The following is a 72,089-nucleotide window of genomic DNA, read 5'->3' as shown; positions in this document are numbered from 1 at the left end:
GTACTCAATGGTAGGCCCAGGAGGAATTTTAATTACATTGGAGAAATTGGAGTAATTTTGTCAGTTCTTTGTTACTCTTTAATACAGAATTACTAATAATTACACAATAACTCCTGTTTGCTTACTTTGGCTTAAAAAAAATGCTAAGGATGCCTGTGCTTATTATTAGTGTTCTGTTGCAATTAGCGCTATTTCTAGTCCAAAATGTCCATTTTGGATGTGATGATGCTTTTTGTACTAGCAAAATAGTGCTAAATGCAGGGAATATGTTGGATATAAATCCTACTCCTGAAGCACATTTAGCTTGCACTTGCTATCCATGTTCTGTTGCATTTAACACTGTTTCTTAGTGGAATATTGCAGAATTCTTAGTTAATCTGGGTGATTACAGTACACAGAATTATGTGAGTTACACTCAGCTCTATTCAAGGGCTCCGGCTACCAACAAGCCAGTTTCGACTGCTTAGTACACCTGCAAAAAGAACAATTTATGGACAGAATGCAGAACAATGTCATACATTCACTCCAGTACAGAGATCTGGGCCTAAATCCATCATATTTTTGCTCACCATGCATTCCAGTTTGAACCCAGTCATATGCGAATCCGTCTTGACCCTGTGCCCAATGGGAACAGTCCAACGCGAACTGCCAGGCCAGGTCCTCCCTAGACTGGAAACAAGCATCCTAGGACCGATTGTGGGCTTTCAGCACTCATCAGCCAGGATAGCTTGGCTCCAGAGTCATGGAGAATACAGGACCGATGTCTGGGCATACCAGTCCCATTCGGGGTGACAAATGGAAAAAGAACAATTGATGGACAGAATGCAGAACAATGTCATACGTTCACGCCAGTACAGCAATCTGGGCCTAAATCCATTGTATTTTTTTGCTCAACATGCCATTTCAGTTTGGACCCAGCCAATTGCAACTCCATCTTGTCCCTATGCCCAATGGGGAAAAAGTCCTGCCCGAAGTTCCAGACCAGGTCCTCCATGGACTGGAAGCAAGCATCCTAGGACTGGTTGCGGGCCTTCAGCCAGGATAGCTTGACTCCAGTGGCATAGGGAGCACGGGACCCGCGTCTGGGCATACATGTCCCACTCAGAGTAACAAATGCAAAAAAGATCAATTGATGTACAGAATGCAGAACAATGTCATACATTCACCCCAGTACAGAGATTTGAGCCTAATTCCATCGTTTTTTTGGTCAAAATGCCTTTTCAGTTTGGACCCAGCCATATGCAAATTCGTCTTGACCCTGTGCCCAATGAGAACAGTCCAGCACAAACTGTGTTAGGGTTAGTGCTCAACAAAGAGCTTGTCTCCTTTCTTTTCAGTAGTAGCTCCTCCTGTAGTTAACTTTACCACTTTACATGTCCTTCATATGATATCTCCCATCACACTCATTGAATCACCCGCCTTTTTAAAATGCAGTTGTGTCCTCTTTGATAGTTGTGCTAATATCAGGTGTAGTTAGTTTTTTCAGGTCTTTTCATTTGACTTAGTGTTTATATGTGATAGTCTTTATTGTTATTTTGCCGTCACCAAGGCTTTGCTAGAAGCCATTCTCTAAACACTGTGGAAAGCTGTTCATGTGCCTTCATATTTGCATAAAAACAGAAAAAGTTCTGCACGTTTCTTTGGAAGAACGTGCAGCGCGTGAGAACACACTCAGCCCAGCCTATAAAAGGCAAACATCTTGATCTTCCCATTGCTAGTGCTCGTCTATTCCCGCTTACCTGGAAACAAATCCTTCTGCGCTGGCGCTCCTGTTTCTCGGCAGTCCTCCATCCACTTCAGAAGAGATCGCGAACTCAGTGCTCATCTTCCCATGGCATTCCTATTTCCGAAAATTCCTCTTCTCTTCTGGATATTTGAATCACCGCCCCCATCTGCAAAACAAAAAAGACAAGGTCAGATTGCATAATCTTATCATCAAGAACCAAGTAAGTCAAACATCTCAATATTACCGGAGAGATTGTTTAGAGTCAACAAAGAAAAAGTCGGACATTTGTTCTGAAATACCTTCAAAGTGAAGTTTGGTAAATTTAACCTTTCTATTGAAACGTAGACTTTTGTTGCCTGCAAAACTTGCATCCTTGAATTGTGAACTTTGTGAATTAAACATCGTTTTACCTGGAATGTAAGAACTGATACTTGCAGAACCTTCTTTCTGAAAATAAGGACAGAAAAATATACTGTGTTTTGATTTAAGAGCACAGAACTCGTTTATGCTGGAAATGCCAAGGCAAGGTGTAAGTGGTTGCTTTAAGCAGATATCAACTCTGCAGTTGAAAAGTTTTGATAGACATCTTTTGAGAAACTTACCACAGTTTTTTCTTTTATTTTTGGTTTCTAGACAACTTCACAATAATAGAAGTAATATTCCCGAATAGTGAGGCACACCCACCTGTGAGCTAAAAGACCAGGATTAGAGAGGTACTCCATTTTATTTCTAGACAGGAAGGGAGAGAGACAGAGAGAGTCAGGTTCCAGATTAGGGATAGTTTATATTCACCTGTTCTTGTTTATCTCTCACTAGGCACCAGTCACACAAGGAGTCAGAGTGAGCCACAGATTGCTTCTCCACGTCTCCGTGAAATCTAAAGAAAGGTGTTTTTCTCTTTTTTTATTTTATCCACTTCCCCCTTCCCTTGGGCTTCTGGTTCCTCGTGCACTGTATATATAGTCAGTGCACAGGAGCAAGCAGCTTTAGGGTGGGATCGAACTGTCTTCATTCTCCAACGGAATGAATAGGATTCTCTGGTGAGCTCGGCTTTGACAAACTACCAGGCCAAGTCCTCCCTGGACTGGAAACAAGCATCCTAGGACAGGTTTGTGGTTTTCAGCCCTCATAAGCCAGGATAGCTTGACTCTAGTGGCATGGAGAGCACAGGACACACGGGGCAAACCTGTGCCACTCGGTGTAAGAAATGCAAAAAGAACAATTGATGGACAGAAGGCAGAACAATGTCATACATTCCCGCAGTACAGAGATCTGGGCCTAAATTCATCATTTTTTTTTGCTCACTGTGCCATTCCAGTTGGACCCAGGCATATGCAAATCTGTATTGACCCTGTGCCCAATGGGAATAGTCCAGCCCGAACTGCCGGGCCAGGTCCTCCCTGGAATCGAAACAAGCATCCTAGGACTGTGAAAACAGTGCAGGAGGCAGAAGAGCTTTTAACACATTTAAAATAGCTCTTAAAAACCATCCTAACTGGGAAACTACCCCATAAATCTCAGGGAGTCTGAGAAGTGGTTAATTGTCCACAATGGGATGCATTTTCTAGATCCATATACATTGGCATACACCTGCAAATAATTAAGATCATAATCCAGAACTACTTAAGAAAACAGAAAGGTTACAGTATGATACAGGAAAACAAGATATTGGAATAGTATCAGAAATAGTGGGAGCCCTAGTTGGAGTCTCAATTATATACGGTCCCTGATAACTAGTAATAATTAACTGCAGGGCAAGAGTGGGGCACACCAGCAGGCACAATCTGGACTAAGTCCAGGTAAATTGGGGTTGGGTTCTCCAGGGAGGGGGTCAGGGGTGGGGATGGAAAAGGGGATGGGGAGCATAGGGGTAAAAAAGAAAATAAGGAAAATACTCATTCATTTCATAACTCCAATATCACTTTTAGGCTATCATTTTTGGCTTGGTGTCGACATTTTGGAAAAGGAAGATGGTTTTGGGTCCAATTTTGTAATCCCCATGAGAACATTACAATGTCTATCTTGGAATGTAAATGGTCTCCGGGTCAAAAGTAGGTGGGGAAAATCCTTCAATATCTTAATAACTCACCTGCACAGATAATCATCTTGCAGGAAACACACCTTTTGAGGGAAGAGATTACTGGAATCTGTGTGAAGTTTAGATGGGTGGAGCATTGATTCAGCTTCAGTCAAAATGCCAATATTAGGGGTGTAGCTATCTAAGATAAAACACAAGCTAATGCCTGTCTTCTAAATGCCATGCCAGATCCAAATGGCAGATGGGTCATTGTCAAGCTATCTGTAGAAGGTGCACTTATATCAGTAGCAGGTTGTTATGGTCGTAACCAGGATAACCCTTCCACATTGAAAACTATGTTTTCAAACCTCCTGCGGTTTTCTGACTTGATTATTCTTGCTGTGGATTTAAACATAGTGTTGGATCTTCAAAAGGATGAATCCCCTAGCAGTAGGGCAAATACCTTGTCTAAATCTAGGACATACCTAAAGATGATGATGAGGCAGAATGCCTTATCTGTTATTTGGAGACAAAGATCAGGTACTGAACTAGGTGTGTCCTTCTACAACAAAAATATAGACATAATTCAAGGATGATTGCATCTTGATCGGTAATGATTTAAGGAGTAAAGTCAAAGACATAGGCTATCTGACCCTTCACATTTCAGATCATGCAGCGGTATGGATAGATCTAAAGTTATCAGATAAAGAACAACAGAGGGTGTGGACTTTGATCCTACACTCCTCCTAGATGATGCTAATAGAGGATATTTATCCCAGGAGTTTTTCTTAAACATATATGTAGGGTTGGCAGAGTCTGCAGTGGTATGGGACACCTTGAAGTCGTACCTGAGAGGCTTGGTAACAAATAGGACCTCCGATAAGAACAGGCAGTATATGGAGGAAACGATATTCATTGAGCGTGAAATGAAGGAGGTGGAAAGGAAGTCTAATATTGAAGCCGATGATGCTAGTCACTAAGCATTAGAAGAGAAAGTGAAAACTTTGAAAGATCAGCTAGAAGACATTATTCAGGCTAAAATCTCTAAACGATGTGAAGCTAGCTAGCTCACCTATTTTGAATATGGTGAGGGGGCTGGCAAATTATTGGCATGGAAGACTAAAACTGACAGGGTTCGAAACCTTATTAAACAAATTGATGACGCGCGTACTAACTCATCGATAAGTAATGACTAAGAGATAGGAGAAGCCTTCTTCACTTTTTTCAAGGACCTATATAATGAAGATAACAATGTAGATGGCACAAGAGCACGCAAATGGCTAAACCAGATTAATCTCATACCTTTAGAATCAGCTCAGCGAGAGAACTTAGAGTTTGAGATTTCACAACAGGAGGTTAGGAAGGTGTTATCAACCTGTAAAATAGGTACGGCTGCTGGACCGGTGGCCTTCCTATGGAATTATATAGAAGTTTAGGAGAGACAATAATTCCATTCATGACAACTCCAACAAAATCTTAGTAGTAGGGGTTAGACCCCCCCACTTCATGGAGCGAAGCCAATATAATACTGATCTTAAAGCCAGGTAAATCCCCAACTAAATGTGGGTCACACAGTCCTATTTCACTTCTAAATAATGACTACAAGATATTTTCCAGAATATTGGCAGATATGCTGGGTGCAGTAGCAGGAGGTCTGCTGCATGCAGACCAAGAGGGTTTTCTGAAAGGCAGAAATCTTTTTGACCTCACCCACGATTTTATTGGTGCCTTCATCTTTGCTTCTACTTTTTCAGTCCCTTTGGCTGCAATGATCCTGGATGCCACTAAGGCATTTGACAGAGTCAACTGGAATTACTTAGCGGCTGTGCTCGGGAAGTTTAATTTTGAGCCAAAATTCTGCCTTATGTTTTGGTCAGATCTCGGAGTATGAAATCAATGAAGATAAAACCGAAATTATGACATGGAATTTACCAGGGTGTTGACATCAGGTCAAAAATGAGATGCGATATCTGGGAGTGAAGATTGTCCAGGACATTAACAAGATCGCAGAGACTAATCTTTTAAACATCTCGAGAGAATGTAAAAAATGTATGAAGTCCTGGGCACACCTTCCTTTGACCATTATGGGTAGAATTAATTTAATTAAAATGGTAATTCTACCAAAAGCCACCTTTCTCTTTAATACCATCCCTTTATACTTTGAGAAGCAGGTTATAGATAAATTCCAGCAATCGATTAACTCATTCGTGTGGGCCTATAAAGCGACAAGAATAGCGTGCAAAAAGCTGAGATGCAGGAGAGAAAAAGGTGGTCTGGCACTCCCAGATATTCAGTATTACGCTTGGGCCCTTCAGTTAACATGTTCTAGAATGCTACTAAAATGCCCGGATTCATCAGAACGGGTGAAATGTTTTTAGCAAGATCAAGTAAGGTTATCTAGTGAGAGCTTTCTTTTTAAATATGGTGACCAAATGTTTTTTTAAGAAAATAAGGTTCAAGGTATTATTGAGTGCAGCTCGAATTTGGGTCAGAATTAAAAAATCGACTGACCTAGAGTACTGCTCAAGTTTGGCTCCTTTGTGGTATACCCTGGGGGCACAAAGTTGTTTGAAAGATACATTGGCAGCTCCCCTTAAAACAGCGGAGTTCCTGGTATAGGGAGATTTGGTCTCTGAAGGGTCACTTTTGCCCTGGGCATCATTTGATGAGAAAATGGAGGAGGGCATGTCTAGATTTAAATATATTTACAGCTAAAGAGTTGGTTCCAACATTTTATTAAACCTATAGGTATGGGCAATATTCTTGAAGAACATTTGGTACAGAAGCCAGTAGGAAAGAAAGAAGTATAATTCTTCTACTGGAAGAGACCATTGATGGTGATTTTAGATTAGCCGAGGAATTATGGGGCAGTTCCATTCTGGATATGGACTGGGCAGAATTATGGCAAACTTCCTTTAACACCCTGTTTACAGTTGTGAAACCAACCTGGCTCGGAAAAACACTGTTTTACCACACATGGGCCTATTTTTCCCCTGTGAGACTCACCAAAATATTTAAAGCCCCCCCCCCCGCCCCCCCCCCCCTGCCAGTTGTAAAAAGTGCCTCATGGAAAGTGCACCAGACACACATACGTTCTGGGATTGCCCAGCTATCTCTGAATTCTGGAAGAAAGCAGAAATCACGCTTATGGGTATTCTAGGGTGCCCAGTATGTATCTCCCTCAGGCTCATCATCTTTGGTATATCAAGTGAAATCACAGGCTTGATCAGAAGCTTTTTATTCTATGCCATTCTGCTGGCCAGACGCGAAATATGCAAAAGATGGACTGAGAGGACCTCTAAAACTGATTTAGCCAGACTGGGAAACAGCAGGAAGAAATTTATTTGGGATCGCCTGATAAACTGGTCTCCTGGTTAAATAGCAATTATCTATTCTGCGTAGTTCAGATCATTTACATAATCTCTTGATCCTATGATTAAGCCTCACAGGAAGCTCTGAGACTGTTTTAGGCTGTGTTGCGCCTCTTCAGTATTGGTCTCCAATGGAAAAAATGCTCACAGCAGCAGTCACTGGTTTTATATAATCAGAAAAGAGTATGACCACCCTCTCCTCGACAACGAGAGATCAGCAACAGGAAGGGGGTATGTCTACCACTGGTAGGCGGGTGACAGAGATGTGGGGTTTGCACCTCACAGGCCTATGTCTTGTAACTGAGCAACAGTGGCAGCCTACCAGTCTCCTAGTTGTCTGGGGTTAGAGGCGAATGAGGAAAAAAAAGAAAAGCATCCTAGGTCAGGTTTCGGGCTTTCAGCCCTAATCAGCCAGGATAGCTCGACTACAGTGGCATGGAGAGCACAGGACCCACGTCTGGGCATACCTGTCCCACTCGGGGTGACAAATGTAAAAAGAAAAATTGATGGACAGAATGCAGAACAATGTCATACATTCACCCCAGTACAGAGATCTGGGTCTAAATCCATCGATTTTTGCTCACCACACAATTCCAGTTTGGACCCAGCCATATGCAACTCCGTTGTGACCCTGTGCCTAATGGGAACAGTCTAGCCCGAGCAATGGATTTAGCTCAGATCTTTTGACTGGGGGAGAATGTTTCAAACATTCAGCATTCCGTCCATCATTTGTTGCAGTTACACTTTTCGCCCTAAGTGGGACGGGTATGCCCAGACATGGATCCCTTGCTCACTGTGCCACTGGATTCAAGTTAGCCTGGCAGATGAAGGGTGATACACACCGAAACCGGCCCCAGGATGCTTGTTTCTGTTACAGGGAGGACCTGGCTATGCAGTTTGATCTGGACTGTCCTATGAGGCACAGGGTCAAGATGATTTGCATATGGCTGGGTCCAAAATGGGGTTGTGTAATGGGCAGAATATCGATGGATTTAACCCAGATCTATTGCCCAGATGTGGGTCCCTTGCTCATTTTGCCACTGGATTCAAGCTAGCCTGGCTGATGAATGGAGCCATACACCAAAACCGGGCCCAGGATGCTTGTTTCCAGTCCAGGGAGGACCTGGTTTGACAGTTTGGTCTGGACTGTTCCCATGAGGCACAGGGTCAAGACTGATTTTTATATGGCTGGTTCCAAACAGGGGTTGTGTAGTGGGCAAAATAACTGTGAATTTAGGCCCAGATCTCTGTACTGTGGGAATGTATGACATTGTTCTGCAGTCTGTCCATCAATTATTCTTGTTGCATTTGTCACCCGAGTGGCACGGGTATGCCCAGACATGGGTCCCTTGGTTACTGTGCCATTAGATTCAAGCTAGCCTGGCTGATGAAGGGTGACATACCCCAAAATCGGTTCCAGGATGCTTGTTTCCGGTCCTGGGAGGACCTAGCTTGGCAGTTTGATCTAGACTGTTCCCATGAGGCACAGGATCAAGACTGATTTATATATGGCTGGTTCTAAACGGGTGGTGCAGTGGTCAAAAGAACATTGGATTTACCCCAAATCTCTTGACTGGGGGAGAATGTTTGAAGCATTCAGCACTCCGTCCATCATTTGTTGCAGCTACACTTTTTGCCCTAAGTGGGAATGGAATGCCCAGACATGGGTCCCTTGCTCTCTGTACCACTGGATTCAAGCTAGTCTGGCTGATGAAGGGTGACATACTGCAAAACCGTTCCCAGGATGCTTGTATCTGGTCCAGGGAGGACCTGGCTTGGCATTTTGGTTTGGACTATTCCCATGAGGCCCAGGGTCAAAACTGATTTGCGTATGGCTGGGTCCAAACTGGGATGGTGTAGTGGGAAAAAGAACAATGGATTTAACCCAGATTTATTGACTGGGGGAAAATGTTTAAATCGTTCAGCATTCTGTCCATCCTTTGTTGCGGTTACACTTTTCTCCCTAAGTTAGATGGTTATGCCCAGATGTGGGTCCCTTGCTCACTGTGCCACTGGATTCAAGCTAGCCTGGCTGATGAAGAGTGACAAACTCCAAAACCGGTCCCAGGATGCTTTTTTCCGATCCAGGGAGGACCTGGTTTGGCAGTTTGGTCTAGCCTGTTCCCATGAGGAACAGGGTCAAGACTGATTTGCATATGGCTGGTTCCAAACTGGGGCAGTGTAGTGGGCAAAAGAACAATGGATTTAACCCAGATCTCTTGACTGGGGGACAATTTTTGATTCATTCAGCATTCCGTCCATCATTTGTTTAAGTTACACTGCTCCGTACACCGGCCACTGGTGGAGGCTCCATGGACTCAAAGAGCTTGGCTACAGAAGGGCCAGTAGTCCCTACCTGGTAGACAAGAACGTGCAGGCTTCATGAACTCATGGGCCGGACTTTCATGGGGCCAATACCAACCAATATGTACATCACTGGGTGCTGTCAACACATATTGAAGGGTCTGGAGACCACCGACTGGCACTACCCGCTTGGAAGACCATCACTGTTTGCAGGCGGTTTTAAGTAAAGGTGCCCAGCTGCCAAGGGGCAAGCACTACTCATCTGGCACCCTGCAACCAGGTGCAGTCTCTATCGGCAAAAGGGGCCTGTCTTCCAAGTGGCCAGCACCACCTGCTTGTTGCTGTCATGAGAATCAAGTAAGCACTAACCTGAGGTATTGCCAATCCTGTATGGATGAGATCCTTGTCTGAGACAACGAACCCACAGAGAAAGTATAACACTGTTGGCTCATAAGCTCAATAGGTGAAAGAGGAGTTGGATGAGAGAGAGAGAGCGAGAGAGAGAGAGAGAGAGACAGAGAGTGAGAGAGAGAGAGTAAGAGGAATCGGTAGCTAGTATCTCCAGATGCAAACACTTTCAATGTTTGCCTCATGGATTGGTAGTTTCTGACTTCCGAATGGCAACTTACAGGGCTGGTCCTAGGATTTGTGGGGCCCTGGGCAGGATAGGAACATGCGAGGCCCCTCTAATTTGCATAAGATGCAATGTCAAAGGGAGTGATGTCATATGAAGTGTCAACTGACTATTAATTTTCTGACAGTGGTGAAGCAACTTTGCAAGAAGTGGATATCACTGAGATGGCTACCATTTGGGCAGCCATTATTGTGGTTTGCTAGCACCATAACCAGCACTTGTTAGTTGTATTACCACTATGCTTCAGTGCGTCCAGCATTTCCCATCTGTAAAACTAGCATTAGAATCTCCTCTGGGGATTGTAGTCCTAATGAGGTATATTGCCAGTAAGAGGAATTGTCCTGTGGACTACAACCCCAAAGAGCGAGAAGTGCGCTGAGTCTTTAGTGCATGCAAATCATTGGTGTCTATTCTGTTCTGGCAAGTGCCTTCTAAACTGGGTATGCCATATGCCCAGTGTGATGCCAGGAACAATACCCATGCTCCTCTCTAGCAAAGGAATCAGCAGACATACGATGCCGCCATAGTCATAAATAAAACAGGATATATGTGGCCCTATTGTGAATGTGTCACTAATCCAAGCAGAGTGTAGAGTGCTCATTTAAACCTGCTTCACAGGAAGGGCCTTTTCCCGCTGACACAGACTATCATACTTTATTTCCCAGTCCCCTGCCCCAGCCCTCAACTCCTCCCTGCTGTGAGAAAGTGGAGAGTGAATCCCCGGTACAGAGATGGTTGCTTTCTGGTGCTTCCGAGACGATCGCCTCAGCTGTATTGCATGGTCGAGGCGCATGGGTTTACAGTGAGTGACAATCAGTTTCTATACTAATAATAGTGTAGCTGCTCCTAAACGTAATGTTCCATAACTCCACTCCAACCCTCATGCACCTCTTCCTGCCTTACCTCTCCTGTTTCTTTTATTCCTCTGGTCTTACTCCATTCTCCTGTTCCCTCCTTTCTCCTATTTCTTGCTCCTCCTCTTTCTCACAATATCCTTCCACCCTCTGAAGTTATCCTCCTGCCCCCCACCAATGCCCTAAGTGCCTTGCCCGCAGCCCAATTCACACCCCTACAGCTCCCATCAAATGCAATTTTTTTCTTCCTTGCCTTAGCTCGAACATTCCTCCCTATTGTTCCCATAATCCACCATGCACTCCCCTGCTTTCCTAACTCCCCCCACCTCCTTCCACTCACCCTTAGCCACTCCTGCTTTTTAAAAAAAATCTCCGATCACTTGCTCCCTTCTTGCTACTAAGGTTGCTTTTCTGCATTCACTCTTGAAGTCCCTATTCGTTCTAAAGTTCACGCACATGGTAAAGCAGCAAGTAGAGTAACTCGCACTAAACAGTCATGTTTTGCTTGACCAGGTTATTTTATACAACACCAATAGCTATAAATCTTAAAAACGTGTGACCTGTTGCATTGCAAATGCATATTTTTTGTGAGCCCTGCAGGATGCTCTGTTTTTTTCCTTCATGCAGGGGCAGGGCTCACCTCACACCTCAGGCCCTTTCAAGCATCTGCCTAACCGCTGTTATCATGCAGATGCAGCAATTAGGCTAAGACAAAGAGGTGCCTGTAAAGGAAAGCTGATCCTGGCCAGAAACTCTGCCCAGTCTGCTGCGGCTGAAAGTGATGGCAGTCATATTGCGCGTTCAGCCCATGGCAGCATGACTCAGGAGAGGGGGCCCACCCTTTGTCTTCCACGTTTCAGCATGACTGCGAGCTCCATGGCAGGGGGCTGTCCACCTCGAACTGGTACAATGTCACATGTTCAACAGAATGAAGGGCTTGTGGGAGCTCCCTTTGTAGTTATGAGGCTGTGGGGCCCTGGGCAGCTGCCCACACTGCCCATGCCTAGCGCCGGCCCAGGCGGCTTACATGGATGCAGTCTGTAATAAATCTAACATAAAACACATTGTGAGAGTCACCTTAACCACTTACTGTTCCTTTGCTTTTTAGTCATTAGGCTACTATGTTTCTATTTCTCACCCACATTTTGCATTCCCTGCTGTCCTGAACAATGGGCACCCTCACTCGCTCATTAGCACGGTACGACTTGGAGTGTTCCTAATAGGAATAAGAATATGATTAGTTCTTCCTTCTACAAGTATGTTCACGAGTTTGTGAAATCTCACATTGTGTCTCGTACCCACCTCCACACTTATGTTTAGTAGTTGTTCAAAAGAAATAAGTAATCTGGTTTTGTATTTCTCAGTTACCTGAAGTTCATTTTCCAACTCCTTACCTCAGGACTGCAAGCCATTATATCTTTACCAGTTATAACAGTTTCTTAACTCCTTACCTTAGGAGTAACAGGTAATAAATAGCACTGTAACGTTATAGCTCTAAATGCAGTATGAGCATCAAATGTCATGCACAACTGTAAACATCACATAGTTCATAAAAACGACATAAGCAATGTAACAGTTCTAAATTCACACCAATGGCATTAGGAATTGCAAGTTTTGGTAACTATACCCATAAATCAAGTCTTAATACATTTATTAATTCTCACCTGGAGAGTAGTTGCCAGAGACAGCTTTTTTGCAGACCACTAGGTAAGTTTCTAATGTTTCTAACGCTAGCACATTATCACCTCTTTACAATTTCTAAGTGGATTGTGACTCTTTGTCTTTTAATTTTTCTCTTCTCAGGTTTCCGATGACGGTGGATTATGGCATCATGGAATGGAGAGCATTAAAAGAAACACTGGACACTCTGAACAGTGCTAACAGCATCCAACCTCAGGCATGTCTACACAATAGTAAGCATGCATGTATGATAGAGTGTGGCCAGCCAGGGAGAAAACCTGTGTTTGATGAGATTTGGCCAGATCTCAGTCAGAGAGGCATGGGTGAATCACATTTTCTGTTTGGGCATGTTGTCCACTGCTGACAATGTACTGTGGCCCTTCCTGCACCTTTACCTATGATGGGTATTTTTGGCATTACCGCTTAGGTACATTTCCTTTGCTGTCTTGCCCCATAGGGGTGCTGTGACAGTCCTTTCAGGGATCATCCCATTAGTTTAGGTTTAGTTCAGTGCCTTCACTGGAAGGAACATACCAAATGTGGAGTGTGAACATGACTTTCTGGTCCCCCTGTTCTATTCTCAGGTCCATACCCTTTCCTGTCTAATAGCCTGTTTCATACTCTCTTGAAATCCAGAAGAGCATTCACCTTCAATTTTGGGTGTCCCTCAATTTTAATTGGAGGTGGATACACTTGTGCTTGTGTTCCTCCAGGCCTAGGTCTCAAAAAAGACATGTGAAATGCTGGGTATATTGCAGTGGTTGTTGGTAAGTCAAGTTTGTAGGCCACTTCACTAATCTTTTTACAGACTTTAAAGGGACCATTGTATTTTGGGTGGAATTTGTTGTGGCCTTTCAAGCATAAATATTTTGTGGATAGCCAAACTAATAGTCCAATTTCAAGATCATGGCTGGGTGACCAATGTTTATCAGCTTTCAGTTTAGAGCATTCCTTATCCAAGCTCAAATTGCCTTGAGAGGATTTCTGTATTTTGGCTAGTTGTTTAAGGAACTCTTGTAGTGCGGGTAGCAAATTATTTGTGCGAATCCATAAGAGCTATAAAATGGTGACCATCCTGTTGAAGGGTGACGAGCGTTATTGTAGGCACATTCAGAAGCCTGCAAAAGAACTATCCGCATTTTACCAGACTGCAAAAGATGACAGTGAAAGAACTGTTCCATGCATTGATTGACTCTTTCAGTTTGCACATCTGACTGTGGATGATAGCTAGATGAAAGTCCGGCATCTTTGTCCACTAGGTCGCAAAGAGATTGCAAACATGTTAGCACATTGTGAACCTCGATCAGAGATATGAAGAGATGCTATGCCAGGAAATGTCACTATTTCTCAGTGGAAAGTCAACTTTCTTTGATGTGGGCAGAGATTTCAATGGGATGAAAAGGACCATTGTGGTTATGTAATCAACAACTAATAACACTGTGGTATAGCCCTGTTTAGTTATCTAAAGCTTGATCCAAAATTAAAGTGATACAGTATGCCATGGCTTATGGGATACAGGAATGGGCTGTAAAAGTACTACAGGAGCAAGGTGAGCCCTTTTGCACAGGTTGCACAATTTTCCACTAATCTCGTTGAGTCCATAGTCATATTTTTGGTAATGACTGTATTGAATTTTTAGTTCCAAGGTGACTGGTTAATGTGTTTGAATGACACCATTGCAAAGATTGTGACTAGGTGAATACTAATGGAACAAATAAAATGTTGCTCATCTAAAATAAACCATTCAGCAATGTTCCATCAGATTTGTGAATAAGGTGTTGTACTTCCTATATTTCTTCTGCAGTTTCTGCCTCAGTCAGGAAGGAGTGTAAGATTTAAGCCCCCACCAAACTTTCTTGTAGAATTATCAGAGGTGGGCCAGTCATGTGTTCAGGGGTTACATGATCATTTCTTGATAAAGGATGCACCTTACCATTCCTTAATCCAGGATGAATTTGAATGACAAACCTATAATTGCTGAAGCGTTTAATCTAGAGAAGTTGGCTTGCTAATATTGCTCGGACTGATTTAGGAAACTAAAGGTTTCTGTGATCGATTAAGATTTTGACTGTGTATTTCGCATCTAACAGATAGTGTCTTCACATCTCTAATGCATGTTTATTACCAGGAGTTCCCTATCGGACACCAACTAATGTAGTTCTGCAGGGTTTCATTTGTGGGAAAAGTATACCACCAGATCTACCCAGTCTTTCTTGTGGTTTCTATGAGAAGGCTTGCCTCCCACTGCTGCATGGGAAGCATCTGCTTTCACCATGAAGGGCTGAGCATGATCCAGGTGAACTAGAATGAGTGCTGTCAAAAGCTATACTTTCAGTGTGTTAAACGCTTGTTCAACTTCTTCTCCACACATACATTTACCTCCCTTCTTTAGTAGTTTAGTGATTGGGGACACTACTGGAAAAATGATCAATAAAACCTTAGGTAAAAGTTTTAAAACCCCCAAAAAACGTTGTATCTCTTTCATATTTTGTGGGGACTTTCAGTGTTTGATAGACTCTACCTTTGTTGGCTTCATCTGATTCCTAGAGGAAAAGATGATTAAACCTACAAATTCCACATTTCCACATGAGAAGAACACAAGTTTGGCATAAAAGTGGTTCTTTTGAAGCTTCCGCAGAATGGCTCAGACATGCTTAACATCTTCATCATTTAAGGTTGAATAAATCAAGATAGTCTTTATTTAGATGATGTGACATCTGTTAATATGGCTATAGATGCATTTTTCAACAAAAATGAACTATCCTCCTTATTAATAGATTCATTAGTTCTGAACTACCTTGATGCGCACATCCGTGGTCAGGCAGGCCCTGCAACCTAGGCCTGGTGTTATTGATTGATGGGCCACAGGTTGGAGGGTGTAGAGATGGCAGGCAAACACTCAGGAAGGAAACTCTTGATCAATTCCACAGATAGGCTCAGCAACATCAGGGGAGATTGCCCCAATAAACCCAACATCCTCAGTGGTGGTACATGCTCCTAAAACCATCATAAAGTCAGATGCAACATTAGTTAGAAAACCTTAGCCAATCAGGGCCTAGCACATGTAGTGAACATTCACTCCCCATGTTGGACATCTGAACTCATTCACCACTGGCTACACTGTGTCCATGCAGGTAACGACCCCCCTGTAATAACAATCGACTATTAATTTATGACATTAGATGCAGCAACCAACATTCCTCATCATATATCCTACACTAGAAATCTTTTATGGCTGTTGAATATTGCATTTAAAGAAGCTTCAAACTCGATGTAAATTGAGACGATCCACAGACCTAGTGCCTGTAGCTGTTCTCCTGGGCAAATTGTTTAATTAAACAAACTGTTCCTGTTTTGCCAAATCCTCATTTCTTCTGTTTTTAAGGAAATCCGATTCAAGAAACATTGTGGAGAGCCACACTAGGAGGATTGGGACCTCCTACCTGACTGCAGTTGAAGGAAAGTGACTCCGCCAAGATGTGTTTGTGTTGCACAACAAGAAAGGAGGGCAGGTACTACAGTTGATTGGAAGTTTTGCTAAATATTCGGGCAGAGGGCCACCTTGAAGCAGCCTTCACTGACTGTACTTCCAAAGCTAACATATTCTAAAAGCATTTGGTGTATGGCAAACTAGGGAGAATCATAGAAAGATAACCTGAGCACCCAGCCACTGATGGGATATTATCTATTTTATGTAACCCAACTGTATCAGTCATAAAGCTGCCTCAAAGGTGTTCCCGCAGATGTCACCTTTGCTCGATAGCTGACCGCTAGCTTAAGGGGAGTTTAGTGTGATACTGTGCATATACCTTGATAACACACAGGACGATGATTTTTGTGTTAAAATAGTACATATGCAGTCTTTACTTGGTTTATTGAATGCTCATTTGACCTGTTTTGATGAGAAAAGTGTAGGCGCAAAGCTGATAGTATGTAAGTTCAACATGTACGAATTGCCCCTACGATTTGAGAAACCAAAATTGCGACATCAATAAATTGTATTATCCAAATTAAAAAACTTGTCATGGATTCCCCACTAAAACACATGGAGACTAGTTTTACTAAACATATAAAAATATTTATTACTTTTTGCCAAGAGTGGCATTCACACATGAAGGCACACACATGTCCCTGGACCAAGGAGGAAACATTTGACATGCACACAATTGAGCACATTAAAGCACATATAAATACCAGATATACAGGTCAGAAGAGACACAATAGGAGCAGTGATAGAATTGCAGGCTATTATTGAAAAGGTTCAATTCAATAACCCCACAATGCTGCTAGCAAGCAAGGCATCAGCACCTCTCTCACAAAATGTAAGGATTGAAGTTTTCACACCTGCTCCCCCTGTATTAGAATATTCTAAACCAATAGTAGTAGCAGCTGACAAACCCCCCACTCGACGAAGTTTGAACAAGTCCAGTCCTGAGAAATCTAAAACCATGTTTCTAGGCAAGGTCCCCAAAAGCTCGACTTCCCGTCCACCACACTGCAAAGGCGGGTAAACAACACATTCCCAATAGGTGATGTGCATGCAAAAGTGTGTCTGGAAAGTATGTGTGGGTCCTCAACAGTGATACAGCAAGCTCAGGAGATGAAGGGCGACCCAGTCCCCCGGGAATCGACACCTAGAGAGGGGCCACAGGGTTTGGCCAGGGAGCCGAGAAAGATATGGAAAGCAAATTTGTTATCGTATGTTAAAATGGTAGGTTAAAATGGTTTTGTAAAGTGCTCGTACACCAGTTGGTTTCTTGAAGCTAATAATAGGAGGTGCCAAACCAGAGCAGGTATTCATGGGCTTGGGTGAACAACCAAGTTTTACAGGATTTCCTGAATCTCAAAAGATCAGTGTTTGACCTGATTTCCAGGGAGATGGAATTCCACAATCTAGGTGCCAGAATTGAAAACCTACAGCCCCCTTGGGGCTTCAACTTGACAGTCGGAACAGTCAGAAGTTGAAGATGAGCTAAGGGAAAGTTGCATGAGGGGTTCTGGCGTGAGATGAGGCTATCTATGAATTTGGGGCACTGCCCGTTCAGGGATTTAAACACCAGGCAGACGATTTTGAAAGCGCAGCGTTGGGAAATAGGAAGCCAGTGCAGCTTCCTTAAGAGAGGGAAGGCATGTTGCCATCTGGCCTGTTTGTGAATCAGTCTTGCCGCTTGGATCAGTACCAGCTGTAGCCGTTTGGTAAGGCCAAGTGGCATACCCAGGTAGATTGCGTTGGCGTAGTCTAGTTGTGATAAGACCATGGCTATCACGACCTGGATCAGAGCTGCTTGGGTGAGTAACCTGTTTATCTTCCTAATTTTACACAGCTGAGAGAAGCAGGTAGAGATCACAGAACCAACATGGGTTTTTAAGGAGAGGTCATTGTTTATAGTGACCCCTAAACTTTTTTACTGAGGAGGAAGGAAAGGGGGGGGTCCTAAATCGTTTGGCCAGTAGTGTGCGCCCCGCAGATTGTAACTGCCACCCATCAGGACTCGTTCTGTCATGCCTGGATTTAATTTTAGGTGGTTGTGGTCCATTTAGTGCCGAATTAATTGCATGGTAGACTAAAACTCAGATATAGCCTGGGGAGAGTTGTCAATTGTGAACAGTAGTTGAAGGTCGTTGGCATAATTAAAGGTGACCACTTTCCTTTCCTTAAGATATCTAATCGGCGAGAAGGTTAAGGGTAAACAGGTGCGGGGAGAGCAATGAGCCCTGTGGGACCCCACACATAATTTTTAATTTAGGGGCCATAAACTGGCTGCACCAGAATGCCTGGGAACAGTCATTCAGGTAGGAGTTGATCCAGCTAAGGGCTGGGCCCTGAATGCCTGCCTCTCTGACACGGTCGACCAATATACCATGGTCAACCGTGTCAAAGGCGACAGAGAGGTCTAACAGAACAAGGGCCTGGGCAGTACCTATGTCATCCTTTTCCCGTAGGGAGTCCAGTACTGCTAGGATTACAGTTTCCGTGGAGTGAGCTGGGCGAAATCCAGCTTGGTGTGGGTCAAGGAATTTTGATTGTTCCAAGAAGCTGGACAGACATTTCGCCACATGGGCCTCCAGCACCTTAGCTAAGTATAGGAGCAGGGAGATGGGGCAGTAGTTTGATAGCATTTGGGAATCAGCCCCAGGTTTCTTCAATAGGGAGACCACTATTGTCTCTTTGAAGTCTTTAGGGACACTACCCAGAGATAAGGAATTGTTCAAAAGGGGTGAGGGTGAAGACATACTGATTAAGGCAGCACGCGGCTCTGAACAAACAAAATGGGGTTCGAGAGAGAAAGGGAATGCAACAGGGAGTTTAAGCAAGGCTACAGAGCAGCACACTCTCCTCATGAGGAAAATAATGCTAGGTACTAGGCGCCACGCTGAGAAGAGTCAGAGGTTGATTAAAGGCTGTTAGCAGAGCTCAGAGCCACATCATTAAGGCATAAGAAAGGGGCTGATCAAGACAGAAAGTGACAGCGCAGGCTGGTACTTATTCACTCATGATGAAGAAAAAAACAAGATGACATCAGTGCACGTAAATGAAGGGAGCCACGATGAGGATATGTTCTGCTCCTCACGAGTGCAGGACAAAGATAGGCAAACCCTGAGGAAGATAATCACTGAAAGGCAAGGCAAAACCTGTGGGTACACATTTTGCCACCTGTTTGCCTATTGGACTGAGGAGAGGGACCAGTATGCCAGGCCTTGCCAAGGGAAGGATTGTCTGAACCAGAAGGCATGGCAGTGGTAGTGGACTGCATCAGGCATGAAGGAGGAAACCCTAAGTGTGATTTCCTTTACAGACAGTGTTGCCTTGTGAGATGGGAGCAGCATGTTTAGGATACACCCGTAGAGTCAAATAGTATGAGAGTGTTCCTGTTACCACTGAAAGGTATGGTGGGGATTAGGTATGTACCGTGGGCCCAGATGGATAAAGACGGGTTGAGAGCCAAGTTACCGCCATTGCTGGATGGGACAGAGAAGTAAATGACATGCTTCAAGAAGAACACCACATATATCAATGTAGTGATAGGAGATATTAAGTGTCTGCTAAGCAGTCTAATTTGTGTGTAGATGAACACAATGTTCACTCGATCTTGCATTCTAGCAATCATGCTAACAGGGTTGTATGACCTTACAATGCATGCTTTTACCCCATATGCCGTTACAACACAATTTTTTACCCCAACTTCCAGTCGGGGTGCCCTTGAGTTTAGAATAGTATAATTTACTATTCCAACTCCAGTTTGTGCAACAGTAGGGAAATTGTTGGGGTTAAATCCAGCACCTTTTACCCCCTCCAGCAGCAAGCCATGTTTGTTGTAATAGCATGCAGGGTACTAGCATGCGTTGAAATGCACGCGTTGTAGAGGTTGTTCCCCGGCTAACAGATACTCAGCGTGATGGGGCTGCATTTATTATGCACTGGATCTCAACCGCCCTCAAGGAATTATTCCATGATCACCCAGATGTAGTAGGACCTATGGAAGAGATTGTGAAGCCAGAGGAAAGCATAAACAATATCCCGAATAGGTATGGGCGGAAAATCCGTTTCGCTCGCGGATTTTGCGGATTTTTGGGAAATTCGCAATCCGCGAGATTCGCGAATCTCCCGCAAAATCCGCAAATCCGCGAGCAGCGGATTTTGCTCGCACTGCTCGCACTGTTCGCGTGAGTTTGCGGCTTCCCAGTACAACTTCGCGCCCCGCGAATAAGTGCTAAATTGCAGAAATACGATCTTAGCAAAACTGAAACTACTTGCCAGGTTCAAAAGTTCAGGCTCATCATTAGTAGCCATTTCCTGTAGTGCTTCCTGAGGGGCCCCTCCAGAGTTCAGTTGCCAGTTGCAACTATTATGTGACCCTGCTCTGAACCTCAGAATAGTTACACATATGCCACAAAGGTCCTGAATTACAGCTAAGGGAGACAAACAGGAGCCAGGCTGGAAGTTAAAATCCATTAATCAGCCCCTAATTCATTATTGTCAGTTGGGGCAGGGCAGGTGTTGTAACTAATTTTGCAACAATGAAAGCACTTAGCAAGTGCAAAAGATCACTAATCAGGGCGCACTAAGGAAGCAGGTGCCAGCTAAAAAATTATTCTGTGACACATTAATCAGCCCCAAATTAATTCAGGTCACTTGAGGCAGGGAAGGTGTGCTTTGCTTTGCCGAAAATAATGTACACTGGACAACCAGAGGGTGTGGTGATGAAACAGAGGGTGGCATGGGTGGGCCAGAGGGTGGCATGAGTAGTCAGAGAGTGGCAGTGGTGACAGAGAGTGGCAGTGATGAAGAAGAGTGTCCCAAACAGGCTGGACACGTAGAAACAACAAGTTCGCAAAACTTGCGACCCGACAGGTAAGTTCGCAAATTGCGAAATTGTAAAAACCCTCGCGAACTGGCAGAAACACGGGCGAACACAAAAAAAAAAATCCGCAAATTCGCGGGAATTCGCGGATTTTGCGGATTGCGAGTTCGCAAATCCGCAAAATTCGCGAACGCGAGATCCGCAAAATTCGCCCATGCTTAATCCCGAATAGAATGAGGGAGAGATGGGAACAGAAACCAAGCATTCATGGACGGGTACAGGCCCACAAGTCACATTTTCCTACAGTATTCTTAAAATAGGGTTACCTACTGAGATACAAAGTGTGCTGGACAGCCTAGTGGGATTAGACACCTAATCCAAGTAGGATATGCAAGGTAATATACTACACTACCACAAGAACAAGCAAGCGAAGGAGAGAAAGAAGCAGGAGCAGGCTCAAAGAGACACTACGAGAGATACAACACAAGTTGAAAAAAACACCCTCACGGGCAGTGATGACCCCAACTTTACAGATGGCACCAGTCACAATGAGGGCTCCAGCGCAAAACTGTAGAGGGTACCAAAACAGGCAGTGCGGAGCTCGGCCACATTATGGTAGTGGAAGCCAGAAGGGCGGGTTTACAACCAAAGACTAGAGAGTGCTACTATTGCCATAGGCGAGGTCACCTTGCAGAAATGTTCCAGATAAAGGCATACCATGAACAGCAGAAATTTCAACTGTCAGTGAATCAGTGCCAGTGCCACAAACCATCATAAATGCCCCCCCTCAGTTGTAGTGTAGTTTCTATTTTCCCAATAGGCTCTGCGCATTGGAATAACATAAACAGCAGTGTAGACGTAGGACTGAGGTCTTCTAGGTCTCTACTGACTATGTTAGACTTAATTTAGGTTTGCGCCAGCTAGCTCAGAGGTCACTGGAAACTTTCTTGAATGACTAGGGAGAGATCAGCTTCCCTGGCTCAGACAAGAAGGGATTCAGCTTCCAGAGTGCAGAGAATAGATAGACAGGCATTTTCAATAAAACGTATTATTTATTGAGCAGTCTTCTTTCTCATGCAAGAGAAATGAATTGCCACAATTGCAATACTTAATATAAAGTAAAGTACGTACAGTAAAAGGAGTATTATGAAATAATACTGTAAAAGCATTGATATGGTTTCTTAGCCATAAGACACTTTAAAATGGATAAAATATATACATACATATATACATTGGCTAACATGCTCAACTGGTGCTTCTAAAATACGCCTACCCCGGTGTACCTGACCTAAGCCTAATACGTGGGAAGGAGTAAGTAAGTAAAAGTTTAAGTTAAGTTGGTTTTGCCAAGAATCTGTTTCAAGAATTCTCTCCAAGGGTTTAGTCAGCACTGTACCTTGAGAATAGAATGTAGGAGGTTTGGTATCTCTCTCTCTCAGGACTCGATATCCCAGTCACCCGCAAGGGTAGGCTGGAAACGCCGGAGCTGGATTTTCTCGGCAGGAGAAAAGACAGCGTCTTTCTCAGCGCGTCAAAGAGGAGGGGCAGCGTCCATGGGCTTTTCGCATCAGCTGGGCTCTCGGCAAGTAGATAGCTGCTCTGCTCCAAAACCAACGTTGCTTAAGGCAACGTTGGTATATTTATACCTGAAAGGTGCCGAATTTGACATAAGGTTTGGAATTGGCTGTTCTTACCGTACTCGCAGGAGTTCTATTGCAAATCAAAACAAAGCAAGTGGTGATTTCCCAGGTTGCTGGAGGTTTGGTGTGTTGAAAGAACTTGTTGTGCTTTCTAGGAATCTACGTAAGTAGCTTTTGCCATACCTTGGACTGCAAGGGCAATTTACTGAAATATGGATCTGATTCTTATGCCATTATAGGGATATTATTGATTATAGCCGTACAAGGGCATAAAATAGTAATATTGATTCTGGTTCCTAGATAAAAACACAATACAGTATCCCAAACAAAGTTTGGGGATCAAAGGTTTTGGACGTATACGCTACGGTTACAGAACTAAAGAAGCGAGTGCGGCACTTTTTTACTATGCATTTTCCGCGAATATCGGGAGAAGGTGGCAGTCAACGCCAAGAGAAAATTCGACGGAACGAAAGCGGAGTCCCTTACATTTTTGTGTGTCAAGCAACCTAGTTGAGATACACCGAAAACTTTACTGTTGTTAAACCTGTTGATTAATTTGACACCCCTTTGGAAGTGTTTCGACTTATGAGAACACATTGGATAAATACTGATCCTGATAATCGTAACTGGATCTATGAATGCTGCCCGCTCTCCTGTTCAAGTTGTGAGCTAATTAGCCTAACTTTCCATGAGAAACCAGTGCTCCCCAGGGCCCTTTTTGTCCTGATGAAGACTCCACTTTAAGGTGTGACGTATACCCACCAGTATATTTGGGGTCGAAACGTCAACAGCTATTTCCATCTACCAGTCAATGCAACCATCATTTCACTCATTAACTAGTACTATCGCTATTATGGTTTCTTTTTAAACGTTGAGCATTAATAGCTCATCTATTGTACTGGCTCAGGGCTCTGAAGCCAGTTAAGTTGATTGTCTAATAAATTATGTATTTATTAACTTTGTCACGAATAACCTACCTTGCACATTCGCTCCCTGCCCAATCACTGTCCCTCACCCTACCTCTCCTGGGGCACTACAACAATTTTGTTACAAATTTGCCATAAAGAAATATGAACAAGCACATTGTGAAAAAATAACAGTGTGCTCAATTATTAGTTTGTGACTTTTTTATATTGTGCGATATTAGGTGTTTTGTCTGTGTACTTGTGATACCTTCACTAGTGACTTTATTGGGTAAAACCCCCTTATTTAATGCTTCCTCAGTATCCAGCACTGGGGAATCAGAACATTCCCTACGCTTAGCCGCAGGGAGGTCTGCAGGTCACTTCACAACCACAGCAGGGGTCGAGCAATTGGGAAAATGAGTGGCAGTAGCAGACACAGACAGGGATTCCAGTATAATATTTTATTAATCAAGAGTAATGTAGGCCCCCTCAATAGATGAAGACAGGAGATAATAAATACTATTAATAGCCTGACCCCAGTAGTATAGCTCCAATAGTTAAGACAAAAGCATTGGGGGGCCCAAAAGATGTACCTATTTACAGGAACTCAGGGTTATTGTGCTCCATGTCAATCCACACCAAGTACCGGTATATATCATGAGTTTGTGGGAACACAGAAAAGCCCAGCTTGCCAAAGTGCCCCACAGAAAGCTATGCCCCACTGCCTGCTGACTCACCAAGGAGGGTTTGGCTGGCCACCTGCCAGGGGCAGAGTGGTCTGATGAGAGGGGCAGAGGAAAAGAAACACACAATATACATATTGGTGTGGGGAGTATGCACCCGCACCCAAAGTCTATGGGGACATACTTCAATCACCAGGCCAATTACTAACATTTCCTCAGGCCTCAAGTCCAAGCTTGACATTTCCTTCATAGCGTGCAGTTCAAAGAGCACCCCCAAATTGCTCCAAACGTCTTTGTTGCAAAAGTGGCCTTGATCTCAACTATGAAGAAAGCCATGCTTTGAGTTGGGAACCAATGCTTGTTTTGCATCTAGGATGGCAAGGCCTTTAAACTACGTAGTCCCCCATAAACCGGGAGAGGGGGTGCCAGTCAGAGGCCTCCAAGTCTCTACACCAGGTCTAGAGGGATAGCATGGCATCAGATTCACTTTAACCCAGACTCACCCCTTCCAGGCATAGTCCACTCGCTTTTCTCCATCCCTTTAAGCACCATCCAGGAAACAATTGGCCCTAACTGCCGACGCCAAGGGAGTAGTCCAGTGGAGGGGAGAATGACCACAGAGCAGCCTTGGACCCTCTCCCTGAGGTGAAAACAATGTATGTTGAAGCTCAAGGAAAACACCCAAAACAAAAAAGGAAGATTCTAGATCTAAGTTGGGGACGAGATCAGCAAAGCCAGTATTTTTTGAGGCCATGAGGGAGGACCATGTTATGCACAACATGCCAGGAACAGAGAGCTACACAGGCATAAAAAAACGTGTTCACAGGGCACACGGCAGACAACTGCAACACCAAACAGCAACAAGACCCTTCCTCTTACACTTCCACGTACCTATAGCGGTGTTAAGCCTCACCCATAGCACTTCTACTAGGAGTCAGAGTCCCATCACCTCCTGTCCTCATGATAACCACCTCACAAACAAACCTAACATCAGCCTGATCACTCAGACAAAACATTTTGAGGGCCCAAAAAGACGACCCAAGTACGAGCAGGAGTTGGGGTGGGCTCACAGGATATAAAAAATACGATCCAATCTAATGGATAACGATAACCCTCACTTCCCAAAGCATTAAAAGCTTTTTAACAGGAGTTGCCTTTCAATGCCTCACTTGATCGCGACTAGTAGGTTGATGGGACCACACCTTATGGGAAAATTAAGGGTGATCAACTCAACACTTATTTCTTGGACAAGATCGTAACCATCAAGGCCAACATCCCACCACCCTCGTCTGCTTTTGTTGATCCCTCCCCCCCCACCGTTCAATGCCTTCTCACCTCCATTCCCCCCTCACTCAGGAATCATTTCTGGAGATACTCCCCAAAGTGAAGTCGGGGTCTCCGGCGGACGTCTGCCCGGCACGAATCCTGCAGCAAATTTACTCCGGCTGTCCTGAACCCCCCATCGCCTTCCTCAATAGCTCCCTAGCACAGGGTGTAGTGACCCCTGTGCTAAAGGCAGCCACCATAGTGCCCATCTTGAAGAAACCTGGCGCGGACCCTTCCATCTCGGCCAACTACCGCCCCATCTCCCTGCTGCCCTTTCTGGGCAAGGTGATGGAACGCCACGTCACCGCGGTACTCAGCGCCCATATTGAGGCGAATGGGGGGCTGGCATCCCGCCAGGCCGGCTTCCGTCCCAGGCATTCGACCGAATCGGTCGTGGTCTCAGTCTTAGACAACCTCAGAAAGGGTATGGATGATAACAAATACCAGGCACTGGTCCTCCTTGATCTTTCCGCCGCCTTTGACACGGTGGACCATACCATCTTACTTTCCCGTGTCAAGGCGGCCGGAATCGGGGGATCAGCTCTGGTTTGGCTCTCCTCCTTTCTGAGGGACCACACCCAGGCGGTCCGGCTAGGCGACTTCACTACCACTCCTCTCCCTCTCACTTGTGGTGTCCCCCAGGGATCCTCTCTCTCTCCCTTACTTTTCAATCTTTATATCTTTCCTCTTATCTTCGCACTCCAGCAGCTGGAGGTCACCGTGTACAACTACGCGGATGATCTCCAGCTCATCTTTGATCTGTCCTCTTCTTCTCTCTCTGTCTCTGACTTCCAGTCAACAATGACATTCATCAGGGACTGGATGAACCACAACCACCTTAAGCTGAACCCGGATAAAACCGAATTGGTTCTCACCGGTGGTTCATCCAGCCCCTGGAACTCCCTCTTCTGGCCCCCCTCTCTTGGTCCCGCACCTTCCCCTTCAACCACGGTCAAAACACTGGGTGTCAAAATGAATAATCAGCTCACCCTCCATTCACAAATCAGTTTCGTGGTCTCCTCCTGTTTCCTCACTCTCTGAACCATCCGCTCTGTCTCCCGCTTCTTCTCCCCTCAGGCACTTAAGATTATCATGGCCGCCCTGGTGATATCGCGGCTGGACTACGCCAATGCTCTCTATCATGGCATCCCTGCATACAGCCTGCGAAGACTCCAGACGATCCAGAACCAGGCGGCCCGGCTGGTCTATGGCCTCCCACGTCATCACCACTCCACCCCCTTTCTCAGGGAGCTTCACTGGCTTCCCGTAAAAGAACGCTCCCTTTTCAAGACCGGCTGCATGGGCTTCCAGGCCCGCCAGGGCACTGCCCCCGCCTTCATCTCTTCATTAATAAAACCTTATGTTCCCGCAAGAGAGCTCCGGTCTTCCTCTAAGTCCCTTCTTCAGATCCCACGCTTTACACGCAAAAAGTGGGGTGGGTCCAACTTTTCCACCCTGGCTCCAACATTTTGGAACTCCCTCCCTGACCATCTCCGTTCTGCTACCCAGTATCTCTCCTTTCGCAAAGACCTGAAAACTTTCCTCTTCAATCAGGCCTTCCCCGCTTAATTCTCCATACCTTTCCCTCTGGTCTTTTCCCTCAGCTGCCGAACCCCTACTAGCGCCAAGAAACCGCAAGGTGTACGCTGCGCTCTAGAAATTTTTTAAATTAGAAATTAAATTAGAAATTAGGGTCTATGGAAATTATCAATAGCAGAGCACATTTGACTAACTGAATATTAGCTGAATTAATAAACAATACAATTCTTTCAAAACAGTTAAAAACCAAAACAGCAAGTGCCCCAATGCTTATTTTGTTCATCAACGTTCATGACCCAAAAGGAAAAAGGACATTCTCAAACATGTGTCAATGGAAGTAGAGAAGACTCAAAGGCAGTCAGCGAGGGCCCTGCCTAACACCCGTGTGGGTGCACTGGCCCAACATAAAATTGACTCTCCCATGATGGTAATGCCTTTGAACTAAAAACTGCAAACTGTTTCTAATAGGGGCGAAGAAACAAAGCCACCAGAAGAGCACAGATGACTCCAAAGGACCTTGAAGTACGATGGCATGACAAACGTTATGTATACTTGTCTGGTTGACTATGAGCTGCCTACAGCAGGTAGTCCCACACCTACTTATGATTGAGGAACTGTTGGGTCAAAAGAGATTCACAAATAGGGAACTACAGTGCCTGCATAGGGGCCTCTCATATGTCCCCTACAATTACACTAAACTGAACACTAGCCTTCCGCACACACTAAATAACGCCCTCTTACACATCACAACTGCTTCCATTATGTGACCTCCAGTCGGATTCCAAGGTTTAGCTGGGTTATGTCATATCTGTTTGCTAATCACAGATGGCGTACACGCAGATAGGTTTTACCTGTCCCAATAGATCCAGCCTAACAAGATAGAACAACATAGGGTAGTTGTAAACCTGAACCAGTATGACACCAACCCAACAGTGTTATAACTTTTAACTGAACCCAGTGATATCCAAACTGAACCGGAAAGAATTCTTAGGAAGTGCACCATAGGGGAAGATTCTGTTTGCCCATGAAATTTACCAGAGAAGAGATTCTTGGATGTAGCAAAACCCCCAACTCAGTGCACAAGCACATCTGCTACAGCATCAATCTGCAGACTGAGAGTGACCCTTTTCATATCTGGGGGGTCTTCTTTAACCACAAGTGGCCTCCTGACAAGAAATTCCTGTGCAAGGCATGTCTCTTGCCCCCACCGTTCCCTCATTCTACTCTGTCTAGTGAACTCAGTCATGGCTTCCCCAAGTTTCATGCTCTCTGCCATTAATCCCCCTACATTTGGGCAGTCAGTGAACAACTCCCTCCGGGCCTTCCAGATTGGCTCAGTTGATGAGTGTGACTGCAGGGATGGGGACTCAGGAAAAGACTATGTCGATCTGCTCACCTATGAGACTGCTGAGCAGGCTTTTGATATCACCAATAGCTAGGTTTATAGCCGTGGTGTTCTTTTCAGAGCAGGAAATCTATTTCCCTGCACCGTTTATAGCTGGGGCTGTTTATTCCTAAGCCTTTCTTTGTTCATCTATGCCTAAGTTACATTGATGGTTCCTGCTGCGCTTTTCTGGATGAGCGGACAAATCCTGACTCAAGGCAACTTTGTTCTTTTTTTTCTTGACTACCGCTCCCATCATCTAAAACACTGCTGCATCTAGGGGTAGTTATATTTCAGATCCCACCCTCTATGCCTGATTTAGCCTTCCGCAATGGCAATATCCTTGAGTTCAAAGGATACCACCTCTGGACAAGGATGTTCATACTGGTGGCCCTTCCTTTGGGTGCAGTAGGCCAGGAGATGACAAAAGGCTGTGTGAAAGCCCTGCCCTCTTGTCTGGATATTATCTCTCTAGGGGTTGGCATGTCAGACCAGCCCAACCAAGGGAAGTGGAAAGAAAGGAAGGGGTCCCGAGACCAGAAAGAAATTTACAAATTCATAGCATTTGTATTCATAAATTCAAAAACAACGTTTTTAGATGCAAAAAAGATTTTACTTCAAGATTGCATACATCCTATTCAATAGATACAGTATTCTTTATACATTTGCTTTATATACAGTGTGTGTGCCCACATTCACAACGGGGAGGGGGTGACGTGAGGGAAAGTGTAAGGGGTAGGATATGTGTGAACTGATTCATTCAGTGACACGTCTTATCCAATCCACTAAGACAGTATACATGTGGTCCCTTGACATCAGGGCCACATTTGTAGGCTCCGCGAGAGTCCAAAAACTATAAATGTCAAAAAGGCCTAACTCCGTAATAGCCGTGAGTGTCTGAATGGGGACTGAAGCTGGTCTTTGGTGACGTAGTGGTCTACGTTTTGACCCAAAATCTGTAGGAGTCTTTTCCTTACGGAAGGGTCTTCATCAGGACAGACATTGTTGTGGGTGGGCAAACTCCTGGGGAACAATTAAAAAAACAAATTAGAGACACACCATTCCTGTATTAGAATTCATAGGATGGTGGTACACGATAATCAGTGAAACGAAGGGAACCGTGTTCTCTTGCTACGTCTGAATCTCATATGTAGGAATAAATAAAATGCCTAACGCTCACCTTTCGCAAGGGGCGATAAGAGTAGACTCACACGGTGAATAGTCTTAGTCCAAGCTGCTGGAGGTAACTCTAAAAGTTGGAGAAAAAACTAGTATTTAAAGGGAATCAGCAAGTACATTCCTTGTCTGTACAAAAGGTCTAATTTATTAAAAAGCTGTGATGGTAGTCAGCAAGCCATCTATGCTAAGGAGTATGTTATCACAAAAAAGGTAGGAAATCATTGGACATCTATGTGATTATTACCTGTCCGCCTATATGGGGTGATGTCTAGGACGGAGAACGTAGTGTTCCTCGATAGCAAATCAAGGTTATAAATCTATACAATAGAGAAATGGAATACCTATTTACAGACTGAGTGCCACACATAAAACCAAATTGAAGATCTCTCAAAGAGATAAGTACATCAAAGCTGGCTTACCACTATCGACAGAGTCTTAGAGATTAAATTAAATGGATCCTGTGTGCAATGCGTAGGAAATAATTTCAGGCGTAATTATTCCATTTCGGGCACCTACGTTTATCAGTGGTAACCTATATGCAAAAAAAAGGTTCGTAAAGGAACTACTATTGGTAATGTATGGATTGAGGTATCTTAGGATATCTATATATATACACAAAACAATGTCATTACCAGCAGAGGCAGCAGAAGATTATCTATACATCACTAGATTTGTAAGTCTCACCACTCCTTAGAAACGACATATAGGGAAATTCACCTATTTAGGAGAGCGGCACGTAATTGGCCTGAAAAGAGAAAGATTGTCCCATATCGTAAAAGTCACTAAACATTCCTCAGGTGGTTTCATATTCGTAAAAAGTCAGAAAATAAGTACAAAAATAAGTACCATTACCGGGATGGAGGGATCCTGCTATAGTCCTTACTACTTCTCCCGGGACGCTGACATCCTGCCTAAAAGGGGGTTAAATGTAAGGTAGTCTGGGTACTGTAGCCTGGATGCAATTAAAGAACACTAAACACAACTACCAACTCTCCTACCTCTACCGCCGAGCAGTTCTTCAAATACGTTCACCTTGTCCTATAGTCAGGTAAAAAAAACATAGGTTCAGAGGAGTGAGCGCGATCAGACCGCGTCGCTGCACAGATCCCCAATAGGTTTGCTGTGCATATTTACCTCGGGGTCCTGTATAGACAGATGAAATCCGCGCTCGTCCCAATCGAACAGGGTCTCTCATTAACGTTGCCGTGCCGCGTGTGCCGTGCCGGTAAAAAACTCCGCGTTTTGTATTTCCTAGTCGCCCGAGGACTAGGGGGCGGAGTTGCGTTTTTTCATAGAGGCAGAAAACAGACCAAACTTCCCGCATTATTGTTAGGTGAAAATATAAATAAACCTTGCTACATCACTACATTTCAATACTCATTATTGTAGGTATTTTAAACTTGAAGGCGCATCGTATTTGCACCTGACTGCCATATACAGTTGAGCTTGGGATGCACCATTCACAAAGGGTAGTGTAGATCCCTGCACTCCATGTTGTATTATGTAGAGGCGGAAAACAGACTAAACTTCCCTCATTGTTGTTAAGAGAAAATATATAAAACTTGCTACATCAATACATTTCAATACTCAGTACTATAGGTATTTTAAACTTAAAGGCGCATCGTATTTTGCACCTGACTACCATATACAGTGGAGCTTGGGATGCACCAGTCACAAAGGGTAGTGTAGACCCCTGCACTCCATGTTGTATTATATAGAGGCGGAAAACAGACTAAACTTCCCGCATTGTTGTTAGGAGAAAATATATATAAAACTTGCTGCATCAATACATTTCAATACTCAGTATTCTAGGTATTTTAAACTTGAAGGCACATCATATTTTGCACCTGACTACCATATACAGTGGAGCTTGGGATGCACCAATCGCAAAGGGTAGTGTAAATCCCTACATTCCATGTTGTATGTTTGAGAAAGACCTTCAGTACCGCCGAATCTTTATGGGGTTATTGTTGAAAAAAACGTACTGATCAATTTCTAAAAAGAGTCACCTTATGTTTCTGAGTGCACTAGTCTTCATAGAACCGTGAAAAGACTCATATTTACATCATTAAATACGAAAGTGTTAAATACAATCCATTTCCAAATTAAAAAGGATTATCTCAACCTGGTATTCATATCATATTGCACATTGGATTTACCATTATTATGCATACCGGAGTGCACAGATCACATAGGATAGTGTAGACTCCAACATTCCATGCAGCAAAAATGAGGAAGACAGTTAGAACGCATAGTCACAGATGTATGAAAACAGATAGGGAGTAGGTTCTTACCCTAAAGGATGGCCAATTGGGCAAAACTATTTTCTGATTCATTAAGGCCCTCTACTACGGAGTTAAAGGTGTAGATCCATTTGAGCTCTCTGATGTTAAGGATATTGGATAGATCCCCTCCCCTGGGGCCTAATGTGACGAGTTCCAAAACTACCCATTTGAGTGAGTCTGGCAAGTGATTATGTGTAGTGCAGTGTTCAACCAGGGGTGCCCCGGGTACCTTGCATCTAATTCTGCTGCAGTGTGAAAGGAACCGTGCCTTCACCCGTTGCTGAGTCTGACCGATATAAATGAGGTCGCATGGACAGACAATTCCATAAATCACATTTTTGGTGTTGCAATTCGTGTGTTGGTTAAGTATATGTCGATGATCTTTAAAGACAAATTCCTTGGATTGAATGGTAGACGGGCAACCAAGGGAAGTGACAGACATCCTAGTTGTTGCTCTTCTTGTGCCTGCGTAATGGTGCCATGCTGCTCCTTCTACATCTCATTTGTGTCTCGGGTAGGCTTTCCTGGCAACCTATTTCCTGGCCTTACACTCTCTTATATCAACAGCCCAGTGATATTTGGGACACTGTTAGGGTACCTCCTCCTGACTCATTCATGGGCTCACCTCTATTTGGGGTACAAGGATCCTTCCTGTTCCCTCCGGGGAAAGGAAAGTTGTCCCACTCCTTGCTGGGCTTCCCAGGTGAGAGCTTTCTCTCCTGCTCCCCAACTTTATTTCTTGCCTTTCCTCTAACTCCCAAGTGGGTTGCTTCCTTCTCTCAGTGCTACGGGCTGTTGTTCTAGGCAAGGTCTTGGACTCAATCTCACTCTGTGATGCTTCTTCCGTGCCATAGGCCCAAAGGGTGGAGTGCAGCCTACTGTTCCCCATTCAGAGTCGGATCTTGTGTGGCTGGCACTCCTTTCTTCCCATAAGTTGGTTGGAATATCCTCCAAGGAGGGCCACAAACCTGACTCCGACCTTATGGTGCCTGGTGGGGCACTGAGGAGATGGCACTCCTTGTTTGGTCTGGATAGGCTGGGTCACAGCCGATGGGTGAAGGGTCTAACCCCAAGGGGTCCTGGTGCCGGTCTGAGCCAGGGCAAATGGTGCCTGGGCTGGTGAAACCTGGTATCCTCTTCCCTGCCCGGCATCTTGCTGCTCGGGAGGTTACAGAACCTCCTCGACAGGTGGATTGGTGTGACCCAGCACAGTGGAAACTGGGAGCACATCCCTGATGGTGTATGGTGGGGGAGGTACAGGTGCCTTACTCATGGCTTCTGGGATAGCATTGTAGGCTAAGGCCACCTCGAAGATGGTCCATAATTCTAGTAGGGCCTCCTGCTTAGCCTTCTTATGTCCTGTATACATGGTCTGTATGTGAGTCTGTGTGTTCTATGGTGTTGGTTTTGAACATGCCTCCTTCAGGCCAAGGGAATGCATGTGTCTTGTCACAGGTATTCCACTCACTGCAGTGTTACTCTAGTTTCCTGGCCTGGGTGTGAAACTTCACTCGAGTCCCCATGATGGAGTGGAAAGCTTGCTCGTTTTAAGGTCTTTACAAAAATGTTATTGTGTTGAGAGGGGTTTTGAATAGTCACAATTCTTCTCTAATTTTGGGGATCTGTGTACTTAGGGTGGTACCGAAAACGAATCTACTTGGTCACGAGCTCAAAAAATACTGATTGATCAAACGGAATAATTAACATAAAATACAGGCAAATATGAAATGAAATAATAAGAACCTATATATAGTGGACGGAGGGAAGCCAGACATAATGTTTCTCCTCTCTCACTCTACCTCCGATTTCTAAGGAGGTTGGCATTCTAGCAGCGGTACCCTGCCGGGATCGGCCGGGCACTTTACCTCCTCCTAGATAAAACCACAGCATGGCACAGTCGTGCCAAAAGCAAACCCGTCCGCGCTGGGACTGTAACGAGTGCCAGGACCCCTGGTCCTTGCCTGTCAGGAGCACAGAGATGTAGATTACACTACACCAGTAAGAAATTAAGAGCTATTAATTTGGGCGGCTATCAGTGTAAGTAGCTTTGTGCCCAACTAGACCTGGCCATTCTTCCCAACAGGGTCACAGTCCTGTGTCCTACCTATGGCTTGAGATATGAGGCCCAGAACAGGATACAGACCAACCAAACTGTAACGGTATTCAGAAACACTCACCCCAAAAAAGTAAATATCAAGGATAATAAAAAGGACAAGGTCTGTTCTGCCTTGATTAATGCACGCTCCCTCCCAAAACATAAATACGAAATAGCAGAACTCTTAGACAATTATCATTTCGATCTGCTCTTTATCACGGAAACATGGGCCGACCCTCTCGGCAGGCCCAGATTTCTGTATTGCTACTCCAGAGGGCTTTGCTGCATGCAGATGCGACAGAGTAATGAAAAGATGGGGTTGGTTGGCTTTCATATACTGAAATGACTTTTCAGTCAAGATAGAGACGATTCCCTCCATGGTATGTGAGGCATTCAATTTTAATAAAATGCTCACAAATGATCAATCTTTTAACAGGATCCTCCTATATCGCCCACTGGGCTGCAGAGGTGATTTCCTATCAGCAATTGGAAACATTCTGGAACTCGTTGCAGGGGATTCTAATTGTACCATTCTTGTGGACTTTAATTTTCATTTAGAAGCAGACGAAGATAAGGATTCTATAACCCTTGCCTCAGAGTTAGAGATGTTAGTTCTTTCCCAAAAAGTTACAAAACCTACACACTCAGCTGGGCATACACTGGATGGTCTTTGTTTGTCCAATGAGCAGATCACTATAAAGGAGATCCTCCCTCTGACGTGGTCAGATTATTTTGCAGTTTTATTTGATAATGGGATATTGGATTTTTCCTTCCCACCAGCCAGCTCAATCTCCCCCAAACAATTTAAGGTATGGAGTGGGATAGACCAGGCCCTTCTTAAACAGCATCTAATTAACACACAACCAGAAAAGGTTCCTGACCCAGAACTGGTCTCCACAAACTATACGGAATGGCTTCAAAATGCTTTTACTAGGCTAGTACTGTTTAAAACTGTCTCCAAAAACAGGAAGGCTCCATCAGCCCCTGGTTTTCAGAGGCACTGAGGCTGGAGAAACAGGGCTGTAGGAAACAAGAAAGGCGTTGTCGCCTAGAATATAACATCCAGGATAAATCTCTCTACAAGTTTGCGCTGGCAAATTAGAAACGTCTTATAACTACTGAAGAAAGCAATTATTACATCAGGAAAAAAGAAACTGCACAAGACTCAGCTAAACAGCTATTTCATTTAGTTTCTAAGCTGGCAGGGCCAGCTGCTAACTCTGTGGCTTTCAGGATAAGGTAGGGTAAATTTACCTGAACTTTAGTGCCCCCACGATGGGCTGGAATCATCCGGTCAGAGAGAGAAAAAGTACAGTTCCAACTTTATGGAATTTATGCGAGTGTCTGCAGATCAGATCACTGATCTGGTTAACAAAAGCAAGTCAGGCTCCCCATTTGACCTATGCCTCCCATCAGTCCTGAAGCTGGTTCCTGACCTGATAGACACCAACCTGGTCAATATCTGCAACTCCATGTTTAGTTCAGGCATCTACCCTTCTATATGGAAAAAGGCCTCAATTCTGCCACTGTTAAAAAAAATCCAACCTTGATCCAGGAGAGATCAGAAACTATCAACCTATTGCAAGTGTCCCTCTTCCAGCTAAACACTTTGAAAAGATTATGAATACTTATCTGGTACTATTTATTGAGGATATTAAGCTGCTGGATGACACACAGATTGGCTTCAGGAAAGGACATAGCACAGAAACAGTGCTTATTAAACCGTCAGCCGAAATCAGGTTAGTGCTGGACAAAGGGGATGCTGCAGCATTTGACACGTTGATCATGTTACGCTGATCAAACGTATCTCTGCCTTGGGCATCGAGCACAAGGCCAAAGCCCTTCTGATCTCATATCTTTCCAATCGCACCCAGTCAGTTAGCTAGGGCGACTTTATATCTCCAGTTTTCTCAATTCCATGTGGAGTTCTGCATGGATCGTTGCTAAGTCCGACACTGTTTAACATCTACGTTACGGACTTAGCACGAGTCATAAAATCATTCAGAATGGGTCTCATGTCCTATGCAGATGACACGAAAATGGAGATACAGTTTCAGCTAGCTTTCATGAGGGTATGTTGGCCATTAGTACCTGGATGTCTCTACACTATCTCAAATTGAATTCAACTAAGAGAGAAGAGTTGGTCTTTGGAAATCTTTCCCCAGGATGGTCTCATACCTGGTGGCCAGACAATTTGGGATTACCCCCAATCTCTGTCCAAAAGGCCAGGAACTTGGGGGTCATTTTTGACAACAGATTATCTTTTCTACATCACGCTAACACAGTGGTCTCCTCATCCTTTTATCTTTTAAGAATGATAAAGAAACTGTTTCCATTTGTATCGGCTAATACCAGAAGAAAGTTAATCGGTGCTCTGGTCATGTCTAAGGTTGACTATTGCAACAGCCTGTTTACTAATGCCCAGGAAAGGGTGCTGGTTAGGCTGCAGCTGGTACAGAATGCAGCTGCTAGGATGTTGTCAGGTATTCCCAAGTTCAAGTTAATTTTAATTGTGGTGCGACAGCTCCATTGGCTGCTGATCAAAAGCAGATCTAAATATAAAGCTCGTTATATTGCCTACAAGGTAATTTACAATCCAATCCAATCCAATCCAAAAAATCTTTATTTCGGCCATTTAGGCCATAAAAGATACATAAAAATACATACACAGTGTTAAAATCAGCAAAGAAATGCATACAAGAACAAGTAACAACATTTTATGTCATTTAAAATCAGGTAAGTAAAGTGCATAAATGGAGGAGCAACAACGAGTCATTTCAGTAAGAATAAAATAGACAGTGTGATGGAAGTTGTTGCCAACGGGAGTCAAAGGTTGCAATAAGACAGTGGCAGAGACATTCATCCTATGATGGTTTGGCCTTGATTAACTTGTACCTAATGCGCCACATGGCGAGGAGATATTTTGAGACTGCAAACACAATGTGGGGGGAGGAATCAGATTTCAGTATTCTGTATGATGTTAAACAGTTCCTTATTGCCATGTTCCTACATAGGGGCACCAACCAATATTTCCTTGGAGACTTATAGGTCGGGCAAAAAAACAGAACATGGATTTCCTCCTCATCACACGAATTGCAGCCAGGGCATAGTTTGTCCCCTCTGTTGGTCCATTTGCTAGTGAAGGATTTGATAGGTAGGGTGCCAAACCGCCACTGTATGTAAAGCTTCCTTGCCGTAATCGGGTAGATAAAATCCATAAAAGTTTCAAACTTATAAGAATTTTTGGATTCAGTAAAACAGTGGGTTAGGGTGCCGATACTAGGTGCAGTCAAATGGGATACAAGATTTTGTTCCTTGTATGCTTCCACAAGTCTTTTCCGGGGGACCTTGTTACATCCTATTTCTGGAGCCTCCCACAGCTCATTAAAACCAAGCCGGAACAATTCTTTTTTAACAAAGGCTAGCCAGGGGATCTTGTCATTGTGGTTTAAGTTCATAACATGCACAAGATCTTGCCTATAGTGACTTAGGCCTAGATGTATCAAGCCTTTTGCGATTCGTTAAGGCCGAAATTCGCAGAATTTCGGACTTAAGGAATCGCAAACCGACATTTAGCATCTTTTGGGATGTATCAGAAATTAGCAAAATAAGGAATCGCAAAAAATTGCGATTCCTTATTTTGCTTATGCATTTAAGGAATCGCAATTTTGCGATTCCTTAAATGGCATGTATGAAACTTATTAAAATTGCAAATTTGGGTTAAGGAATCGCAAATTAACACCAATTTGAGGTTCGTGTTAATTTGCGAAATCCTTTTAAAAAACAAAATATGACTATTTTGAAGGTGGCATGTGACACACATACATGCCCATAGGGCATGTATGTGTGCCATATGCTCACACATGTAAGTTTCAGGGGTGCAGCAGGGTGTCCATGAGACACCCCTGCACCCTTGAAATAATTCTCAAATTGCGATTAGCAAATTGCGAATTCGCAATTTGAGAATTACTGCACAATCATTCCTATGGGCCTCTTGGCCCATAGGAATGCATGGGGAATTATTCCTTATTTGCGAATTCACAAAATACGAATTCGCAAATAAAGATAATTAAGGAATCGCAAAAAAAATGCAATTTTTTACATACATTCCATTTTGCGAATTCTAAATAGCGATTCGCAAAAAATCGCTATTTAAGATTCGCAAAATGGAATCTTGATACATCTAGGCCCAAGCTCCTTTGTTGACCAGAGTCTATGCCAGAATCTTATAGGTTTGGATTCAAGGTCCTCCCTAATGGACGGTAAACCCAGATCTAAACGTAAGGGAAACAGAGGAGTTGCGGTTGGGAGGGCCAAAAGACGCCTCATGAAGTTGTTTTCAACACGTACCAGGTCAATTCCAGCTTGGTGTCCCCATAATTCGCTACCGTAAAGTGCAGCAGATTTCCCTTGAGTTTTGTACATCTCAACTGCAGGAGCTATAGGTTTGTACGTTGAGGTGTTTGTAACCTTTAAAATAGCCCCAGACAGTTGAGAAAGCCTTATTCGCGAGCTTGCGATCTGTGGACCCCAGGAAAGGTTCTCTTGGAGGGTTACGCCCAGGTACTGAAATGTTTTGACCCTCTCTAGAACCGTGGAATTTAGGGATGGATTAGGTCTCGTTGTGGAGGAGGGGTTAAAGATCATGTACTTGGTCTTCCCTGCGTTGATCTCAAGGCCATACTGCCTGCAGAAAAGTCCAAAGCCATCAAGAATTCTCTGAATTCCCATGGGTGATTTGGAAAGCAGGAGGGTGTCGTCAGCAAACATAATTGCCGGCACCCTCCTGCCTGCCAAGACCGGGGCGTCATTGTCCCTAACGTTAACTAGATGTAAAATAACACTGTTCACGTATAGACAGAAAAGAGTAGGGGCAAGGACGCAACCCTGCCTGACCCCCCGGGAAACAGGAAACCTTTTTGACAATACTCCACCCCGCCCACATCGTACCTGGGCAAAGTTGCCCTGATGGAGTCTTATTATGGCCTGGAGTAAATTGGTGGGTACTCCCATCTCCCTCAGGACCTCCCAGAGTTTTTTCCGTGGTACCAAATCGAATGCTGAATTCAGGTCTACGAACACCATGTACAGTCTCCCGCCCTCGATGGTCACCGATTTCCAGAAGAGGAGAACGAGGCGGAAGATTTGATCCATGGTGGACGTATTTTTCCTGAAGCCAGCCTGGAGGGGACTTAAGATTTAATTTTCCTCCATCCAGTCCAAAAGTTGATCCAATAAGAGTCGAGAATAAATCTTTTGAGGGATATCTATCAGGCTGATCGGCCTGTAGTTGGATGGGAGCAGAGGACAGCCCTTCTTGAAGATTGGGACTATCTCTGCCCCCAGCCAAGTACAGGGGATCGCCATTCCACGTGCAAGTGAATTGAAAAGGATGTGAAGATAAGGCGCCCAAATCTCTGGATGGGACCTAAAAAAGTCACCAGGTAGTTTATCAAGGCCGGGGGCCTTGCCCAGTGCTAGACCGTCTATTGCGCTAACCACTTCCCCTAGCGTAAACTCCAAGGTGTCTCCAGGAAGGGAGAGGAGTGTTGCAACAGTGACATCAGTATTCTCTAAGGCATCTGCATAGAGTTTACTGAAATGTTCTTCCCATATATGTGCTGCTATATTGGGTTCAACTGCAGCTTTGGGTTCCCCTGAACCAGTAGTGACTAAGGACCAACATCTTCTTAAGTCCTTAGTTGTCAGGGCTGTTGAAAGATCCTGCCATCTATCCCTTTCCCAGTCTGATCTCGCACGGGCCATTGTGTCCTTGTACTGGCGTCGCAGAACGGACACCCTGGTACGGGGTACACCCTCTATGACTGCAGCAATGAGGTCAGATTTGGCCTTTCTGCAATCGGAGTTGTACCAGGTGGAAGTTCTAGTCTTGTGCTTGGGCTTAGGCACCTCTGGATAGAGAACCTCTCCCAGTACTCCCACTAAGTCCTCGTGTATAAGAGGTAGGGTTTATGTAAGTCGTGGGTGCAGGATTGACTAATTAAAACATCCAAAGCCTCAAATTTAGGCAGCACCAGATTATAGATTTTCCCAATGTTTTCTTCCGACTTGGAAAATTTCTGCCATCTCACCCTACGCCTGTTTGAGGTTAGTACCAAGTTTCCCCATTCATCTCTTTCCTCAAATGGAGAAAGTCCGGTATGTTCTGGAAGATAGGCCAGGGAGAGTAGGAGAGCATTATGATCGCTATCAGTACGGGGGATTATATTAAAATCCTCAACCTTTGGCCAAAGACTGGTATCAACAAAAATGTAGTCCAGTCGTGACTCATGATTTTTCCTGTTAAATGTACATTTTGAAGGGGTGTCTGAGGGTGTGCGTCCGTTACAGGCTCTTAGCGCAAAATTTAGAGTTAATGACATGATTTGGACCGCAAGTGGAGACCAGGGCCTGGGATAGGGCAATTGACACACTGGAATACAGGTCCGGAATACTTGAAGAAAACTTTTTTGGCCTACACGCCAATCAGATCTTTTCGCGCAGCAGAAACTAAACTTCTGGTCATCCCTAGAACCAAAAAAGCCAACTGGGTGACAACAGTTTTATAGTTACCACATCTAAATTATGGAACTCTCTTCCCATGCAGATCAAGGCATGCCCAACGCTGCTATCATTCAGGAAACCAAAAAAAGGGGCTTTTTAAGCATTAGGCTTTTACCCCTGCCGACCCTTCCAGCCTATAGCCCTGAGACACCTCTGGGTATTTATGCGCTTTACAAGTTGTTAAAAAAAAAATATATATATAACAAAAGTTAGTTCAGAGCAGTACGATTTGTTTTGTAGCAGTAAACTAGCAATTATAAACCTTTGATTTGGTGGGAAAAGGGTTATCATTAAATAAAGCATAGACTAACTAACATTACATAACACTTAAACATACCGCATGATTTGAAAAATTTAAACAGCAACATAATCTAAACGAATGATTAAAAATGGGAGGAAAAATCTACTAGAGGCTAAAAAGGTTGACAGCAAAAATATTTATGTTTTCCAAAAAACGGAGTGCTCTCCTAGTGCCTATAGCCCATGGAGAGGGGTTGAGCCTGATACTATGTCACTTGGCACTACAGACCCTCAGCTGACCTGTAAAATGATGAAATTCCTATTGTTTTATGCGAAAAACTATGTGACACATTCAAAACAATAATGTTTAGAACTTTATTGCATTTGTGTAACAAAATGTTAAAATGTTACATATGTCACAATTAGCAATATGATTATAATATGATGTGGCAGAATTATGAATATATTTTATATTGGCATCATGAGAAGGATACTATTTTTGGTTTTAGGACTGAACAATTAATAGGTTGATTTAAAAAAACAAAAAAACGTTTTAATAATTTTATAGGGATATCATATTTGTACTATGACATTGTTATGGTTTTAAATAACTTAAACAATAACGACTTACAGCTATCGGCTCAGCAGACAAAAAATTGCCCAGATTTCAGCAGAGAAAAGGAATAATCTGATAACTATCCGTCCTCTGTGGCTTAACACAAGCTACACCTAATTCAAAAATTTCCAAGTTTCCCCTAGTTACTGAAATACACCAGTTTTCACATCCAGGGGTTGTGCATATCACTGCCTAAGGCCCAGCGAGCCAAGCAGAGTGAAAAAGGAGAACACCTCTAACTTCTTTTAGATGCTACCAGTGTAGAATCAATAGCCCTAAGAAAACCTTTGTGACAAAAGAAAATACATTTGAGATGTTAGCTCTATATCACACCAAGAGCCAATGCATACCAACTTGCCACCATGCCCAGAGGTAGAAACTTTCCCTTGAGAAGCACTAAAACAGGGGGATAGGGCCAAGATAGCTGCACTTTATTCAATGTTTTGTGGTACAGTTATTTATTGTGGGTGCTAGGAACCTGAAGTCATATACCCCTAGACTTCAAGCATTATTACAATCCAACACAATGGGTCAGCACCCCACACAATGTACAATTGATAATAGTATTCAAAACAATAATCAAGAAAAACAATTGAGTAGAACTTAAAGTTTTCTTTCTTGCTTTTATTCAAATTCTTCAAGTAAAAAACGTAGCCAACGCATTTCGTCTGAAGGACTTCTTCAGGGCTACAACAAACAGATATACAAAATACATATATTATACAAAAGATTACAATTAAAACACAAGTTTGTGATACATCATCATTACAATGACACAATTACATATCACTAAATCATCAAGCATAAATCGCCTACTGAAAAGATTTGCTCTTGAGCCTGTGTTACTCTTTGAAAAGTGAGGAAAAAATTCTAAAGCACACAAAAATGTATTGATTGTTGGTGAAAGGGAGATTTTGAGTAACAATGGAAGGAAGGGATAATCATTTCCATATTCTATATTAAGTCTAAGCTTCACTCCGGATTTAGGTTAAACAATCCACGACCAGATCTTACAGAAAGATATTGAGGACGTTTGTTGATAGGTTTTCTCTCAAGACTTTTATATTCTCATTACAGCATCTCTGTTGTAAAGCAACAAGCGTGGGTGCTGTGATGCTTCTTTGCGGAGAAAAGGAATAACAACGACAATGCAGGCCTTTCCAGGTAAGTTTAATGCGAGGAAGCAACCTGGCATTCGATCACCTCGACAGCATAGAACAACTGCCAACTATCGAGTGTCGTATGCCTGAAATTCTTACAAGGAACACAGAACATGAACAGAGCGTGCACAGAATAATAAGAAAAGGTAAGATTCCAACAAATACATCCTCCTTCCTAGAGAACAAAATAAAACAAAAATAACAAAACTGAAAAACAAGATAAAATAAATTAATACAGAATCCATCCCACCTCTAAGAGGAAAGAAAACTAGAAAGTAACATAATCTTTAAGATACATTGGTGGTTTACATACCCTACGTCCAGCACACAAACTCTCATCACTCGCCCTCTCAACCTCATGCAACACACGAGAGGGAAGAACATCGGGTTGAGAAACGGACTGTTGGGCACCAGAATCTCTGAAATCAGAGTCAAGCATGAACATAGCACCCGAACAACCCTCAACCTTGGAAGCTGGGACATGGAGTGAACCACCCTTCTGATAAAGAGCAACATTCCTCAAATTTCAGCTCTCACCCCCTTCAACAATTAGGGAATACTTGCTTACAGCAACAAGACGGAATGGCCCTCTAAACTTATGCAGACCAGCTTTAGTTCTACCAGACTTAACTTTGACCCAATCCCCAACCACAATCTTTCCAGCAACAACCTGCGGAAAACTCTCACCATCAGAAAGTACCCAATCCTTCAACCAAGCTGGAACCATTCTAGAACCAGGAGACCGCACACGCATAACCTGAAAAGGAGATTGATGAGTGACACTGTGGAGAGTGGTCCTGTATGATCGAATCATGTCCTGAACCAACCGTTTGGGATCTAAATTGTTGGCTAAAACAAGTTGGATGGTACCTTTGATGAGTCTGTTGGACCTCTCGATCATACCATTGCCCATTGGATTGTACAACGAAGTACAAGAATGCCTGACACCACATTTCTCAAAAAAACATTTAATCTCGTTAGAGGTTAATTGAGTGCCATTGTCAGTTAAAATCATATTAGGAAAACCCTCTTGCGAAAAAAGCCACTCTAACACCTCAATAGTGGACTTAGTGGCGATATCTTTAAGAAAATCAACACAAAGCCACTTCGAGTGTATATCAACCACAACCGCAGCAAAACGCATATCCGCGGGTAAACCCGAAAGAGGGCCAATGAAATCCAAACAAAGGTTATGCCAAGGTTTCCCTGGATCTGTAATGTGACCTTTACTGCTTTGAAGACCAACTCTTAACCTTTTCTCACTCTCCTTACAACATTTGCAGTTTTTCACCCAACCTCGGATAACATCATCCATGCCTGGCCACCAAAATTCTTGCTTTATTCTCCTAATAGTCATACCCTGACCAAGATGTCCCTCATGGGCCAATTTGAAGATATGCAACCTTAAATCAAAAGGTGGTACAAAACGATCTCCTCTCATTATAATTTCAGAACCAGAAAGAGACAATTCATCCAAGAATTTCCAATAAGGTCTAACAGGTAACATACTCTCTCTGGAAGCACCTCTCTTAATTAGATGAACCCCTTCTTTCAAGGTACAATCCTTCTCCATTTCAGTCAACCACTGATCTTTAGAAAATGCTACCAAGGAAGACTCACACACATCACCAACCACAGCAACAGCCTCATCAGTATTAAACTTTTCAAGATCTTGATCAACCAATTACCAATCAACAGACAAACGAGATAAACAATCTGCCTGAATATTTTTCCAGCCTTGAATGAAAACAATTTCATACAAATATTCTAGCATTCTGGCAGCAAATCTGGCAAGTCGTGCTGAACCCTTGCCAGCACCACCACCAGACAACATTTTTAACAAGGGCTTGTGGTCAGTTCTTAAAACAAACTTCACACCCCACAAATATACTCGAAAATACTCAACACTCCACGCAGCAGCCAACGCTTCTCGTTCTATGACGGAGTAGTTCCTCTCGGCTTGAGTCAAGGTCCTTGACGCAAATGCGATGGTTTTTTCAACGCCATGTTGAAACTGCGAAAACACCACCCCAATACCAGTTAAACTTGCATCCACAGTCAAAAAGGATTTACACGCAGGATCAAAAGGGGCTAAAATCCTAGCATTGCAAATATTGTCCTTAATCTGTTGAAAAGAATCCTCTTGCAATTGTTCCCAGATAAACCTACTGCCCTTCCTCAACAACACTCTCAGAGGTTCAGACAAATTCGCAAAACCCTTGACAAATTTTGAATAGTATTCGACTAATCCTAAAAAGGATCGAAGCTGATCCCTATCCTTAGGGGCTGGAGCTTGACTAATGGCAATTAATAAATTCTTCTTGGGAGCAATACCACCAGAGGAAATGATAAACCCAAATACTCAATGCTCTCAGTTAAAAAGACACATTTATCCTTATTGACACTCAAACCCGTATCTTCTAACTTGAAGAGCACTTGGCGCAAAGCCAAGTTGTGGTCGTTAACATTTTTCCCTGACACAAGAATGTCGTCCTGAAAGTAGACAACTCCTGACAAAGCCTTTAGCATGTTGGACATCATATGTTGAAAAACACTCGCAGCCGAGGCAAGGCCAAATGGCATACGAGTGAATTGGAACGTACTTTCGGTCGTAATAAAGGCAGTCAGTGGTTTGGAGTCAGGATGTAATCTAATTTGATGATACGTGCTCCTCAAATCGATTTTAGGGAACATTTTTCCCCCACCCACTGATTGCAACAACTCATTGATATTGGGAAGAGGAGAGGTATCAGTTATAATTTCTTCGGATTAATCACAATGTTTAAATCGAATTGGTGCATCCAACCCAGAATTGGAGGACCCTCTCTGGCAACATAAACCTTGCCGTTAATACTCCTGGATTTGAAAGCAATAGCACCAAACATGTAACCCAAAACATCAATGGGTTTACCTTGGTACCCAACTGGACTATTGTCTTTTTCGGCCAAAGAAACATCATGCCATAAGGAAGAAAATGTTGATTCAGGAATTATAGTAAACAAGGAGCCAGAGTCAACCATGAGTGAAACATTTTGACCACAAATAGTGTAAAGAGCGGAGGGTTTTGTTAACCTAGGAGAATCATAAGTTATGTTGACAAGATCATACTAAAGTTGCTGAATCATTAAAACTCTATTGCTTATCACATTTACTTTAGGTTTGAGTTTTTCAAGACTATCAGCAGATTTATTTTTATCGCCACTCTCACCCTGTTTGCACATTCTGAGATAGTGACCTTTGCGACCACATTTCCTACATGTCTGGTCTAAAGCATAGCACTTTTTAAAATCCCCCAAATGGAATTGGCTTCCACAACGCCAACACTCTTTACCTTTGACTTTGGAAAGAAAATTATTTGGATTATTTTTGTTAAAATGTTTCGAAACTACATTAACTTCATAACCCTCTTCACAATCATCAAATTCAACATTTCCAATCTGTGAAGAAATCTTTTCCCTGCGTTCCAACTCTTTAATACACTTCTGCGACTCTTCAATAACTTTGGCCATGTCTATTGCATCTTTTAGGGAAGGGTCTTTGGCAGCCCACAGCCTTTCTTGAATTTTTCTGTGTCGACATTGAACGAACATTGGAGGCATAACGATGTTTGAAGCCATGATGGCAAAACGAAATTAGCCAAATAAAGAAAGGCACAGTAAATAACAAAATAAGATGTGCAAATCACAGTACAAACTTGGAAGGAATATGAGGTGTGCAGATCACCGTGAAAGTGTCTTCAAAAACAGGTGAGTAGATCACCGTAGCACAATTTCTCACGGCAAGAGAAGAACAGGAACAGCTGTGAGCCGTCAGACTGAACCCGCGAAGAACACAGTGGAACGCGGTGAAAGGCAGAAGAAAGGATGACGCGCACAATGCCTACCGGGAGGCAGAGCGTTCCAAAACGTAACAATGCCAAAAGACGTATGCGTTTCAGTGACGCTTGAGCAGGAGGGGGAAAGCTGAGCGTCAAAGCAAGTCGTTAGCGTGAGTCTCGTAGAATAGCGTGAGCGCTCCAAGGACGTCAAATGCGGTGCAGTGACGAAAGGCAACTGTAAGGCTTGGAACGGTGAGAGTTCAAAAAGCGCGAGGGAAATAAATATAAGAAACAGTACCTCAAACGAAGGCAAAATCAGTCAAAATAGGAAGAGTCAAACTTCGGGGAACAGCAGGACACACAGCGCCGAAGGAGATGACATCCGATCACCAGGTTGCTTTCCAGACGGAGTGTCGTGCAGCTTTCCAAACGGTGTGCCGAGTCAAATGAGTCCGTAGCAAGCAGAAGACATCAGGAATCAGTCGCCAAAAATGTTGTGATGCTTCTTTGCGGAGAAAAGGAATAACAACGACAATGCAGGCCTTTCCAGGTAAGTTTAATGCGAGGAAGCAACCTGGCATCCGATTACCTCGACAGCGCAGGACAACTGCCAACTATCGAGTGTTGTATGCCTGACATTCTTACAAGGAACACGGAACATGAACAGAGCGTGCACAGAATATTAAGAAAAGGTAAGATTCTAACATAACAGTGGGCATCTGATAAAAACACAGGTGGCTTTCGACCTCAGGGAGGGCTAGTGTAGGCTAGTGTGTGTGAGTTCAGATTTTCGGCTTGAGGAGAGAGTGGTTGCTACATGTGGTGTGCATGTTTTTTCCTTATTGGTTGAGGGTTTCTATCTACATGTGACATCTAGCTTTAGGGAATTTTGGGGAATACAAGCCCTTGGCCAAAGTGTTTTATTTGGACCAATTTCCTCAAACCTGTTTGTGGTGCAATTATCTATTTGTGCTTTTGATCATGATTTTCCCTGGGTGCGTGTTTGTCTTTAGGTTAAGAGAGACCCCAACTGTGACCTGGTATTCAATAGGCATAGGTGTGGGTCATATGACTTGTAAACCACAGATCTCTGGCTCAGTGTTGATGGGGAAGTCACTTTGGGTGGATACAACAGCAATGATACAAGTTCAAAGTTCATTGGAACTCCTAAAACTAATATGGCAGTCACTGGTATCATTTCTATCAACATCCTTACCCTTGTGCATACAGTTGTCATAGCATACATTAACATTGTTTTAAGTAGCAACAGGATCGTCATTTGTGCATGGTTTATGACATACATTGGTCTCCTTATTGCTGGTGTCACCGCCATTGTGCGGGTACCAGTTATGACATATATTAATATTATATTGACAGGTATTGGCATGGTCCTACAGGCACAGTTATAGCATACATTGATATTACCTTTATTGGTATTGTCGGGGCTGCACATATCATGGTATTCATTGACATTGTATTCACCCATTCCAACAGCTTCATAGACACAAGGGGCCTGGATGTTAAGGGGCCAGTTCTGACTGCCTAGTATGGCATCATTGAGTGCAGACTCCACAGATGCAAGGGTCCGCCTGCCTAGTTACAGTACTGCCTGCTGGGTGAACCACCACTGTGTATAAGCTCTATGCTCTCTACTGGCCTGGCTACTAAGAGATCAGTTGTGTCCACCTGGTAAACCACCATCCAGTGCACAATATATATAATCAAAGGGCCCATCTATGGAGGGGAAAGAGCCACCAACTCAGTATACCATCACCAGGTCCATCCTTCATAGACTTAAGGGGTACAGCTGCAGAGCTGCCAGTACATCCTTCCTACCATACAACCACCAACGGACAACTTGACCTACTGAAGCATGGAATCCTAGGGACCAGTACTGCTCCATGTACTACGCCACCAGGTGCAGGATGTATGAACTCAAGAGGCCTGTGTTCTAAAGGGCTAGTACCAACCACCCTGTACACCACCACCCAGTGAAGGCTTTATAGGCTCAAGGTGCCTGACTGTTGGAGTGCCACTACGGCTCAATTGGTATAGCACCACTAGGTGCCAAATTCGTGGACTTAAAGGGCTTGGCTGCAAGGAGCCAGTAGTACACTACCCCTGGGTGCAAGTTTCATGGACTCAAGGGGACTGGCTTTGCAGAGGCGCTACTACTACCCACCCACCCATCAGACTCAATAGACCCTACTACGTTGCTACTAGTACCTCCTGCATTAGAAACTATGCAAGCTGCGCACAGCACAGAGATGTGGGGTACAGAAGTACCATCAGGAAACTGTCCACCCAACATACCAACACATTGCGTAAAGATCAAAGACTGAAGATGGCTGGCTTCGCATTGGCCCAGCCACTTACACCTGCTGTGTTCAGTTGAAGCAGTGAATAAAGGATGATGCATACCTTTAGATAGTAGTGCGCAGTGTCTAACAAGATGCAAGGCTCCGCAGCCCACTTCTTGTGCTCCTGGCAGAAAGCCGACTGCAAAGGAAATCAAGCAGCCATAGAGAGTGGGGCACTGGGCCTGGAAAGGCACTGTACTCCAATCTTGCAGTATACAACTTTGAACCCATTCTTCTCACCCCCACTACAGACATTCATAGCAGTCTATTGTGAAAATTAAACACCCAGTAAAGATGCATTGCTGGGACTGGCCAGAGGAGACAACCTGCACTCCACTCTCCACTATGCATAGTGAAATGCCACCTCCTCACATTTGTGCCTGGGCATGGCCTACTTTCTACCCTTTCCGAGTGAAGTTTTAAAGAGGTACACAGTTCAGATTAGCTGCTGCATAGGTCTGAAGACAGTTTCTCCATAGAAAATCCCTGGTATAATTAGGATACACTGGAAACTAAATTAAAATTATGTGCAGCCAACCCATGTGTAATATGTCTATAAGCCATGTCCTCTTAAGGATAAGTGGTCTATGACGTTATGGTGGTGATTGTTCCTAAAACTGTAACACATATTTAAAAAGCACTGAGTTTCAATGACAACATCAGTTACAATGTAGTTATGCTAACACTCAAAACCTAAAAATTACTGTTGTTCACCAATTATGGGTCAGTAAACAAAACATAACTTGCACCCCGTCATGCATTGTTTATGACCTCAAATATTGGATTACTCATTACTTGTTACATGACATCACTGAGGATGTTACTAATGACATTTCAATTAGAAAGAGACATTTTTATTATTGAGTAAACATATAGAGGATATGGCAAGTTTAACCAATTCCTTTTCTTACAACAAATAATTCAAAAAGCGTATCTAGAGTGAAATGTTACTACCTGACCTTGAAGATTCATGTGAGGGTCACATCCCATAACGAAGGAGTATGTAGCTCACAAGTTGGATAAGGATATAGCTGTGATGAAATGTAGTTATCAAGGTTTTTAGTGGAATATTTGAAACAATTTCAACAAAGGGTTAAAGATTCTAAAGTTTGAGTGCTACTTATGTTTTGTGCAAGTGATTAAGGTTCTTAAATTGATGTTATGTGTACTTGTAAGCCACGCATCTCACCCAGGAGCAGATTCTGGCACTAATGAATAGAGGGCTAATTCTAGGCTTTATAAGTCAGGCACAAGAATGGGTGACCACTGGCTGTGGCTCGATGGATTCGTGGTACAGTGGCAAATACGAGTTTAATAGACTGGAGGTGTCTTGTAAGTGTGCGGCAGCTGATGCAGCTGTTCAAATATAGAAGGAACGAAGCTCTGTAGTGCTTTGTATGTATTTTCGAGTAGTTCCAACAAAGCATGCTTGTGTATGAGGTGCCAGTGGAGGTTTCTGATGTGTGTGAGTGTGAATGGAGGCGAGTCGGTTTGCTGTATTCTGGATGATGTGAAGCCCATGAAGACTGTGTTTCAGTAGCCTAGCTTGTTGGTGATAAGTTTGAGTGATTGTTCTAGTGGGTGTTGAGGAGAAACCATCTGAAGATTTCCCTTGGGGTCTTGAGGGTGTGGAAGCAGAAAGAGGTGACTAGGTTGACTTGGCTGGTCATTGATAGTTTGCTGTCGACCAAGACTCCCAAGTTCCTGACTTAGCCGATACAAGTGTTTGTGGGTCCCAGTTCGGTTGGCCCCCAGTCTGAGGACTGGAGAGTAGTCTTTCCTTAAGATAACTACCTCCATCTTGTCTGAGTTGAGATTGAGACAGTTCAATTTCATCCAGAGGGCAGCTTCTGACGTACTCAAGGAACTTTGCTTAGTTGCGGGCAGGGTCCTCGGCGAGGGAGAGAATGAGGTGTGTGACATTATCATGTGATATGATGTTGATTCCAATATTCACGTATTGTGGGTGTGTGCAGCTATGTAGATATTCAGAGTGAAGCCCTGTTGGCTTCACAGATCATCTCAGTTAGTTTGGAGGTGTAAGGGTGTAGGCTGATTTTCTATGTGTCCTGTGAGGAAGGAGCTGACCCAATAATAGGCTGTACCACACATTCCTGTCTTTTGGCAGCATTGAATGTGGATTGGGTGAGAGACAGTATTGAAAGACATACAGAGGTCAAAGAGGATGAGTACTGCAGTGTTGCCTGTGTCCATGATGTTTCATATGTTGTCAGTAGTGGTGATGAGGGCAGCTTTAATGCTATGATTATGTCTGAAGCTTGATTGAGATGTATCCAGGAGGTGATTTCCATGTAAGTGGTTGCTAGTGGTTTTCAAAACATTCATCTGTAGGATGCAAAGAAATGAGCCTTTAGTTAACCAGTTAGGACAGGTCTGTGTTTTTTTTAGAAGTGGTTGAATGTGGTGTTGTTTTAGGGATCAGAAAGCTGGCTATGGTTAGGGAATGATTGAGGAGCAGAATAAGGGATTTGCAGTAATCCTGAGTACTCTTGTGAAGGCCTAAGTATGAGCCAGGGTCTGCAGCTGCTCCAGAGTGGAGAGTTCGCATGACAGTGGCGGTTTCAGGGATGGTGATTGAGGGTCATCTACTCAGGGTGGTTCCAGGATTTCTGTTGTCATCTTCAAGTAGGGCTGCCAGAGGGCCAGGGTTTTGTTGGGGTGCAAAGTTGTAATAGGTATTTCTTATCTTTTTGGGGAACAAAAGTGCAAATTGAGATCAGATATCCCGGGAGGGCCCAATGGTGGTGAAGATGGCTGTAGGCATGGAGAATTCTGTTTACAATGGAGAAGATTTCATGTTAGTTGTTGGTGCAGCATTCTACCTACACTGTGAGGGCTGCACGCTTTCAGGATTTTAATATGTTGTGGTATTATCACAAGGCTGATTTGAGGGTTTGCTTGTTGTGGTACTTGTGGGAGAGTCTCTATCCTCGCTTGAGCTGCTTGCAGTGCTATTTGGTGTATCAAAGGTTTTAGTTCTGCCAGCTTGCTTGAGGTCTGTTCCTTGTGGTGTTTGTTTTCTTAAGGGTGCTAGGATGTCTGTACCGGTAATGACCCTGAGGCTGACGTTGTTGATGGCATGAGCAAAGTTGCCTTGATGAGGTGAGTATTGGTGTTAAATGTCTGTGTACCTAGGGCCAGATTTAAAATTCTTTCATACAACCTAACAAAACAAGCCACCTTGTTGCACTGCCTGAATGGGCAAGAATGTCCTTTATTTACTATTCTACTGAACTTTCCTGTCCTGTCCTGTCCTAGTGCTAGCACAATTTCAGCTACCCAATGCCAATGCAGGCACCCTTGCGTCATGATGCATGGGTACCTGCTCTGTAGGCATGATTGTTTTTGTGTAGGAAAGGTCACCTTCCCACACAAAAACAATTCTGAGTGTAATATCCTTTTTCTATGAGTGCTGCAGAACTCAGCACACATAGAAAGCAGCATTATGACACATTCCTAGGTCTACCACTAATGTTAAATCTGGAAATGTGCCAAAATCCATGGGTAGATGCATGGGAACACCGACGGTCCACCCATGGAACGCCTTTCTGATGCAGAATATTGCAAGGCAGAGATTTGTACAGCCTTGATTTCCTCAAGATTTATCAAGCGATGCAGGGCCATGTCAGGTGATAAATACCAACAAACACTTCTCTCTAATCAATACTTTGAAGTACAGTGATATATCCAAAAATACACATGTCACATAGACCAGTAATTTTCAAAATGTATTATCACAAAGTATAAATCATTTTTCTAAATTAATTTTTGATATCACATATATACATAAAAGTATCGTAAAAAACATCAACATAGGACATCAATTGTTGAGGAGCCCCGTTAATATGATGAGGAATATGAACATTATGTACACATCAAAAAGAAAAAAGAACAAACATCATAAAAGACAACATCAATTTATCAAAACAAATAACCCAAAAGGACAAAATCCCTGGAGGACACACAATTAAATACATGCACAAGCTTTACAATACAAAATGCTCAAAATAAATACAGGTGAAGAAGAAATGCTCCAACGTGTGTTTCAAAAGTGAGATGTACACAACTAATTCATTCATCAGGGGGCTGAGAGAACAAATAAGTCAGTGGTCATCATTCATCTGTATATCATAAACTATAGCTGGATATGCAGAGTGGGGGTCTTTGTATCATTTACGTTATGCACAGTTTTTCTAGATAGTGTGGGGTGCTGGTACAGACTGATGAAGCATCACAATATAATAGAGGCTGCATAAAATCCAGGGTGCAAGGCAGAATTTGCTAAATACCAGTAATGCCAATAGACCTGCTCATAGGTATAAAATAGGGTACTAGGTCCCATAGTTAGATCAGTTATATATGTCCCAGCCGGGACTTGAACTGACGTAAATACTCTGAGAAGTTTAAGATTAACAGCAAATTCAATGGCAGAAGATATCCATCCAGGGGAATATTAAGTGAGTCAAGAGTTTCCTTCGTATACTTCCATAGATTAGAAGGTCTGCAGTTTCCATCTTGCGCCAGTCAAGGTGGCCATGTGTGTATTGATAAATCTTACTTCAATTTTGCGTCGCCCTTGTGCCCTATTGTGTGGCACAACCATGAAGCAAAACCTTGACAAATCTTGCCCCAGGTTTCTAAAATAGTTTTTCAATTGCCGGTCTTGGGGTTGGTGGCTGTCCAGGTGAAGCACTATCAAAAAATATATTCCCCCTTGACCTCTATAACTTTAACGGTATATATCCAACACTTTGATTTTGGTATTTTAATACATAAGGGCAAACAACAGGAAAAGTTTTTTTTAAACCTTTATAATTTTATTATTTTTTTCTTTAGTTGTATTTCTTAGTACAAAAGTTTTTTTCTCATTTATCGATTTATCACATCAGTTAATATATTTTATCAAAAAACACATAATATAAAACTCATAATTTTGTAATATCATCAGTAAAAGACTATTTCATGCAGGGAAAACAAATTACAAAACAATCAACATTCACACAGGTACATACACCCCTTACTTGTCATGCATACTACATTCATTCTTGATTCTGCGTCTGAGGGATCGCAGGTGGAAGTGCAAATTAATACGCAGGGTCGACGCGTTTCGGCAGTGTAGACCGCCTTCCTCAGGACCTGTCTTGCAGAATACTCATACACAAACAATATTTCTATGGCCCCTGCATGGTTAGGTATCTGTAACGATAAATGACATACATTTGTTTCATTTATTCTAGTACTTTTTTCATTGTTATCAATTACGTTGCCCTATGTATGATCAAGAAAACACTATTAATTTACACATATTATACTTTGGTTATTATGACTCTCTTGTGGTTGAACCTGTAATGGGCAGTAGGCTGACATCCCCGCGACTCTCATAATCAACACAGAACTCCAACCATATGAATTGTCCTCAAATTATGTGTCAATGAACGTGTTTAAAATTCGAATACTGTTATTAGAGAAGACTTATTGGGTACGAGTTGTCTTATGTATCCACAATTAATGTTGCATGATAGGTAGAAGATATTATCACTTAAGACATGATATCTATAGAACGATATAATTACCTATTTATCTGCATATTTTAAGAATTTCTCACATGCAAATTAATATTAGCAACATGACAGGTTGAGAATATTAGCACTAAGATCAAAAACAAAGTACCTTTAGTTCTGGGAAAGGATTCCTATCAAGCTACAAACATTGACTTCAGGGTTTATTTTCGTATTACTTCCTGTGTGAGATTAGAAACAGAATCTGTCACTATTCTGTGATGTTATCATTATATGGGATTTAACAAGTGATTGAGCGCCAGATGCTTACCTATTTTGTCAGATATTATCTTTTTTCTGCTGATTGTTGGTGCAAAGGCTTGTTTTTTTGTGGATCCGATGATAGACTGCAGAGGCCACAAAAAATAAACAGAGAAAACCCTGACTATCTAATGCTTAGTATAGATGGAAAATATATTAGTTATTTGCTAATGAGGTTTCTGTGTTACTGACCTTGTTCTCACAATGTCTGGGACTTGGAGCGTGAAGTCAATCTCTCCGTGATTGTAAACGCGAGTAACCGTAGTATTGTAATTTTTGAAACCGTTTATGTGTCTGCAGAGGTGTTAAAACAAAACACAGTAAACTAATTTTACTAGTGTTTTACACTACACAGATCTTAGGATTGTAATTGGGTGTGTCGAAATTTACCTTGTCTATAGGTATGATGCGTCTCTCCCGTAAAGCGGTCTCTAACGGCTGAGAGTCCGGGCGATCTGAGGCAGCACTGCGCCTTTCGAAGTTCAGGGAAACATGTACTTGAGATGCTCTACAGGTGGGCAGATAAAGCACCCTCGTCAATACTATTTTCTCGCGCTCGCTCATCTTTTTAAAAAAATGCTATCGCGTGTGATAAGTTTCTGGCTACGCTATGCGCTGTACTTACTTGAATTCCTCTTTCATCCGGTAGGAACGTTTCCGCACTCGCACTGCTCGGGGAGGCTAGCGTGTAGTTTTTCTTCCTGTTTCATATATACGTGGTTTTCGCGCCATGTAACTAATCACATGGTCGGAGTTCTCGCAACCAATCATCCAATGGTATTAAAGGAGATGTTGGCAGCATATCGGCAGTCAGATATAATTCCTCTACGGGAGCGCATAGAATGTGGTCACGTGATTATAGTAACGCGGCGGCCATTTCTGAGTGGTAGTATAGTTACCTTTTTGCGTGATATATGAGAAAATCTTATGTCACTATTTTTTTTTTTTTTTTTTTTTTTAATAGATTTTAAGTTGGGGCATCTATATATTTGGTTTCTTTACAAAGTCTATACCAATACCCAATGGTGTTGAAGGGGGTATTGACACTATTCTGCAATCGGGTATGTGTCATCATTGGGAACACTTCTAATCTGGTCACATGGTTAAAGTAACGCGGCGGCCATTACTGAATGGTGATTTAGTTGCCCTTTTGCACAATATATGGTAAATATTATGACAATATTTTCTCAGTGGGATTTAAAATGTGACATCTATATGTGTGTTACAAAATTTATTTTGTCACATACCACGAAATATTCTCATTTAGGCCTCTTTTGACACTGTCAAAGTAGAAAATCCAGAAACATTCCCGTTTTTTCCTAGTTATTTCTGGTAATTCTCCTTTCTTACATTGAATCTTTTCCAGTATACACCACTTCAATTCTGACTCATTGTGGTTGTAATCTGTACAATGTTGGGTCAGAGGTGATGTCAATTTATTGGTTCGCACTGAAGATTTGTGTTCGCTAAATCTATGCCTGAATTCGCGTCCAGTCTCGCCTACGTATGGCAATCCACAAGGGCATACGATATAATAGACGATATTTTTACTGCGACAGTTTGTGAATGATCTTAAAGTAATCATTTTCTCATTGTGAGACAGACTATTGCCTATGATAGCAGCATCACACGCATGACAGTTACCACATTTGTGGTTACCTCGAATCGTATCTCCACTTGTCAGTGTAGTTTGTTTCTCTACTGAGACTATTTTACTTCTGGTGTGGACCAAACGATCTCTCAGATTTTGGTTGCGTCGATATGTCACCAACGGTTTTTCTAGATTTGTTTCACCTTCAACTTCCAGTATCCTCCAGTTTTTATTAATTATGTTTTTAATTTTGTAGTTGAGTGTGGAGTGATTTACAACACATACAATTTTGTCTTGACTCTTGTTTCTCTTGTTCTTTAAAAGGGTGTCCCGATCATAAAATCTCGCCCTTTTGAAAGCTTGGCGAACTAGACGATGGGGGTACCCTCTTTCTATTAGTCTTTCACTTAGATGTTTACTATGATGATCATAGTCTGAGAGGGAGGTACAGTTTCGCCGAATGCGAAGAAACTCCCCAAAAGGGATAGAGTCCTTCTGGCAATGCGGGTGGAAACTTTCAAATTGCAGAATGGTATTCTTAGCCGTTGGTTTGCGAAAGAGGCTTACCTTTAGTGCTCCATCCTTCCCTTCGATCGTGATATCCAAATATTCAACTTTCTCATGGCTGTGATTAGAGGTGAATTTAAGATTTGTATCACTGGCATTGAGCCAGAGAATGAACTCTTGCAATTGTGTGAGTTCTCCATGCCATACAAAAAAGATATCATCGATGAAGCGTCTCCAAACGGAGACGTTCTCGAAAAAAGGGGCATTTGAATTAAAGATATTTTTTATCTCCCACTCACCCATGTAGGTATTTGCCACCGAAGGCGCACAAGAAGCACCCATACTCGTACCCTTTACTTGCTTGAAGAGGGTTCCCTCAAACTCAAAATAATTGTTCAGGAGCACAATTTCTAAGCATTGAATGATGAATTCATCTGGTCTATTCTGGGGGTATCTCTGCAACAAATCGGACACTGCCAGTAACGCTTGACATTGAGGTATGTTGGTGTACAACGCCTCAATGTCAAGCGTTACGAGAATGTCCAAATTGGGATCAAATGCTAGGCCCTCAATTTTGTTTATCATATCTCCTGTATCTTTCACAAAAGACTCATATTTCTGAGTTAGGGGGCACAAAAAGGTGTCTACATATTTTGATAATGGTTCGGTGTTAGAACCAATAGTAGATATAATAGGACGTAAGGGTGGGTTAATTTCATTTTTGTGAGTCTTTGGAAGACCATACATGGTCGGTGTGATAGGGCAGGTTTTGTTCAGGAATTGCAGTTCCTTCTCACAAATGTATCCATTGGTAAAGGCTATTTGTGTCATTTCATGAATTGACCCACTTAATCTGTTTAATTCTCTCGCGGTTGCTGGTCTATAATGGTCTGTGTTCGATAGCATTTCTCTCATTCTGTTATTGTAGTCTACTTTGTCAAATACTAAGATACCACCCCCCTTATCACAAGGTTTTATTACCAAATTGGTGTTATTCCCAAGTTCCTTTAGTGCTAAGTTTTCTTGCTTCGTTAGGTTATATTTATATTTCTCTGGTCTAGTTAACAATCTGTTTACATCTGCCAGAACTTGTCTTTCAGAAATCTGAACTTCTGGGCCAACCATGTCCAATGTGGGCGAGAAAATGGAAGGGGGTTTGCAGTTAGAAAGATTTTCTTCTTCATCACTTAATTCTCTTTCCAGAAAAAATTTTTTTAACCTTACCTTCCGAAAGAAGGCATGAAGGTCAACATGTAGTTTAAATTTGTTCAATGCAGTAAACGGAACAAATGAAAGACCTTTACTCAAAACTGACGACTCCTCGTCTTTAAGTTGACTAGATGAGAGGTTGTAGATAGGCAAAGTACTAGTCATTAGCCTATCTTTTCGGGTGTTCTCTACCACCAATATTGCTGATTCCTGGTTTTTACATAGCGTTGTTGCTGAGGTTGTGGGGTCGAGGTCTGTGCATTCCCTCTGTGTTGTTGCCAGTGTACTTGTCTGCCCCTGTAGGGGCCCCTCGATAAAAAACCCCTGTTATGGAAGTTACGTTGTCCTTGTCTTCCTTGAAAGGGGCCAGGATTGTACCCCCCTCCCCCATTGGGGCCGGGGTTGCCAAAGTTGTCACTATCAGATCCTGATGAGCCAGTATCAGAGAAATTCGTGTAATTTCTTCTAGGCGGATAATTTGATGGAAACTCATTAGAGTTACTTTGATAGTAGCCTGGATTTAAATAAGGATACATTTTCTCCTTAGAGAACCACCTTACATCATTCTTCAGTTTTTCCGTTTTCTTGTTTGTTAAGTATATATCAAAGTCTTTCATTTCGGTTTGTATTTTTTCTAATTTTTCTTTGGCTTCTTCTACTGCATCTGATGTTTTCAGTTTTTCCTCTAATTTTCCAATTTCTTCATTCAGTGTGATGAGGATGTCTCTGGCCGTCTCTATAATAAGTAACATCCAATCTCTGGAACAGCGGTTGGATATCAGAGACCATCTTTCTAGAAATTTACGTATCTCAATAAATAATGCTGGGGCATTCCTAACTCGAAGACCGGTTGGAATGACCCCTGCTACTAAGTATTCTCGCATATAATGTGCGTGAGATTCAATGCGTCTGGCTCTTTTTCTAAGATTAAGCAGGTTCTGCCATTCACTATTATCACTTATGGTGTTGCTGGTGGTGCTATTTTTATCTACCACATGGCCTAATAATGAATTGAAGTCATCATCCGAGAACCCAAAGGTTTCCATATTTTTAGTTTCTACAGAAAAAGCTTAATTATCAAACCAAGGTGTCGATTGTTATTGCCTTTTAACAATTATTTTTACAAAAAGTCAAAAAAGAACCTCTGTTTTTACTAGGTGTATAGTTTCATGTCTAGTAGAGAGCAACAATAATGTCCCCCTGCTCAGAACACGTGCCAACCACAAGAGTATAATCTACGTATGTCAGTTGATCAACAACTGAATCCCACAGTTCAACAACCGTGAATGTATTAGCATAAGAATGGGACCCCCTCTATTATTACTGCAATGGTCAGGGAAAGAGAGGAAAAGCAATGCACTATCAAAAAATATATTCCCCCTTGACCTCTATAACTTTAACGGTATATATCCAACACTTTGATTTTGGTATTTTAATACATAAGGGCAAACAACAGGAAAAGTTTTTTTTAAACCTTTATAATTTTATTATTTTTTTCTTTAGTTGTATTTCTTAGTACAAAAGTTTTTTTCTCATTTATCGATTTATCACATCAGTTAATATATTTTATCAAAAAACACATAATATAAAACTCATAATTTTGTAATATCATCAGTAAAAGACTATTTCATGCAGGGAAAACAAATTACAAAACAATCAACATTCACACAGGTACATACACCCCTTACTTGTCATGCATACTACATTCATTCTTGATTCTGCGTCTGAGGGATCGCAGGTGGAAGTGCAAATTAATACGCAGGGTCGACGCGTTTCGGCAGTGTAGACCGCCTTCCTCAGGACCTGTCTTGCAGAATACTCATACACAAACAATATTTCTATGGCCCCTGCATGGTTAGGTATCTGTAACGATAAATGACATACATTTGTTTCATTTATTCTAGTACTTTTTTCATTGTTATCAATTACGTTGCCCTATGTATGATCAAGAAAACACTATTAATTTACACATATTATACTTTGGTTATTATGACTCTCTTGTGGTTGAACCTGTAATGGGCAGTAGGCTGACATCCCCGCGACTCTCATAATCAACACAGAACTCCAACCATATGAATTGTCCTCAAATTATGTGTCAATGAACGTGTTTAAAATTCGAATACTGTTATTAGAGAAGACTTATTGGGTACGAGTTGTCTTATGTATCCACAATTAATGTTGCATGATAGGTAGAAGATATTATCACTTAAGACATGATATCTATAGAACGATATAATTACCTATTTATCTGCATATTTTAAGAATTTCTCACATGCAAATTAATATTAGCAGCATGACAGGTTGAGAATATTAGCACTAAGATCAAAAACAAAGTACCTTTAGTTCTGGGAAAGGATTCCTATCAAGCTACAAACATTGACTTCAGGGTTTATTTTCGTATTACTTCCTGTGTGAGATTAGAAACAGAATCTGTCACTATCCAGGTGAAAGCAGAGGTTTTTTCCTCAAAGATGTCATCAACGAGTGCAAATATGTTAAGGCTGTCTCGGAGGTTGGTGGTGTTAGGATAGGTATACAGCCATCATCCCACATGTTTTATCCCGCATACCATCATCCCGCATACCATTATCACGGAAGTACTTTTATCCCGCAGTTTTTTATAACGCATGTTTTTATTTCTTATATTCTTTTATCACGCATGTTTTTACAACAAAATTCGTTGTAAAAGCATGAATGGTAAAAGCATATGTTTTTAATATTTAAGTGTAAGGTAAGTATATGGTTTTAATTTGGAGGTGTAGGGTATATGTTTTGGGGGTTCAGGGATATGTAAAGTATTTTTTAAGGGTATGTTAAGGTTTTGGGGAACAGGGTTATTTTTAGGGTACAGGGGGTATTTTTAGGATTCAGGGGTAGGTATGAGTTTTTGGGGTACCGGGGTATTTTTAGGGTACAGGACTTGGTTTGGGTTTTGGGGTACAGGGGTATTATTAGGGTTTAGGGTTAGATGTGGGTTTTGGGGTACAGGGGTATTTTTAGGATTCAGGGCTAGGTTTATGTTTTGGGGTACAGGGGTATTTTTACGGTTCAGGGCTAGGTATGGGTTTTGGGGTACAGGGGTATTTTTACGGTTCAGGGCTTGCTTTGGGTTTTGGAGTACAGGGGTATTTTTAGGGTTCAGGGCTTGGTTTGGGTTTTGGGGTACAGCTGTATTTTTAGGGTTCAGGGCTAGGTTTGGGTTTTGGGGTACAGGGGTATTTTTAGGGTACAGGGCTAGCTTTGGGTTTTGGGGTACAGGGGTATTTTTAGCGTTCAGGGTTAGGTTTGGGTTTTGGGGTCCAGGGGTATTTTTAGGGTTCAGGGCTTGATTTGGGTTATGGGGTACAGGGGTATTTTTAGGGTTCAGAGCTAGGTTTGGGTACAGGGGTACAGGGGTATTTTAAGGGTTCAGGGATAGGTTTGGGTTTTGGGGTACAGGGGTATTTTTAGGGTTCTGGGCTAGGTTTATGTTTTGGGGTACAGGGGTATTTTTATGGTTCAGGGCTAGGTATGGGTTTTGGGGTACAGGGGTATTTTTAGGGTTCAGGGCTTGCTTTGGGTTTTGGGGTACAGGGGTATTTTTAGGGTTCAGGGCTTGGTTTCGGTTCTGGGGTACAGGGGTATTTTTAGGGTTCAGGACTAGGTTTGGGTTTTGGGGTACAGGGGTATTTTTAGGGTTAGTTTGGGGTTTTGGGGTACAGGGGTATTTTTAGGGTTCAGAGCTAGGTTTGGGTTTTGGGGTACAGGGGTATTTTAAGGGTTCAGGGATAGGTTTGGGTTTTGGGGTACAGGGGTAGTTTTAGGGTTCAGAGCTAGGTTTGGGTTTTGGGGTACAGGGGTATTTTAAGGGTTCAGGGATAGGTTTGGGTTTTGGGGTACAGGGGTAGTTTTAGGGTTCTGGGCTGGGTTTGGGTTTTGGGGTACAGGTTTTTTTAGGGTTCCGGGCTAGGTTTGGGTTTTGGAGTATTGGGGTATTTTAGGGTTTACAGGGTCATTTAAAAAAAACATATATATATATAAATATAATATTCATTTAAATTTTATATATTTAATCAAATATAAATTTAAATAATAAATTTTTTTAGCAAAATATTTTTTAATTAAGTACATTTTATTTAAAAACATAATTTAGAATTAACAATGTTTTAATAATATGTATATTTTAAAAAAAATCTGGAATGTTTTATTTTAGAGTGCAGTGTAGATTAGGGTGCTCTTACTTTTTTAAAATACTTTTAAAGCGAGTATACATTTAACATGCATGCCTTTTCGTTTTAAAGGCATGCGCGATCAATGCATATTCTTTCTAAAAGTAGTAGTTATTTTGGTATGCGGACTAATTGTATTTGCGGGATTAAAAATGCGGGATTTTGATATGTGGGATTTTGGTATGCGGGATGTGATCATATATTTGTTAGGATAATATGAGCCAGGTGCGCAATCCTTCCTGCCATTTGTGACCTGTATAATCCATTTTTCGACATACAAACCCTATTTTGTGAGTCGGTGACCTATTACTGACTCACAAAATGGGGTTTGGGAGCCGCTAGTAGGTATGACAGTAAGGAATTGCTAGCTGTCGAACTGCAGGATCAGGTTCGGGGACAGTCCGGGAAGAATATAAGGATCTGAAGGTAACAAGTGTCTGTATAGCACCCTTAACGTCAGGGCCCACAATAAGGCCTTTATCAAACCTGTCCTGTATATCCACTAGACCCTGAGGAGTTAAATCCAACTCCATCTCCTCCCATCCTTTTGTAAGTGCGTCACACATAGCATTGAAAACGTATCTCTGCGTAGGCACATTCCACTGGAGAAAGATACTCAGTATATTGGATTCACTATACAGCGAACCATTCATCATCCATTTATGAGCAAGGGAGTCAAATACAACTCGTTCCTCAGAATCTGGGAGTTGGCTTCGGGATTGCCTTCGTGAAAAAGCAGGAGACCTGTTGAACGGGCCAAAGAGGGGAGAGAAAAGACCAGAGACAGTATCAACTAACCGATTACGAATCGTAGAAGAAGTAGGGAGCAAAACTGGAGACGCAGTATTAAGCAAAGGAAGAGAAGAACTACTCATTGCAAGAGACACAAAAGGCAAAGGAGACTGAGATACAGAATTGTGTGGCAAAGGAGGTGCAGGCGGTAACACTGGAAGAGGCAATGGTGCGGGAGCCGGAGCTCCTTGCTGAACAACAGGTTGCTGCACAGGTGGCAATAATACAGGAGCATTAGCACCTGGCACATAAGGCGGAGGTAATTTCAACAAATGAGACATTAAAGGATCTTCATCAGGATCTTTGCGTTGTTTAGGTAACACAGGATAGCACCTATCAATTGCCATCCGATGCTGTCTTTCCGAGACCTCAATCGCACGATCAGTCTTGCCGTATTTAAATTGTTGGGCAGCCTGTATAACTGTCATATCTTTTATTTTCCAATCTCTTTTTGTTGTTTAATTTCTCTCTGTTTGGCTTCCTTACGCCAAAGGCGGAAAGAGTCAAACATTGCCGGCCGGGCTTTTCTTTTAAACAGAATTGCTTCTAAATTATCTAATATGTCAGGCTCAAAGCTACCATTTTGTGGCCACCGCAAGACACCATCTTTCTTCGTGTATCGGATCCATGCGTTGCTAAAGGCAATGGGACCAACACCGTGCTTGGAATAAAGCTCATAAGTGGGAGTTCCAACCGGAGTAATCGGACAAAAACAACAGAATTTCCTAAATCCGCTCAGATCAGGCATTTTAAGCACACTGATCCGTTTACTAACTTCAAGGAGTGAAAGCAAAGAACACAGTACAAAAGTACTCACCCCTCAGCTTCGACTATTGCAACAGACGAATAACAAAAATCAAAACCAAAACAAAAAAGTGGGCGCTACCCACAAATACTTAACTAAATAGTCTTCTCACGCCAACGGAGGTCCGTCTAACGTCTTGCGATACCAATCATCACCAGAGGGTCCAAGGCAGGGCGGTAGTCAGGGCAGCAGTCATCAGCAGCTGTCGCAAAGGAGTAGCCACGCTGTAAAAGACCTTCGGTCCACTTCGACATACAGGGGTCGCTTGACGTGGCTCGCGAATCCTATGGAATTTTCTTGCGGGGGTTCTCACGACCCTTGGGCTGAACCGCTACCACTGAAACCGCCCCACATCGGGCGCCAGTTGGCGAACCGGGCCTTATGGGCCGGGCGGCACAGGGCACGCCTAAACCCCCGAACAGAGACATGAGACACTCCGTTGAACGTGGAAGCCAGGTTTATTAGCTGCAGCTAAGCGCAGTTGTCCCAGAAGTTACACACAGGGTGGATTCTAAGGAGACTGCTACTTCAGTCTGTGGTGCACAGTCTTTTATAGGAAACACATTTACAATATCCCACTCCTTGCACATACGAAATGAACCAATGAGAAAAGTTGAAAAACAAGCTAACAGGTGTCTCAAATACGCCCCTTTCTCGGACCCAGTGTGCTACCCCTCCAGACAAATTAATCAGTGATGGTGCCTACAATCCCCTCTTGCAGGTGACAGGACGTACTTGTGTGTCTCAAAATATGGTTGTATAATAGGAGCATACAAGAAGAGAATAGCGAAGGCCAATCGGATAAGATAGTATAAGGAAAAAATAGGAGAGGGCAAATAGTCAGCCGAGACAGGGATCAATCGAACCAGACATGGATTAACAAACTCAGCCAGACCCAGACATCAGGTTTTTATGAACAAGGACAATGGAGTTACTTTTAAACTGAAAGGACACGTAGCAGCTGGAAAAGCAAAAGCACATTGTTTGCCGTGCTGCCTGAGTGAGGGCAACACAAAATAGCGACAGGACACAAAATGGCGGCTAGATACGGGACGAAGTCCGAAATCATAGAACCTCAAGACTGCTGTGTTGTAACTACTCTGATGAACTGCTTCTCTGCTGAGCTGCCTTGCTCCCTGTTCTGCTCTGCCCTGTTGAGGACAAGGACTGAACCCATCTCACTAGAACCCAGAGTTACTCCAAGAGCTTGCTGGTTTGCCTATTGTTTTCCAAAGTCTGAGGAATACAAAAGACATACTAAAGTCCCTCCTGCAAAGGATGAATATCCTGTTGCATACACCTGAACCCTCTAATGCCTTTTTAGTTTGGGTGTCTCCCCATCTGTTAGGTGTGTTTTCTTCAAGAAGGCTATGTCTACTCCCCAGTGCTTCAAGGAGGCCAGTAGCTTGCGCCGTTTGTTAACTGACAATAATCCTTGCACATTCCGTGTGAGGAAGGTGTACTCAGTATTCCTCAATAGTATGCCCGCTGCACCCCACTAAATTAGTCTGGTGGAAGGATTCCCCATCCTCCTTTGTCTCTCACTTCATGAATGATACCTAGTCATAGGGTGTGTGATCGTGTGGCAGACAGGTTGGTTGAAATTCCAAATGACAACTTTACCCAACTCCCCTACACCAGGTCGAAGCACAACTGCCAGCTGTTCATCAAACTATGTTCAGTAACCATCTTAAATCAGTCTCTCACTGTACATCAGTTAGGGTGGTGGTCTTGTAGGTGATAGCCAAACACAGACTCTCTAAGCCGAGCCACCTTCAGGTCTTAGTCTGCACAACTGCGTGCAAAAAGAAAGGGTACCCCATTGCTGTCCTCTGGATTCAGCCCGCAGCCTAGGTGTTAAAAGCTCATGTGTCGCAGCTCTTCCATGTGATTCCATGGGGCTGCAAACCCCATGGTTCATTGGAACGTCAGCAGTCTAATTAATTTAGAGGAGCGTGCAAGTGCGACAAGAGTGTTTGCTGTCTTTTATGCTGAGGCTTATTCATGGTCAACTTGGGCTGTGTAGGGTCTCCTGCTCCTAGCTCTCTTACTGCCCCTCTCTCTCTTCTGCATGGCAGGATTGGTTGCTCCAGGGCCCTACATCTAAGCCATTCTTATATGTTTTCAGCAATTCTTGCTCTCCAGAATGAGCCTGGTCCCTTACCATGACCTTCAGGTGCATATGGAAGAGCAGCATTTACTCCAGACCAGAGTCTCGCAATTCTCTCTTAACTGTGACAAAGGAGGTTTTTTCTTTTAAACTACATTTTATTGACAATTATAATAAGGTAAGCAAATATTACATTGATTTACCCTTATCTCCTCCCTCCTCAAAGGTCCAGTCCACATCACATGTATAACTGTGTTACCACCTGGTTAACAAATTGCAGTGCTGGTCTGTCATGGTGTCATTCGGGAAAATTCAACAGTCTCACCACCCCAGGTGGAGGGGGTTTCACTGGCTGGGTGAGGGTAATGCTGGTACCCTGTATGCCCATCCCAGAGCGAAGAACCATGATAGGCCCAGGGGGGGCACCTCCTTTGTTAGCCACTCCTTCAGGGAAGCTACCATGCTTTCCCCTCCATTCATTCTGGCACGCCCACCTTGCAAATATTGCTGCACCAGCTCTGTACCTGTGGCTTCCTAAGATCTGCAAGAGAGGGTCTGCACATATTTGGTGAGCTTAGACAACCGCACTTGCGATTTTGTCATGTCTAAGCCCATCTCCTTCAAGTGCTCCTCATTACGCCTGACTTTATCTCCCAGTTTGCAATGGTCAATGCGTAGGATTCCTTGGTCAATGGAGACTTAATTGATTTTGTGCTCCAGGACTTCTCCAGAGTAGTTTATAGGCCTGGGAAGAGTTCGTAGTGTTGCGCTATGTGGAACTGTGCAGAGTGGCTTAAAAACTCGGCTGCGCTATGCGGACTTCCATGTATGGATGTATTTTTCCCATTCACATTGCCATGTGCAATGCGGAGTGCGTCTTCACATTCCAAATCCCAAATGAATGGCACCATGGGGTTCTCATGTGTGTCCTTGTGTTCCAGATCACACACAAGCATCACCTTACAGTTCGCATGGCACAGCTGTCCGGTTCTTCTTCTCTCTTTTTATGGTGCTAGGTTGAATTTTCAATCCCTCTTTATACTCTTTAATCCTCCCCCTAGCCAAGTTATCCACCCCTCATTTTTATTTATTATGTTAGTGTGTGTCATTCTGTTTGTGTATTGTAAGTTTTTTTGTAAGTTGTTTGATGGTTTTCATTACTTTTTTGTATTTTCCACTTGCTTCCTTATTTCTTCTTTCCTTCTTTTCTCTTTTTCACCCCACCAGCGCCATGGCAGAGGGTCCTCTACCTTGCCGGCTGCACTACCACCTAGGTGTGCAGCCCTGTGTGATAAGCAGCAAGTAGGAGGAGGCAGCACTGTTGTTTGTGTACAGTGCCACCTCCCCCCATACTGGCAGCAGGCAGAAGACACAGGAGTCGATATCTCCTGTGGGAGAGTCGGCTGTCCTGGGGGCAGGATGCATAATTGCATGCAGCTCACCAGGTACGGCGCACCATCCAGCAGCTGACAACCGTTGGGATATCTTAAATTGGAAAAGGACCAGCTTGAACTGCTAGGCATCAAGATTCCAGGGCTGTGTGAGAATGCATTTATTTGTTGTGTTTGTGTTCTTCAATGTTATGATTTTCATTCCAAAAAGTATGTGGCACACACTGAGAGGTAAGTTATGTTTAGTTTATATTGGAATATTATTATGTGATCCAGTTTCTAATTTCTGCTAGGCAGGTGCTCACTGTTACCTAATTTTACTTATCATTGTATATGTAGGTCGTACAGTTCCAAGCTATTTCACAGCAATGTGTAGTATGCATCTATGCCTTACAAAAGAGGGAGACTGAGTTTGTCAATCAAGGGGGGTGAGAAATGGATTAGAATCAAAGATCAGCCACATCAATTATTGATAAGGAAAGTTGGAATAGGGATTTTTTGACTAGTATGAGCAACTCAACAATAGTCAGTTGATTTGAAACATGTACTATAGATGAGGTGATGTGTTTTAGGGAAGTACAATTATGTCACTAGGTTTGCCTATCATAATAAATTTGTAGAGATTAGCTGAATCATGAATCTATTTTTTATCTTCTTCGTTTCTTCTATCAGCACCCAAGGGCAAGAAGAGGGATGTTGGACACCAGGAGGTGCCGAACACCAGTGCCATTGCCTAAGGCTCTGCTAACCCCTGTAAGTCATATTATTTATTATTAATATTTCCCTAATGTTAGGTTTTTATTATTGTTGTGGGCTTAGGGTAGAATCTTGGGGTATTGGAATGTTGGTGCTGGTTCCAGAATGGAAGTTACTTCCTGGAGGCTGTTGTTGCTGGTGAGAAATAAAGTTGCTCCGACACCTTACCTACCTCCTTCCTTCCACATGGTGATGTGGATAAGATACAAAACCCACTTGTGCAAAGCACAATGGATTAACTTTTTGTTTTATGCCTTTTATCCCTGTATTATCTTTTTTCCTTATATTACATGTTTTTCTTTTTTGGTAGCTGACTTTTTCTAGTCTCTAGTCTATTAATTCACTTATTTTCTGCTCTCTTGGTAATCTTACCCTGTCTGCTATATATCTTATGGTACTGTAAGAGTGGACTAAGAAGAACACATTTTTGGTACTCTACTGTCCATTGTGAAGATTGCAGGCCCAAGTGAACCAGTATTATAAAAATTCACCTTGTATATTTGTTAAAAAGGCGTTCTTTTACTTGCTCATTCTCTAACAGTTGAGTTCACGAGAGAGTGGCCATGGTCATGGAACAACCTCCAATGTTGTGTGCTGTGTCATTCCTTTAAACAGTATATCAGCAGTTTTCCATGACAGGGCATCATGGCTGGAAAAAAGTAGGAGAACCCATCCCATTGCATTTTCCAACTAAGACCATATGTGTTTCATTGACCATTGTACCACATCTGGCTTGTCTCACATTGTCAACCAACCAAATGCACAGAGTAATATTTTTGTTAGAAGATACTGTAGTGTTAATTGAACTGTGGTGATGTATTGCACTTGTATATTTCTAATTAAAAAATTAAGGGAAGGCATAGCTAGCATGTAAAATATTATGCATAATGTGTTATTCTAGCCACACAGACCACCAGTGATGCAGGCGCAAGTAGTGCTGCAGCAGGAGGAGACTCAGTTGGAGGAGGAGAGGCGTCAGCACGGACAGGCACTGGTAAGTCACTTAATTACTTGCTTAGTACCAATTACAATTATACTCCCTAGCTAATATGAAGGCATCAGCAACGTGTGACCATGAAACCCCTAGGTTTACACCTGCAGCTCTGGTTGAGTTATTTTGGCCTCTTCTATCTGCAAATCACCAAAAGCTCACATAATGAGCCATGATGGCTTGAGGGAAACGTGAAAGAATGGAAGGTTAAAAGAAAGGAAAATGATATATGTGTGAAAGGGTGGGTGTGAAAGGGTGGGTGAAAGGGTGCGTTGGTGAGTAAAGGACTGTATGGGCGCAAAGGATGGTTGGAAAAAAGGGTGTATATTGAATGGATGGATAATGGAATGGACATTTTGGTGATAGAATAGATGAGAGAAAGTAAAGCTTAATCATGGTGGCTATGGGTGAATTAAAATGAAAGGATAAATGTATATTTGGATTGCTTGGATGAATAAGCAAGGCAGTTCTTTTCATGAAGAGGGGCATGCTGCTCACCTACTTGGCCTACTTTGTTTATGTAGGGTTTTCAAATCTATGGTTCAAAGCGGGGAGTATTTAAAATGTTTGTTTTATTCTACTCCCCTGACTCACGGCATTTGTTAAGCAAACCATATGTATCCAACCCATCATTCATCACCCCCCACTCATGTCATTTTGCTACTTAGGACCAAAGTGCAACATGGTTACATTTGTGACTGAAGTGTTGGCTGTACAATGTGTTTCTTCTTCAGTTAATGTGTCATTTACAAACTTTACAATGCATTGCAAACCAAATATACAAGGAGTGTTTCCCTCGCCCACTCAGTCACTTCTTATTACTTTACTCCTTTATTTTTTCCTAAGCTATTATGTTCCAGCCTACCAAAAATTGGAAAATCCATTCTTGGCATGTGCCACAATTTATTTCATAACCACTGGATGTGAAGTGATTCCAGTATATATTTCATGGTTTAATGTTATAGATTTATTTTACACCTGTTCAGATTTTTCCCTTTCGACTTTCAATGACTAGTACAGTGACTGAATAAGCCAAAGAAGACAAATCAATGATCATTGTAGTGAGCCCTCCATTCTATATCAAAAGCTGTATCCTACCCACCGAATCCCTCTACCCTACACTGCAGTAGAGTAAGTCAAGTTTCCATTCCTTACGCACTGCCCAGTGAATTAATTTGTTGGAAATATTATGTGGCAGTGGGCGAGGTCAGTGAATAAAGTGGGAGTAAGTGCATGATTTGATGTCAAGTTTGGCATCTAGGATATACTGTGAAGAATTTGCCAATACAATCTATTTAGCCAAGTCTTTTATCTGTAGAGCAGTGCATCATTTTCCCCAATGTCTACTTATGGCAGACAGGATAATATCTGGATTTTATCTGTGAGATGTGTGACGTAGGGCCCGATTCACAGAATGAACTTAAGACTCAATCCTAAACTAACTACTGTTTTGGTATTCACAGATTGCACTTACTACTTTTGGTATTCACAGAATGAACTTACTACTTTTGGCATTCACAGAATGCACTTACTACTTTTGGTATTCACAGAATGAACTTACTCATTTCGGTATTCACATAAGTTAGGACTCCTAACTTTAGGACTCCTAAATGCCTTCTGTGAATACCGAAAGTCTTAAAATTAGGATTTTTCTCAATTTAGTAGTAGTAAATTTAGGACTCCTAACTTTAGGACACCTAAATGCCTTCTGTGAATATCGAAAGTCCTAAAATTACGATTTTTCTGAATTTAGTAGTAGTAAAATTAGGACTACTAACTTTAGGACTCCTAAATGCCTTCTGTGAATACCGAAAGTCTTAAAATTAGGATTTTTCTGAATTTAGTAGTAGTAAAGTTAGGACTCCTAACTTTAGGACTCCTACATGCCTTCTGGGAATACCGAAAGTCCTAAAATTACGATTTTTCTGAATTTAGTAGTAGTAAAGTAAGGACTACTAACTTTAGGACTCCTAAATGCCTTCTGTGAACACCGAAAGTCTTAAAATTAGGATTTTTCTGAATTTTAGTAGTAGTAAAGTTAGGAATACTAACTTTAGGACTCCTAAATGCCTTCTGTGAATACCGAAAGTCTTAAAATCAGGATTTTTCTCAATTTAGTACTAAGTAAGTTTAGGATTGAGTCTTAAATTCATTCTGTGAATCGGGCCCGTAGTGTCTTATTTATTATTCAGATGAATTTTTGGAATCAGGGCGGAAAGAGAACTGCATTTGGAGATGAGCATGGCCATTAGAATTACAAATAGTCAATTGTCAACTACAGCTGCCACATACAATTCTAATGATCCTGGGTGACCAACAATATACTGCCACTGTGCCACCCACTAAATTAAAACAATTGCTTACACAAGCATTATTTATTGTTAGACCTGGCATCATTGTGGTGGGTTTCCCCTGTAGTATCTGCCTTGACCTGCTGTATTTTTGCTGTGTGTTGTACTCTGTTTTGCTGGTCTAGATGCTTTGGGCACTTTGCCACTGCTGTTCAGTGTCAAAGTGTAATTGCTCCCTTTGTAAATTATTGTTATGGATTGGGGTTACAATGATTGGCATATCTGATTTAATAGTCCGTCCCTAGGTCAGTGCACTGTGTGTGCCCAGGGCCTGTAAATAAAATGCTGCTAGTGGCCTGCAGCACTGATTGTGCCACCCACATAAGCATCCTGTAAATTTGACTCGGATCTGCCACTGCAGTATCAGTGGGCAGTCTAGTACTGCCATGTCAACTTGGCAAGTGCAACCACTTTCCAGGCCCTAACCTTCCATTGTCTTACATGTTAGTCACACCTGAGGTAGGCCCAAAATACCTCTGTGGGCAGGGTGGATTGTAGGTGAAAGGTAGGACATGCCCTGGTGTGTGTGTGGGATGTCCTGATAGTAAATACTGTGAGTTTAGTTTTTCATTATTGCCAGCCTATCTGTTCCCATAGGATTGAATGGGGAGTTTGCTTATAACAACTTATAAGCCTAACTACCCCTGGGAGCAAGGTAGGAAAATAAAGATTAGTATACCTGAACTCAGAATGTTAAAATGCATCTTTTAGTGAGGGTGATTTTTACATTCTGTGTTTGAAAACTTTTCAAAAGTATGTATTTTCTTGCTTAGCCATCCAGTGTGCCTCTGTTGGGATATGGATTGACTGTCTGTGTTTGGAGTGTCTGGGGCTGGGGCTGAGGAGGTGCAGTGGC

Source organism: Lissotriton vulgaris, chromosome 6 (assembly GCF_964263255.1).
Source record: "Lissotriton vulgaris chromosome 6, aLisVul1.2, whole genome shotgun sequence".
NCBI classification, from domain to species: Eukaryota; Metazoa; Chordata; class Amphibia; order Caudata; family Salamandridae; genus Lissotriton; species Lissotriton vulgaris.
Note: the sequence above shows the minus strand (reverse complement) of the source record.